Below are 72,089 nucleotides of genomic sequence, written 5' to 3'. Positions count from 1 at the left end.
AAATTGTGCCATATCCATGATACATTTGGACTCTATGATAAATTTTTCCAACTTGTCTCGATTGTTAACACTTGTGACGCAATTATCAATATAAAATGATTCTTTGAGCTCATCTACAATGTACTAAAAAGTCCTTCATCCAAATGATATTCAATAGTGGCCGCTAACAAAAAAGGGCTGGATAAGACACCAAATACTACTCTTCTATGACGATATTGGATAATTTCAGTACAAGATTGATCTTTCCACCATAAAAACTGTAAAAAATCTCTATCTTTGGTTGCTGAGCTGATCTGGAGAAATGCTCTTTTTATATCTGAAATTACTCCAATTAATCCTACTCTGAACTTCATGATAATATTGGGTATCAACTATTGAATTTGGTCCCTTTACTAAACAATTGATTAGTGACATACCATCACGGCTTTTTGCCGAAGCATCAAAAACTGGCCTGATCTTTGTTGTACTACTAGAAACTTTGAATACAGGGTGATGCGGTAGAAAATGACCTGAAATATTTCTATCATCGTTTTGAACCTCCTCAATTATACCTGAAGTTTTCCAGTCTTCAAAAATCTTACTATATTCTACAAATTGGTTGAGACTGATTAACTTCTTAGTTGTAAAAATAAGTCTTTTTTCCGCGGATTCCCTATTACCTAGAAATTTTGGACCATCCTCTACCCAAGGAAGTTCAACTTCATATCGGTTACTAATATTACTTAGTGTTTCAGCATCTACGACGTCTTTACTTTTGATAGCTATAGGATCCCGAATTCCCAGAATATCCAAACTCCATAAACTGGCTATGTTCATGGCTCGCTCCAGAATATCCAGATAAATTTGTTACTATACCTAACTTCAACTTGATACGTATGGACCGTGATGGTAGAGGTGGTGGAGTATGTTTTTTCATCAAATCGCTGTATAAATTACATCACGCAAATTATATCACGCTATGGATTATAGTCAATATAAACGAACAAAAATTAGCCTGAACCAGGAACAAATGTAGAGGACTGTATGCAGGAGTTAGCTGAATCAAATTGTAGAAAATTCTACTCGGATTACAATAACTTCTGAATCTCTGATTGATGTCATTTGCATTAGTAAGCAAGTAATGGTAAGAAATTGTAATACACTTGATATGAATGATATAACTGATCACCTGATGGTATTTTGCGATATTGATTTCGAAGGCGGAGATATTTATGAATTGACTTAATTTTTTTTAGAAATTTCAAGAATTTCAATAATGATTTTTTTTTCTCAAGATGCTGCTAACTCCCCATGGGGGGATATTGTGACTATGCAAGATATTAATTCCAAAGTAAATTTTCTCAAAGAATGCATCATTATGCTTTCTAATAAACATGCTCCAATTTGCACTGTAAACAGAAAACATAAAGCATCCCCGTATATAACTTATAATATCAAATTGATGATGAAAACCCGTGATAGAGCTCATGTCAAATATCTTGAAGAAAAGACAGCAGCCGCTAGACAGTACTATGTAACTTTACGCAACTACGTCAATGACGCAATAAAACGTGAAAAAACAGCATATATACAATTTGTTTTGAACAAAAATAAAAACAATTCAAAAATGACATGGAGAAATCTTGCAGATTGGGGTGTTACTACAAAATCATCCTCGCAAAACAATAGCCTGCCAATCGACCTACGTAGACCTGAAGAAATCAATGACTATTTTTTAAACGTGGCTGGACATTCAATAGTAAATGATGACACTCTCTCATTCTACAATAATGATAAATTGAACGCTCCTATGAACTTTTCCCTCACCGATATATGTGATGATGATATTTTGACTGCCATCAAAGAAATAAAATCTAATGCTTTATGTATTGACAATATAAATATCAAGATGATTTCTTTAGTGATACCACACTGTATTGATGAAGTTAAACATATTTTCAACGAGTTCTTAAGACAGGGTATCTCTCCAGATGTTTGGAAGGTTGCTAATATAATTCCAATTCCGAAAAAGAATGCACCTACCACGTTCAGTGACCTACGCCCTATCAGCACTCTGCTCTCATTCTCTAAAATATTCGAGAAAAATTTTTCCCGTCAAATAAGAGCTCTTCTTGAAAAAAATCGAATACTCCCGTACGAGCAGTATGGGTTTCGCAAAAAACATGGAACACAGACTGCCCTGTTGAAAGTAATCGACGATCTTGCGAGATTCAGAGATCAATCAAACGTCACCATTTTAGTACTGCTTGATCAAAGTAGAGCTTTCAATTTAGTAAATTTCGATTCACTCATTAGCAAGCTCAAGTTTATAGGATTCGATGACATTTCTCTTAAATGGATGACCTATCTCACAGGCCGATCACAGAGGGTCAAACTGGATGATTACTCATGGTCATCCCTAAAATAAACAGTCTCAGAAAGTATTTTAGGACCCTTGAGGTTTTCAGTGTTTATTTTTGATTACCCCACTTTCTTATCACATTGTCAAGTACATCTATACGCAGATGATATACAGCTATATTTGTCTTCTCATAACACCGATACAGAAAGTTGCGTGGCCAATATAAACACAGCACAAAACATTCCTATACTCGAAGAATCATGGACTGAAAATCAATTCAAATTAAACTTTGGCCTTATGCATAGGGTCTCAAAGACAAATAGTAGAAACTCAGTGTAACTTTATGCTCACTCTCGATAACGCAGACATTTACTGGGTAGACAGTGCTAAAAATCTTGGCGTAACCATAGATAGCTCTTTGTCTTTCCACGAACATGTGACAAACATTGTCAAAGTATAATTCTTCAAACTATATAAATTCAAGTATCAGTTATCAGAAGAAATGAAACTCAGGTTAGTTGAAACTCTTATTTACCCCCATATCGAGTATTATTGTTCGGTGTATTACAATTTTTTGCCGCAATATAAAAAACAGAAGTTACAACGTATACAAAATGCCTGAATGTGATTTGTATGCTGTATACCATACGGTGAACATGTCACCCCATTTTTGTTAAAAATGAAGGAGTTGAATATGAGGTACAGAGTCCAATATTTGATAAAAATGTTTTCATTTAAGTTGCTTCAAACGAAAACACCTAGTTATTTATATAGTTTACTAAGCAGGCATTCTGACATGCATATGGTCAATTTGAAAATTAACTCATTCAACATACCCAGACACCGTACTTCCAAATTTCAAGGATGTTTTTCTTATATAGCCCCTTTCTATCTGAATGAAATTTTACCCCTTTCATATCACAATATTCATCAATTTAAGAAAGAAATAAAATTACAGATGCTTACTGCTCAGTGTTAATTTGAAAGATTTACAATTCTATGAACGGTAGTGCAATGAAATTGTTGAATTGACCAAAATAATGTTAAAAAAATTGAGAGTTATTAGCAACTAAATGATGTATTATTTTGTCTCTTCTCTATCATTGTTATGATACTGAATAAGTATGTTTATAATTATTTTCTTATACTCACTGTATACTTTTTGGGAAGGGTGGAAGATAGTCTTTGGCTAACTCTTTGTCTTTTATGTATAAATGTATTTTTATGCATAATAAACGATATTATTATTATTATTATGTCATCAAAACTACAAAGTGTATCGAAAATATCATTATTGCTTTGACATTTTCCCAAAAATGTCCACCCTAAACAAGTTTCTATGACAACTAAATAATTATCTACATTTTCTAGCCTCCCTGTCAACAATTTTCCATAAATATCTGCACCTAAAAGTAAGCTGATACCAGTAGATTCAATACAAGAATCAGAAACAACTATATTTTTATTTCTCAACTCATGAATAATATCAATATTATGGAAACGTGGAGAATAATTACATATTTTTGTTTGTTCAAGATCTTTTACTTTACAGCAAAATGTACTACTTAAGTTATGAATTTCTATTTCGTATAGAGTATGAATTTTGGGATTTGACTGTACTCCCCCAAAAACACTCTGTATAATATTTTTATACCCTATTTTTTCCAAACCTAAATTTACAGCGTACTCTGTCAAAACATAAGATCGTTGAGATGCTGAATCCAATAAAGCTCTGACAACTTTGGAGCCATTTTTACCGACAATCCTTATGAAAACAGTTTGCAATAAAGTACCATTACTGTTACATTTCCATTATTCTGTTCACTATTAGAAACTGAATTTTCATTTAATTTTATATCAGATTTTGTAGCCAACTCAGCACAAAGAATAGGATAATGTTTTTTGATACAAACTATACATTTAACAATGGTTTTACAATTTTTGATGTTATGATTAGGCTTGAGACAAGTAAAAGTGAATGAACGAGCTTTAAAACAATCTTTACTTGAATGTGATTCACTATCGCAGAATAAGCATTGAAAAACCTTTTTGTTACCTCTTTGTCCAGTTGAGAGAATCGTGGCTGCTGTATACAATTCAAAATCACTTTGATTTTAATGTGTTACCTTATATGAAACTCTTTCGAATACTTGACCACTCACACCATATTTTGGATCCTTCCCAGAAACAAAGCTGTCCCAGGCCAAGCGTATACGCTCTTCACTTTCTACTTCATTCTTGAGGACGATATATTCGTTACTGTCATTTCATTCTATATATGATATGACGAAATGTGACATCTATGAAGTGTTGTTCAAAGCTAATTTCCCAATTCCGTATAACCTGTATTGGCAGCTGTTTCTCTTAGCATATGCAATCTTTGGCATATGCTAGGAGATAGGTAATGAGAGGAAGTGAAAGGAGGTAGATTTGACAAGAGGGTATCAAAAAAGAGACGAGTTCTCTCTGGTAGAGGTTAGAAGGTGGAAGAGCTCAATATCTTGAGGTTGTGTTTTTTTGGATGGAAACTGATTGCGGTGATTCTGGTAAACCTGAATATTTTGTGGTGATCACGATGGATTTAAGTCAAAGCGATCGATATTTATTTCGTTGATAAATTAAGGTTCCATCGGATGCGAAGATTATAATCCTGAGATTTTCTACCGACAAAATGTGTCCCTGGTTCCAGGTGTGAAAGTTATATGGGATAAATGTGTATACTGTATGTGTATACTGGCGACTTTGACGAGAAGTCCTACAATTTCTATCGTATTACTAATCACAGCAAGTCAAATTGCACAACAAACAAATACCGTCCGTCATAATCTAAATATTTTACATCATCATTCAAGAAGCTCCACTGTGTCGCTGAATTCAGATTAGAGGAATGAGCCTGTCCCTTAGCTGAACAAATGTGCAGTTCATAAAATTTGTTTGACAACTATTGAATGGATTTAGTAGGGTTATAACCAATCTTTCATTATTAACTTTATCTTTGTGGATTGGTTACAGACATTAACTGAGTTATGGTTATAATCCTTGTTGCTGATTTAAATGATTTAGTGAATTTATAGTGGTATTTTTTTTGTATAAGATTATTTTCTTTTCTAAAACATATTCAGTGGTGATTTCAAGGTTTGATTTTTTTATCAGTTCGGACTTCCATTGTCTAATATATAATATGAATTGATTTGAAATCCCTGAAAAAAATTTGAAAAATTAACCGAAAATAAAAATTTTAATAAACAAAAAACTGAAATTACAAAGACATAACATACAAGCAACATCCAAAAAAATAAAAAATTGAAATAATAATAAAAGCTGAAATTTAAAAAATTAAAAAATATTATCAACAAGAAATGAAAAAGTAGAATTGAAAGATTCCAAACCAAGTTGAGACGACGTTTCGATTGTTAGTATCCACAATTGTCTTCGGGTGATAACTGGACTATTTTAGGTATTCCATGTATTCATATGTTACGTATCTATATGCTAGCTAGACTAAATGCATTGTTGGACAACATATACGCGGCTTCTTTGAATTTTCTGCTAAACCACTGTTCCTCTTTGTGAATGATTTCAGCTTGAACCCACTTGATGTTATGTTAATGAGTCCAAACATGCTCTGCTATTCCGGATTTGCTGGTGTCTCCTCGCTGTGTGTGTTTCCTCTGATGTAGGGAAGTACAAGTACTGGTTGTGGCGGCTTCTCTTCTTCTTGGGGGGACTCTTGCTGTCTTCTAGCTAAAGCCTGTTCTACCATCATTCTGGAGTAACCATTCCGTTGAAGGTCATTTTTGATGCTTAGTTTCTTTTCAAGACCTCACTTTGTACTACAGATCGCGAAAGCACGGTCCAGTAGAGTCACGAAGATCGTAAGAGACCCTACTGCATCAATTGAAAATAAGTTGTACCAGACTTTGAAAAAACACCAAGTCTATTTTTCGGGAGAAGAGAGAGCATCGCTAACACCGCACCACAGTAAATCCCCTCACTTGTATGGACTACCCAAAATCCACAAAAAGGATGTTCCGCTCAGACCGATCATTAGCTCCAGAGATTCAGCCACTCAGAACTTGTCCAGTAAGGACATCATCTTTTGTAAAAAATTCAAAGCATTGCGTTGAACTACCAGGGGAAATCGAAGTCAAAGAGCAGGATCAACTGATCAGTTTCGACGTGGAAAGCCTCTACACCAGCGTTCCTGTCGAAGAAGCACCTGAAATCATACAGAAGATGGGGACCTGAAAGATAGAACAAACTTACCGATACAAATAATCATGGAATTACTAGGATGCTGTGTACAAAACTGCTACTTCCAACTGAAGGACGAATTTTTTACGCAAGTTGAGAGACTGTCAATGGGGTCGCCACTTTCACCGGTTATAGCCAAAATATATATATATATATATATATATATATATATATATATATATATATATATATATATATATATATATATATATATATATATATATACAGGGTGTCCCTGGACTTCCTCTTTTCCTCTCGGGAATGTATAGATGGGGTCAAAATATCACCAGTACTTCATATAACTTTTTTTCCTAAAAGTCTTCGTAACCAAGTAACGGGCCCTCGAAGTTACAAAATGAAAAATGTTTTTCTTTGATAACTTTTCAAGTGAATATTCAAAATCATCCAAATTTTGGTAATTGACTAAACAAATGAATTCCGTCGATGAGCTTTCATGCAGGAGTCAGTTGTTTTGCTACAAAGTCAGGAACGGACAACTCCCGATGGTCCACACCCCAAAACTTTGAAATGACCAATATTTTTCAATATTTTTCAACAAAATAAGGTTACTTGGACAATTTTATGAATAAAAGTACTCGTGTGGAAAGTCGATCGGAGCAACGAGTCTTGATAAAAATGTAGTTCTACTCGACGACATCAAACCCGCTCGTCCACCATTATTTGAAATGAATAATTATCAAAGCAGAAATAATAATGATAACGTTAATTCAACAACATTTATAACAGGAATAATACAAAGTATGCTAAAATGAAGTCGTAAACAAAAAGTACAGTACCTATATGCAAGTTTAAGTCACAATTGTGATAGCAGATATTTTTTCAAAAGAAATATCAAGTTCTGTAGATTCGTGGTGTTTTTAAACTAACAAGCTACTCTACTATGAAATATCGAATTCATTCCATATTTTGTATGTACATAATACGTGTGGAATAATCACGTTTCGTGTTGATCAGTTATCTGAATCTCATGAAACTCAACATTCGAATGTTTCAAATTCTTCTTCACAGCTAAACTGTTGAGGAGTTTCACTGATAATTATAATTTTATGGGTGAAATTCTTTAACACGAATCTAAATTTAGCTGAAAAAACGCACATCGGAAAAAATATTTACTATACTAATAAAAAGCAAACGAATGAACTACAGAAACGGCTGCACATGATCAGGTGAAAAATATCCAGGGAATAATTATGTTCCATTCCTTTCACAGATGTTGACAAAAAAACCTTTTAGAAAGTTTTGATAAAAAATGAGAAACTGGAATGCGATTTTGTTTTGTTGAGTGGTGCGTTGTCATATGACTATCATTGTATTGTCAATATTCTATAGGATATTTTGAATTTTTTTGATATGGCCGAACAGTTTGCATTCAATGAATTTGCAGATATGCATGTATTTTATGGACGAGCATTTTTTAATGCTGCAGAAGCTCGTCGTCTGTATTCCGAGCATTTTCCCAATCTAACGGTACCGTCAAGAGAAACATTCGAGCGTGTCGATCGCAGCTTGAGGGAGACAGGTATGTAATAATTGATAATTAATTTGAGCACGTTGTTTTATTTCGATATTATTGTAGGTACAGTTTTGCCAAAACGAGGTGGTGAGGGCGCTCCTAGGACTGTACGTACCGTTGTATTGGAGGAAAATATTTTGGAAGCCGTCGCTGATGATCCTTCAATGAGCATCAGAAATCTATCAGAACAGTTCCATACATCCAAGTCCACTATTCATAGAATAATTAGGGAACAACTGCTCCACCCATTTCACATCCAGAAGGTACATGCCATGACACCTCAAGATTTTCCAGCACGACTGGAATATGCCAATTGGTTTATGGATAGGCAAAGAGAGTTTCATTCACTGATGAAGCAGGTTTCAGTAGAGATGGAGTTATCAACTCTCATAATCTCCATATATGGGCCGAAGAAAATCCCCATGGGATATTGCAAACCAAACACCAATGGAAATTCAACGTGAATGTTTGGGCTGGTATCATAGGAAACCATCTTATAGGACCATTCGTTCTACAGGACCGATTGAATGGAGAACGTTATTTGGAGTTCATTCAGAACGATTTGAATGGACTTTTGGAACATGTTCCATTGCAAACCCGAAGAGATATGTGGTTTATGCATGATGGCGCTCCTCCTCATTTTAGTTTGATTGTGCGTGACCATCTGAACCATATTTTCCACAATAGATGGATTGGTAGAGGTGGGCCATATTCATGGCCATCGCGGTCTCCGGATTTAAATCCATTGGATTTCTTTCTGTGGAGGCATCTAAAAAGCCTTGTTTACGCTACACCTATTCACACAAGAGATGCATTGTTGAATAGAATAACATTACATTGTGAAGCCATACGAAACGATCCTGGAATGCTATTTCAAGTACAGAGAGGGTGTCTTCGCAGACTAAGAAAATGTATAGAGAGAGAAGGTGGTCATATCGAGCAGTTTCTGTAGCGGATTTTTCATTTCTGTTTGCTCTTGAGGCTCTTGAGTTTCGTTAGTTAAACGTGTTTGCATTATAAAAATTCGTTATGAACATTTTACCTATCATTTCCATTTTCCTTAAAAACTAATATTTTCGAATAATGGTAGACATCTCAGGATAAATGTTGTTGAATTAACGTTATCATTATTATTTCTGCTTTGATAATTATTCATTTCAAATAATGGTGGACGAGCGGGTTTGATCTCGTCGAGTGAAACTACATTTTTATCAAGACTCGTTGCTCCGATCGACTTTCCACACGAGTACTTTTATTCATAAAATTGTCCAAGTAACCTCAATTTGTTGAAAAATATTGAAAAATATCTGTCATTTCAAAGTTTTGGGGTGTGGACCATCGGGGGTAGTCCGTTCCTGACTTTGTAGCAAAACAACTGACTCCTGCATGAAAGCTCATCGAAGGAATTCATTTGTTTAGTCAATTACCAAAATTTGGATGATTTTGAATATTCACTTGAAAAGTTATCAAAGAAAAACATTTTTCATTTTGTAACTTCGAGGGCCCGTTACTTGGTAACGAAAGATTTTAGGAAAAAAAGTTATATGAAGTACTGGTGATATTTTGACCCCATCTATACATTCCCGAGAGGAAAAGAGGAAGTCCAGGGACACCCTGTATATATATATATATATATATATATATATATGGAGTGGTTTGAAACTCACAAGCCCACAAGAAGCCCCCAATCTGGTTAAGATACATAGACGACACCTTCATAATATGGAACCATGGAAATGCAGAACTAGACACTTTTTTTGGCTTTTGCTTGTATGTTATTTCTTAGTAATTTCAATTTTTTGTTTAATAAAATTGGCATTTTTAGTTAATCTTTTTAATGTTTTTTATGGATTTCAAATCAAGTTATATTATATTAGACAATGAACGTCCAAACTGATGAAATACACCACGAAACATTGTCAACCACCTCCAAACAAACGTTTAATTTTTTTGTATAAGTATATTTGTTTCTAAAACATATTCAGTCCTGATTTTCAAGGTTGCATTTTTTCAAATAATTGATGCATCAAAACAAGACTGTTGTATAATTAAGAGTAATTTTTGTATATGTTATTCTGTGTATCTTTGAATGAACACGTATGTGCAATCTTCATAAATTTCCATCACCTGTAAGAACTTTATTATAATGATTAATATTCAGTTAAGTGCAAAACACTTATATTCTAAAAATCGTGTTTCATGACCCATCCCATATGAGCAATCCTGCCTCTGAAGGAAGTGTTTAATCCCACACCGATCAACTCAATTCAACTTGGGAACAACAATCTTTGACAATTCCATCTCTGACAGGAGACACGAAGCAATAAACAGGTGAACGCTATCACAACTAACAAAGTGAATCTTTGTATTTTTGTAAATATTTGTATACGTTGTTATGAATTTATGATTTTCTTGCTCACCTGATCGCAGAAGGAAGTTTTCATTTCTACTTTCCCAATGGTATTTTGTAGTTTTTTCCATCAGTAAAATTAAAAATGCTGGCGCCCAGCCATACAGATATTCAATATTCAAATTTTCACTTGCTTAGTACATTAAGAATCAGAAACTAGCAAAGTTGTCCAAAGAACTCGCACCGTTCTCTACCGACTAGCCTGGGTATTGAAAGTAGCACTGACTACGTACAACTAAAAGATGATTTGTTGAAAGTATCTTCACATCGCAAGGTATTTCAAATTTCTTTCAGAAAACCAGATTTGTAGAGTATGTCATCTTCAATATTTGTTATGAAATATAACACTGTGTCTTATAAAATGAAAGGTGTGTCGTACTCGAATATGATTTGTTGAATATAATTCTCACAACGCAAGGTATTTCAAATTTCTCTCAGGAGGGCAGATTTGAAGTGTATGGCATCTTTAAAATATGTTTCGAAATAGGTTTAACACCGAGTTTTATAAAATGTGTGTCGTACTCAAATATGATTTGTTGAATGTATCTTCACATCGCAAGGCATTTTAGATTTCCTAAATGAACATGAACCAACGCAACCAAACATGGCCCAGCCTAACCTAGTCACTTAAATCCTACCATTCATTCCCATTATCGACACCATTATCATCTGAAATTTCGTGTTGAAATTTGGCCACTACTGGGTAAATTTTTTCTGCGATTCGACAAAATTAAATCACTGGGTCGAGTTTGAATTCTTTGTATCTTTTGTATCTTTTAAAAATAGCATTATTGCATTATTTTTCTTGCGGCCCGAAGAAGTCATACAATCTTCAGGAGCTCGCCAAGATGATATTATTTTCCGGATTAATAAAGTTGACACTGAGAGTAACTTTCAAGTGTTTGGAACCCTTCAAATTCAAACAATCGTAGGATTTCCATAAATCGGAAATGATTGTCGTTTCGCATTCAATGCATTATTCGATAATGCAAATCAGAGTCTTGGCACCTCTGTGAGAAATAACAAGTATTTTTGATTCATCGATCTCCACTATTTTGTACTCATCGCCAAGTTCAATAGGATGATAAAAAAAATACCTCACGGTAGCTATTGGAATCTCACTTCCTTTTCCATTGAATCAGATGTCTTGATTGACAATCTTTCCAAAAATAATAAGATTAAACAGAAAATTAGAAATTTCTGTCAGTTTACTATTACAAAATATCAACTTTCTCTCAAGGAAACTCCTTCATACTTGAATAAGTCTAGTCATAGGAATTTGAATATTTCCTTAGATAAATTACTTAAAAAAAATTTCAATTATAATCTCATTTTAACAAAAGCAGACAAAGGCAATTGCCTTGTAATTCTTGATAAAATTGGATATGTTAACAAAGTTGAAGACTTTTTAAGCTTTAACAATTTCATTTCTTTAAATTTAAATTCTCTCAACAAATTTATTTAAAAAACTCGAAGCTATATAAAAACTTGTGAAAACCTTTTCTTTGAATTCAATAAAACTCACAATTTAATCCCTAGCAATCCACAAATTCCAAGATTATACGGTCTCCCGAAGATTCACAGAGATGGTACTCCAATCAGACCAGTGGTAAGCTTTTACAATATTCCTGTCTCTATCTTGTCAACATTTGTCTTAAAAGTGATAAAAAATGTAACCAACTACAAACCTGCCAATTCAGTAAGTAACACTTTAGATTTAATTAATAAAATCAAAAACTTTCAACACCTAATTCTAACACCCTCATGATATCCTTTGATGTTAGCAACTTGTTCACTTCTGTTCCAAAATCTGAAACCCTACCTTTAGTTTCTAACTTGCTTTCCCAACACTTAACTTCTGACTCTACCAAAATAGATATATTAACTTTACTTAAATTTTGCATTTCCCAAGATTTTTTTGTCTTCAACAATACATTTTACAGTCAACCTGAAGGCCTAGCAATGGGTAACCCTCTTTCACCTTTCCTGGCTGACATTTCCATGGAAAATTTAGAAAATTCCTTCATAATTAATAAAATTGATAAGATTCTTAGTTGGTACAGATATGTTGATGACTGCTTGGTTTTCATAGATGGTAACTCTAATGTAGCACATGATATCCTTGACTTCTTAAATAACTTACATCCAAAAATTAAATTTACACTTGAAATAGAACAAGACAATAAATTAAACTTTTTAGATCTTACTATAACAAAAACTAACAACAAACTAGATTTTTCCATTTACAGAAAGCCAACCCAGACTGATCATGTCATTCCTTTCAATTCATTTCATCCTATGCAACATAAAATGGCTTCCTTCAATTGTTATGTTAACAGATTGTTGAACATTCCCTTATCTCCTTCCAATTTCAATTTAGAATTAAATACTTTAAAACAGATTGCTGTCAACAATGGTTATCAACCATCCATTATTCACAAATTAATTAGTAAATTTAAACTCAGATCAGATAGAAGATTGGCCTTCAACTCTACCACCTTAGTTAATTCATCTTCTGTGAGATATTTTTCCTTACCTTATTTTGATCAAAATATGTGTACTGTTATTTCCAAATTTATAGAAAATACCATACCTGGCACAAACATTTTCTTTTAAATCTCAAAACAACTTAAGTAACTTTTTAGTAAATTCCAAAGACAAAAATCAACAAATTACACAGAAGTGGAGTCTACAAGCTTGACTGTTCTGATTGTTCGGCATCTTACATTGGTAGAACCTGTAGACCTCTTTTTACTCGTATTAATGTACATTTAAAAAAAACGACAAAACTAAGCTGAAATATCTTGGGATAACGGATGTTTTCCACGTTTTCTCAATGTTCATTCTGAGTGGGCGGTCCTTGTACTGAAGCTCGTGAAATTCCAAACTAGTTTTGTTTCACGACAAAACCAGGTGTTTCACGGGAAATTGTATAATAGACAAAATGAATGCAATATTGCTATTTTGAATGCTACTGAAGAAACAGTTTTGCTACAACCTTCAGATTTTGAAAAAATCGAATCAGATATTCTGGAGAACTATCATGTTTTAAACTTTGTTACTTCCACAGACCGAGAAAGATTGTTGTTATTTGAAGAGCAAATAAGAACCGAACATTTGAATTCAGAAAAACGGGACAGCATAATCAATATTATTAGAGAATTCAATGATATTTTCTTTTTGAAAGGTGATACCTTAACACATACTGACGCTATACGCCACTCAATCCTTTTAACTTCAAGAAACCCTGTTTTTGTTAAACCTTACATAATTCCCGAATTTCAAAAAGATGAAGTACAAGATCAAATAAAGAAACTGTTGCAGAGTGATATTATTGAAAACAGCAATTCTCCATATAATAATAGGTCACATGTATATTTTTTTCTAATTGTTCTAATCGATTATATAATGCATACAAATACTGGAAACATGAGATAGATGCCAAAAACATGAATAATTAGTCAGAAAAAATTTATAAAATTGTATACCAAATATTGACAATTCAGACGGTCGACCATTTGGCGGAAATATGTGACGTCAAAGTACATGTCAACAAAGCGATCCAAAGCACAGAGAAGTAAACATAGTTGATTCTATATTGTATTACTTGATAATTTCAATAAATTAAAGATGTAAAGTAGTGGAAAATCAGTATATAAGTATTGCATAGTTCCAAAGTGCAACAATACAACGAAAACTGCTCCTCAAAAAGTATTTTTTTCTTGTGCCGAGGAATGCGAACATTCGATTAAAGTGGTGTAAAGCTATAAAAAGGGACGAATTTAAAAACCCGAAACTATCTGCAACGAGCTGCATATACTGTTGTGAAGATCACTTTGATGTAAGTATTTTTATATTTACATAGGTATATTTATATTCAGTATCATAGTCTAAAACACTAGTGAACATATTTACTTCCAGAATATAAAATCTTTCTGGCTGCTGTTATTCTTCATTTTCAGGTAGAAAAGGATAAAGAGAACTTCATTCAGTAGCAAATAATGAATAAACAACAAGGGGTACCTGTTACATTACGTCTACGTAAAGGTATTGTGCCCCACAAATTTCAGTGTCAGAAAGTAAATTGGCCAAAACCTGTGAGAGAGGCTGCTCTCAAAAGACAAAGACTTAGGTTGCTTCAAGAGACTCTATCAGGAGCTGCTACCAGAGAAGTTATGGAAGAAACTAATTTATGTGTAGGCCCTGTGGATACAGCAGATAAAACAATCACCAGAGAAATGAATTATTGTGGAGCTGGTCCTAGTTCATCTTAACACGACGTTTTCTCAACGAAAATAAAAGCCTTGCTTGTGACAAAGCCGTTCAAGTTAACACAATGAAGCCAACGAAAATAAAATAGAGAAGCAAAGGTGTCACTGTAGGTCCTACGACAAAAAATTTAGCATTATCACCGTTTCTAGTACCAGTTAAAAACACATCAACTTCACCTATTAAAACCGCCCAGATTGCCGGTATGAAAAGGAAGTTATTCCCAGATACAAAATCAACAGACGATTTATCTATTACATCGCAATCTTCATCAATCTCTAGTAAGTATGAACAAGAAACTACTTCTTCCGAAGCGAGTTGGTCTCAAGATAACAAGGACAGACAATTTCAAAATGTAATGCGTAGTGCAACATTGACCGCTGTGGAAAAAAAGCCTTAAATGATGTTAGGACTGCCTAAAGACAGTTACCGTTTGATGAAACTATCAGGTGATCATATCTCAGTTCCCACTATAGACATTTCAATAGCCTTGAAGAAAATGAAGTTAAATGAATCATTTGACATATTAGCTATACAATTTGGCTATACACAGAGCAAGTAGAATATTTTCGAAAACAGTAATTGTTCTAGCAGAAAAAATGAGGGAGTTAATTGTGTGGCCTAAACCATCTGACATAGTTAAAAATGTACCTATCGCTTTTAGAGCACGGTATTCTAAATTCGTTTCAATCAAGATTGCTTAAAAATAGAAATTGAAAAACCGTCCAATGCAATCCACCAGTCTGTGTCATGGTCACAATATAAGAAGTGTAATACTCTGAAATACCTTATTTCTTGTACTCCAGATGGGTTAGTCAATTTTATTTCAGAAGAATATGGTGGAAGGGCTTCTGACATCATTATAGTAGAAAATTGTGGCTGTCTAGAATGTTTACCTCCAAACACAGCTATTATGGCAGACAGAGCCTTCAAAGACTCGTCTCATTTGATAGAAAATAAAAAATGTACCCTTATTCGGCCTTCTTCAGTCTACAGCAAGTACAAAACATGAGGTGAAGCAGTCCAAAAGAATAGCAGCAATAAGAATTCATGTAGAGCGTGTAATAAACAGGTTGAGAGAAGTTCATATGTTTTTGCCTCATGCATGTGTACATCACAGCTTAGTTCCGATAGTAGATGAAGTAATAGTAATAGCATCGTCCATAGATATTCTAATAAGTCTGGTAACTCCTTTGATGTGGGTAAAATATGCCGCTTTTTTTGCGAGCGGTCGTAAATCATGCGGCTACCAGCAGAAATACGTTATACGAGGGTCAGTCAGCAGCGCGAACAATATGTTTACTCGAAAGTGTGTCTACGAGGGTCAGGCGTCAAGTGTTGATCATATTCATTATATATTATGTATTTATGTTTTTGTATGATCTTTCATTGAGATGATTATATAATATGAGATTCTAATAACAATAAATTGAGGAATATTTCGTTGTAATAACTGGCATGAATTATCTGATTTCTTAAATTATGGGCAGGTAAAAAGGTTGAGATACTTATAAAGGGACTCCACAATAAAGAGAAATTGAAGATGAATAATCTTTATTTACATATTACCTAATCAAATGGTGATTTGTTGTTTTCTTGAATATACCCTAATAGTATAATTATAATCTATTCAGTATTTTGGCATATATGTTTAGACACATTTCAAATATTTAGCTGGGGGTTGGTTGGAGTTAGGTCGAATAACTGAAACTACTATTATTTCGTTGCCGACGTTTCGACTTTTATAAAGTCATCTTCAGGGCACTACAAAGTTACAGTAAATCAGATATAAATACACACAAGGTAAAAAAATATTGAAATTTGCGACAAGAATCACTTCTGCGAATGAGAGGTCAATATTGAGTACATTAATTTGGTACAATTCAATTGACCTCCTCTGTCCTCTACATAACATTTTTACTGTCAATTGAATTGTACCAAATTTACTCAATCTTGACCTCTCATCCGCAGAAGTGATTCTAGTCGCAAATTTTAATAATTTTTCACCTGTATGTGTGTATTTATATCTGATTCACTGCAACTTTGTAGTGCCCTGAGGATGACTTTATAAAAGTCGAAACGACGACGTCTCTTGACACATTATAAAATAAATTTGATTTGATTGACATTTCGTCAATGCATAAAATACAATCCTTAGTTTTACCTGACATCAAAGGTACTCTTAATTCCAAAATTTTAAAAATGAATTCATTGAATCCTGGGGTAATTTTCCAATGTTCAGTCAGCTTTCTCAGAGTAGAGGGAGATGGCAATCTCATAACTTTAGATAATTTCTTGTATGCTTCTGGTCCTAATAAAAATAAGCTCAAAGCAAAATGCTTGACTTCTTTAGAGTACCTGGCTCCTTTGGGATTTTTGTCGAGTAATGTCAGTTGATTTTTCATCAACATAGTGGCCTCCTGTGGGTACTGCTCGTCCAAAAATTGTTCAACATCTTCTCGTGTTACCGTTTTGCGCCTTTTCGAAGATTTGAGCTCGCTTTGCAGCTCCTTAATTCTTCTCCTGAGTCCTTGCTTTCTGGGACTGCTATTAGATAATTTGGAAGAAGTTTGACACGATACATCTATAAAGAAATTAGCACATATTAGAAGTGATTCGAGGAATAAATAGAAAGAATTTTAGGTTAGATTCAAGTACCAATTAGTGTATTTTTACTGAGGAATTAGGTCTTTTTGTGGAGAGAATGAAGTTTGAGGAATAATTTTTTGGTTTTCTTCTTCTCCAAATCAAAAAATAGATGGACTCTTTATTCCCTTTTGTTAATGATTCAAACGTCTTTGAATGATATACATGAACCTATCAACAGAGAGTGTTTGTAATTTTTTTTTTGATTTTACTTCTTTCATGGAAGTTGTTATTTCTATTTTTTTGATTTGGAGAAGAAGAAAGCCAAAAAATTGTATTTTTACCTTCCACGAATTCTTGAGATAACCCACTTTGGACTGATTTATTGGATTGTAGTACATAATCAGTTTCTTTGTTGGGAATTAATTCTAAAAAAACATTTGTAATATGAATGAGTGATTATGTTCATCATCATAGAGCTTTGGCATTTACCTTGTTCAACTTCATGACATGTATCTGTTTGTGTACACGCATCTAATTTTGAAGGAGCTAATACGCTGGAGGGACCTGGATTGTCATTGTTTTGATCATTACCTGAAAATAACTCATTCAAAAAAATATTCCATGCTTGTGAAGAGGAAAATTTCTTACCGTCCAATTTTGTTGGAAACTTTAAGGGCACAGCAGTGGTAAGTAAATGTTTTCCAGAGGAAGTGAAGGATTCATCGTCAAAATGTTTTCTACAAACTCGTATTCTAATGTAGGCTTGCTCAGGTGTTAAGTTAGCATATTTGTGGTCTCCAACAAAACCAAATGCTTTTTTCCACTGCTGACGCCTGCGAAATATAGTTTGAACATTAGTTATAAATAGTATCTAAATCACATTACTACCGAAACATTTTTGACCTGTAACTGACATTATGTATTTGATGAATTTATTACCTTGTGGCATCTTTGGGGAATCGAAAAAATGAAATATTTTCACGTAAACTATCACAAGAATCCACACTGCAAAAGGTACGGTGAGAAGTCATCACAACAATAAAAAATGTTCAAATAACTACAAGAATAAAAGTTCCAATAAAATGTTTATTTTACGCACTAAGTATAACTGGCCGGAACAATGCGAACTGTTCAATCGGAGACACTCTGTTAAACTGGCTCCCCCGTCAGACGGGCACTGACGACCGACCGGCCAGGCAAGGGACGCGCGAGGACGGAGGGTATTAGAATATCTATGGACGATGGTAATAGCATGTGGCATAATCAATATGCAAAATGTTCAATAAAAAAATAAATAAAATTTTCAAGTGTTTTAATTTTGATCCAAAATGTGATTGAGTGGCACACTCAGAAGGTGCCTTATTTTCAATGTTCAAACTCCAAATAGAATGAATATAGGTTACAAGTAACTTGGCCAACTGACAACTGAAATTTCAACTTGATCCTCATACTATGATTTGTTTGATATTTTTACATATAATAGAAAAAATAGCATTACTCCAGAAGAGCATGCTTTTTCCAAAATATTTGCACAATAGTTCTCATCATAATTTGCAATATAAATGTCTGCTTCCTTTGATATTTCAAAATCATGATATGCAATACTGAAAAGCCCTTTTTTATTTGAAAAATACATCTGCATTTGGACCTGAGCCATATATATTGAGGATATAACATCTTTTGGAACATATCAATTCATGGCTTTCTCAGATGATGGACATTTGATTTCGATACTGTAACCAATACTCTCACCATCAGGAGATGCACCAAATACGGGATAATTAGGGTTTTAGATCAAACCACACCCATTAATTTTTAGTTTGATTTTTTTTCGACTTCTTTCAATACTTTTTGCTCTAGCAAACGCCCTCTTTTCATCGCCTCTGTGTCCTTTAATTTAATTGCTCCCATTATACTTTCACATAAAGTGTCTTCGAAAACTTTGCAGTGTGCTGCTTCATGCCTCTTCGAAGCAGTAATCCTAGCATACCGTAGCTTATGCCACAGCGGAGAGTCATTCTGATCAATTGTAGCTAGATTAGCTTCATTGCAAGATGATGTGTCCATCGTACTCCTGCAATAGTTGATGAACTCTGTGGCGTTAGCCGGTTTATTTGGTAGTGTATTTATTAAATGATGAATGGATAATTTTTCTACTCTACTTTTTTCCTTGTAGTATTTCATGAGTTGACTTTCCATGTGACCGATGCTTTTGCTATGGTTTATTAGAATTGGCAGTAGGCTTCGAGTATTGTCAGATGGAGCAGGTTTGGCTTTTGAACTACTACCTAACTCTTTAGCACTTATATACTTTAGGGTTGTGCCTATCGTGGATAATTTGGACTTCTTCCAGTAACAGTCGATACTAGTAGAGGGAGGGTCTTCGTTACGCCTGTGTAGCCAAGCTATAAAAGCTATTGCATGCTTACATCCACCTGAAAAAATATATAAAAAATATATATAATAATTATATTTTCTGGATAAAACATGATCACATTTTGAAATCAGACTCTTATTTTTATGAAACAAAATGTGTAAGTTGCAACTTGTGTTAATACTCATTCGTGCCCTCTAAATAATACTCTACCAATCAATTATATGTACCTAAATGTGTTGCGCAATCTTCACATTCTGCAGCGACAATTCTTTTTTCAGGTTCATCACATACTGCTGTTACAGAGTAACACTTATGTTCGGGAGTAATACGAGCTTTCACTACACATAAGTTTGCTTCCCTATTTACTTGAACATATCCAATAGCTGAATCGCCATAAGAATATCTTTCGGACCTAAAAACACAAATATTATCAGGTTAGAATAAGAAATGATTGTAAACATTTTCTTAAACAAATTTTTCACTACATTATTTGAGGTCATGTACACTGAACGAAAATCTGAACGAAAATCTGAAATTAAAGACACTTATACACAATAATTATTCAAGTACCTTGCAGCTTTGATGCCTCTAATCTCAGCTGAAGTGAAATCGGAATGATTTGCAAAAAAACTTGTCATCATGAAGACATCTATTCTCGGCAAATTGTCAGATTGTGCCATGACAAATAAAATGATAATAGCCAAATAACTGCTTGCAAAATTCTAATTAGACGGACAAACAATAATAGAATAGTACAGAACAGCATGTAAATAAATGTTATTGACATGGACTTTGACGTCATCCTAAGATCCTACCAATCCCGTTGCATTTTACCTGAAAAACCCGATAATTTGATTTTAGAAAACTGAACGATATCACTGAAGCTGATGACAATATAACAGATATCCTAGATCAGCTAGGTAAAACAAACTACTTTTCAGTCATAGATTTAGCCCATGGATTCCAAGTGATGAATCAAAACCTTGTACTGCTTTTTCATTTGAGGGTCACTATCATTACAAAAGATTACCGATGGGGATGAAAGGATCTCCCGCTAGTTTTCAGAGGTTAATGAATAATATTCTAGTGGGACTTGCAGAAATTAAATGTTTTGTTTATCTGGATGACATTGTTATCTATGGCAATTATTTAGAGTCACATAATTCAAAACTGATAGATGTGTTTTTTCGATTGCGTCAGCATAACCCTAAATTACAGCCTAACAAATGCAAGTTTCTCAGAAAGGAAATAACCCATTTAGGTCATGTTATATCAGAAGAAGGCATTAAACCAGACCCAAAAATTTCAAAAAACCTTCTACACAAAAAAAACTCAAATCGTTCTTAAGATTGGCGTCTTATAACAGAAAATTTATAGAGAATTTCGCAAAAATTTCACAGCCTTTGAACAAGTTACTAAAAAAGGATACGCTCTTTGAATGGAGTGCTCTCTGTGATGAATCATTCGAAACTCTCAAAGGAAAGCTCATAAACCCACCTATTCTGAATTATCCTGATTTCAGTCAACCATTCGTTTTAACCACTGATGCATTTCAGTATGCTATTTCGGGGATTCTGAGCCAAGGACCAGTTGGCGCCGATCTTCCAATAGCATATGCCTCACGAACTTCAAATCGTGCAGAGCAGAATTATAGCACTATTGAACGAGAGTTACTTGCAATAGTGTGGAGTTGCTCTCATTACCGTCCTTACTTTTATGGGCGCCCTTTCAAAATTCAAATGGATCACAAACCATTGATCTACTTGTTTTCTATTTCTAATCCTTCAAGCAGGTTGATGAGGTTTCGATTGAAACTTGAAGAATTTCAATTTGAAATCCATTACAAACCAGGTGGTAATAATACAAATGCCGACGCACTTAGTCGAATTTACAAGATTCAGACCCGTGATAACAATGTTTTGCAAATAAAATTTTCATACCAAAAATTTCTAGACATCATTAAAAGCAAGGTTGTAAACAACAACAATGTTATTGATTCAGATTGATTCAGATTCAGATGAAAATATCAGCACAGTGCCCAAGGACTATAGTATAATAGTATAATTCATTTTACAGATGAAACTTTTTCAGTCTCTATAGACTATTATAATAACCTTTACGAACTAAAAGCACAAGAAAATAAATTACAAGAGATTGCTCATCTGAAATTCAATGATACTTTTTTTCTGTATCTCATCATAAAACCAGAATATTTTCATAAAACCGAATACGAAGATATTTTCGATGTTTTGCTAAATTTGAAGTCATTTTGTAATGAACACCATATAGACCAGTGGTCGCCAACCTGTCGATCGCGAGCTACCGGTAGCTCGCGGAGGCAATTCTGGTAGCTCTCACAACAATTTTAATTCAAAAAATACAAACTGCAAAAATCAGAGAAGCTTCCGAAAATTCCACAATAAAATCTAATTGTCATAATATTAAACATAAACAGCGGCGACGTTACGGTGAGCGATCTGCCGCTGACGCCATCAAGCTAGAATCGGCCAGAACCGACCAGCCGGACCAGCGCGTTAGTGTTCGAGAACGATCTGGATTGCTTTGAACGGGATAAATACGCACGGCGCGGCGACATTGCACTTAGTTTAAAACTGAGCGCGTAACCAACGTCCAGCGGTTGGGTTAGTAGAGAACAACAAAAATAATATTATGGCAAGCCGTTGTAAGAAGGCAAAGACATACCACTTTCATTCGGAATGGGAAGAACAATACTTTTTTTACAGAAGTTAAAGATAAAAATGTGTGTTTGTTATGTAATACTTCGGTCTCCGTTGCTAAAAAAGGAAATATTGAGAGACATTATAAAACTGTATATTCTAATTTTGAAAAATCATTCCCACTACATTCGGCCGCCAGAAAGGAGAAACTGAAACAGTTAAAAAAGCAGTTAATTGGACAACAATCAATATTTTTAAGAACAGTCGACAAAAATAAGGCTGCAACTGAAGCATCGTACCATGTGTCCCAGATAATTGCACAAAAAAAGAAACCTTATGAAGACGGGGAAATGATAAAACAGGCGTTTTTAGAAGCTGCTAATTCGTTATTTGTCAACTTTAGAAATAAAGACGAGATAGTTTCAGCTATAAAATCTATGCAACTTTCTGCTAATACAGTGATGAGACGTGTAGAAGTAATGAGCAATGATATTTTTTTACGGTTAAGAACTGACTTAGATAACTGTGTTTATTTTTCACTTCAACTGGATGAATCAACAGATATCGTTGACACTGACCAGATGACCGTGTTCGTCAGGATGGTTTTTAGTGATTTTACGATTAAAGAAGATCTTTTGAAGTTCATTCCACTGAAAGGACACACTACTGGACATGAGTTGTTTTCTCATTTAAAAAATATTATTTCTTCCGAGAAAATTCCAATATCGAAAATGGTAGGCTTGACAACCGATGGCGCTCCAGCTATGGTGGGTTGTGATAAGGGTCTGGTGGCGTTATGTCGTAAAGATGAAACTTTTTCGCAATTTCTCTGTTACCACTGCATTATCCATCAGCAAGCATTATGTGGAAATTTCCTGAAACTAAACAACGTTATGAAACTGGTGGTAAAAATTGTTAACAAGATTAGAGCGTTACAAAGAAGATTATTCAGAACCTTAGCCGATGAAGTTGACTGTCTACACGGGGACCTACTCCTTCACTCTGAAGTCCGATGGTTAAATAGAGGACAGGTGCTGAAACGTTTTGATGATGTCCTATCTGGCATAGTTCAATTTTTCAAACAACGCGATGAACCGACTCCGGAACTAGAAAATTCAATCTGGCTTAGAGACTTTGGTTTTCTCGTGGACATTACAGAGAAATTAAACGAACTTAATTTGCAGCTTCAGGGGAGAGACAAAGAACTAGCGGAAATGATTTCTAATATAAAAGCATTTATCAAAAAGCTGGAGTTTTGGGAACAAAACCTAATCAACAGCGATGCCAAGCATTTTCCTATTCTTTCAGAAAAAATATCTCAAAATCCATTAGAACCCTATGACAACAAATATCATGTAGAAATAATTTGTACCCTAAAGAATAACTTCAAAAATCGTTTTAAGGATTTCAATGAAATGGCTTTAGTAGCGCAGTTTGTTGTTTTACCCTTTATGGAAATTAATATCCAACAGTTTGCAACTTGTGTTATGCAGAACTTTGGCGAAGACATCGCTGCAACAGAAATGGAAGTCATTGAGTTTCAAAATGATTTAGCTTTAAAATCGTTAGTCTCAAGTACTGAATGTATCTGGCCTATTGTAAGTAAAGACAAATATTCAGTTCTATGCCGTGTTGCCTTGAAAGTGAAAGCATTATTCAGTTCAACCTATTTGTGTGAATCTTCTTTTTCCAATATGAAGTTTATTAAGAACAAATATCGCAATCGACTTACAGATGAACATTTGGATAATTGTATTCGAATGGCTGCATCAAATTATACTGCAAACATTAAAAAAAAATTCGATGAGTCTGAGTGTCAACCTTCTCTTTGAACGTGCTTTTTTATTTTTCAATGTTTATGTTCATGATAGTGCGTTACTTTTTTGTTGTTATTATTAACTATTTTTGAATCATACGTGTGGTTGGATAAAAGTTTGTGTTTATTTTTCAAACACCTTCGTTTGATAGGTAGGAATGTAGCTATGAACAAGTACGTACTAGTAATATTAGTTATTTTGTTATTAGTTTATTATTAGTACCTATGTATTTTGTATCACCAGTTGAATAGTAAAATAAATACATATAATGATAAATTAACTGTGGATTATTTCATTTACGTTGCGTTACGTGTCTTCCGTGTGGGTAGCTCGCTGTTTATTCCAAAATTAACAAAGAAGCTCAACACATTGAAGAGGTTGGCGACCACTGATATAGACAAACTCGCAATATCCAGTACAACTTTTAGAATTGACAAACTAAAACTAGAAACCATTAGAGTAATGTTGAGATATATTTTCAGCGATGCATACACTAAAATTAAAATATTTCATAATAATATTATACAGGATTCAAGCAATGAAGACATAAAAAAATTCTACAAGAATTTCATGTTACACCAACTGGTGGACATCAAGGGACAAATAGAACTTTCAAACGAATTCGACAGTACTATAGATGGAAAGGAATGAACCGAGATATCATAAACTATATTCAATTATGTGAAAGTTGTCAAAGAAATAAAGTTTCAAAAAAAACTCGTCTCCCTATGACCATTACCACTACATCTACTCATCCTATGGAACGAATATTTCTTGACATGGTTGGTCCATTGAATCAAACCGATCATTTCAATAAATACCTCCTTACCTTCATTGACGATCTAACGAAATACTTAATAGCTATTCCAATGGAAAATCAGAAAGCCCCTACAAGATAATCTGTCAATACGGCATACCCAAACATTTGGTTAAAGATCAGGGTGCAAATTTTCTAAACAATATATTCAAAGAGGCGTGCAAAATTTTGATAAATAAACAAATCTCTACTACTAAGCCTAGAGCGCACCCACCGTACTATAGCCGAATATTTGCGGAATTTTGCAAATCACGATTTGAATACGTGGGATTGGGTATCCCACTCACAAATTGGGTACCATACTCACAATTCATGTACAACATAACGCCGTATACATCTACCGGCTTTACGCCATTTGAGCTTCTGTTAGGCAGAAAACCTGTATCACCAACCACTATTACTAGAGATCCAGAAACATTATATGACTTTGACGATTACTATAACGAATTGAAAATCCGAATGCAAATTTCACATCAAGCTGCTGTGAGAAATCTCCTCGAAAGCAAAGAGAAATCAAAGCAATATTATGATAAAAACGTTCATGTAGAAAACTTTAAAATGGAAATTTCAAGGTGAATGTCAAAAATAATGGTTGATAGAAAAAGAAGTGAAACTACACGTAAATCTTTCCAAAAAATTTGTGGAATAATAATAAAAATATGAATTGATGGATGTAGCCGTTACTAAGTGGTGGGAGATCATAATAAAAAAAAAGAAAATTTATATGTTTTTTACCACTTTTAATTGTAACTAACGTTACTGCAGTTTCGTCCTATATGGTCATTCTCAAACTAATACAATGAACTTAAATGTGGTAAAAAACATAGAAATTTTCATTTCTCTCTTCAATAATAAAAATATATACATATAATAAATATTGAAAAGTCAATTTTTGTGTTGCAGGTTTTCCTCAAAATGGTTCTGATGAAGACAATATTCTTCCTATTATTCTCAAACTCCATATTGAGCACGAATGACAAAAAAATGAACAAAATATTACCCCTGTCTTTCCGGGTTTATACTATGAAAAAATCGGTACCCTAAATCTATATAATGACGATTGGAAAGTGATCATTCATTTAGACTTATATGACTATTATGATGAGTACGAGCTAATTCATTTTTATGTACATCAAATTGGACTAATTTGTTTCATAACAAGTGTTTAGGCAGGCTTCACAATGAGTAATGAAAGTAGTTGTAATTACAAGTGTTGTAAAAAAGTTTTTATTCATTATACATGCACAGTAAGCTCTGCTATGTACCATAAAAGCTGTCTATCAAGGAACAGAAAAAATATACAATTTTTGAGGGATAATAAGATTGTATGTTGTACAAACGATAATAATCAGGATATAAAGGAGACCAGTTTATTGGAAAAAACTATCCAAGATCTTGAAGAAGAGACAGAAGAACAAAAAACCAAGCACATTCAGAAACTTAAATATGAACATGAAAGTTTCTTAGAAGAGGCTTTAAAAAATGAAAGAGAATAAATGAATAAATTAATAGAGGAACAACAAGCAATTTTTAACGAAATCCAATAACAGAAAAAAAATAGAAAAAGTTTTGGCAGATAAAGAAGTTATAACAAAAACCGTCGCTACTCAAACTAGTGCCGGTTTGACACACAAAACATTCGGGACCCAAACTGAAAACAAAAGCGAGAAAAAATTAAATACAATCCTAAACAAAAATCACAACATAATGAGTCATAGTGGGAGTAAACTGGGCAAACAAAACAGTGGTACCAATTTTCAGGATATGGTACAGAAGAGTAACATCCTAATTCTTGGAGATAGTAATGCAACAGACTTCTCTACTATCCTGAGAAATATGTGTCAAAATGAATATACAATAACATATTTTATAAAACATAATGCATTATTAAATCAAATTGTGGAAGATGCAATAACCTTAACTAAAGACTATGGAAAAAAAGATTATGTTATTGTAATGGGTGGCTTATTGAATATATTGAAAGGAATGAGTGTTACTGAATTTGCAATTGATATACTAAAAAAATAAGTACATATACAAACGTTATTGTGATGACAGTACCATTGTGGAAAAATTGAAAGGTACTTTCAACTTTATAAATGAGCACAATATAAAATTGCATTTTGAGCTGTGTATAAATAATAATAACACTAACTCAATAACATACTTGAATGTGAATTCATTACTCAGCAGCAAATTTTTTTATGGTAATAGACTTTATCTGATGAAATACTCTGGCAAAGTCTGTCTAATGAAATACATAAAGATGTTAATTTATGGACAACTTCCAGTTGAAAAACAAAAAATAATATATTTCCAAAAAAAAATACATCACCACAAACAATGCCAAATAATTGTACAACATTGGTTGAAACTCCAAACGTTAGGGATCAAAAAGAGGACATCAGGGAAATACCTCTAAATAAGGATAATTTCAATATTTCTCTGATGGCAGAATTACAGAATATGAACGACCGAGAAAAATGTAATGATGTTTCTTTTTTTGGAACGGAGTATCGGAAGAACGAGAAATCGTTGGAAATAAGGCCTAATATTGGATATGAATGTGCAAAGCTTATTACCCAAATATGATGAAATACATGGCTTAATAACCAAATACCATCCCATAGCGGCGTGCTTAAGTGAAGTGAGGTTAACTAATGACATTGGGGCCAACGAAATCTTTATTGATGGATATCAAATTACCAGAGTTGACAGTGAAAGTCGACATACAGGAGGAGTTTTAATTTACCTAAGACATGATTTAAAAATATTAAATTCAGATAAACATATCTCAACAAAAAATTTTTGGATATTAGAATTAAAAGTACTATACAATAAGAAGTGTATCCACCTAGTTTGTTTATATCATTCACCCAATAGTAGTGATGCTGATTTTTTTAACTTTTTCGAACAGTGGCCACTTCTTTGTCTGATATCAATTGCTTGGTTCTGATTGTGGGGGATTTCAATATAAATTTCTCAGCAAACACCACCTACAGCAAACGATTGAGGGAAATTACCTCTGATATGGACTTCATGCAAGTTATTGATGATATTACTCATCCTACTGACAATGGTGGAAGTATTATAGATCTGGTGATTACTAACAGGAATATTTCAGCTCATATACACAAAACTCCAAAAATAAGTGATCATTATTTAATTACACTTGATTTAAACAATGATAAAAACCAAACACCATACGACTATTGTATATACACTAGAGGCAAAATTAATTATGATGATATAAATAATGAGCTGGCGAAGGTGAATTGGGTATACCATCATGATAATGTAGATGAGAAATGCCAGTACCTGACAGGTATTATGAAAGAATGTTTGGATAAAGCAGCCCCAAAACAGGAAAAAATAATTAAACCGGAATATAAAGAATGGTGAAATGATACAGTTAGAAATGCAGTAGTATACAGGGATAATAAATACAAACTATATAAGAAATCAAAACAGATTGAAGACAAAGAAAACTACAAACAGGCAAGAAATAATGTGGTGAAAGGTATTAGAGAACAGAAATCAATATTTTACAAGGACAAAATAGATAATTGTAGTGGTAACCCCAAAAAAATGTGGAAAAGAAAGAACAAAATTCACCAAGTTAGAAATTGACAATGAGGAGAAAGTAGATATTAATATGATTCCTGATGAAATCAATGCATATTTTGTGGAAAGTATCAATAAATTAGTAGAAGAGATACATATTGAGACACAAGATGAAATAACACTGCAAAAGAATATTTGAGTGAATTCAAATTGATTAGTTTTGAGGAGCTAGATGATATATTGTTGACAATGAAAAATAAAGGTAGCGATGATGATCTAACAACGGAATTCCTAAAAAAAGTATATCATAATATAAAAGGCCCGATATTAAACCTTGTCAACTATTCCCTACACACTGGTACATTTCCATCTATGCTGAAAGTATCAACAATAATTCTAGTTCCAAAAGTAAAGAATACAAGTAAAGCCAGTGATATGCGACCAATAAATACTTTGTTGGCAATAGAAAAACTAATTGAGAAAGTTGTCTATGTACAAATGTTAGATTTTTTAAATAGTAATAATATTCTAACTGAAAATTAATCAGGTTTCAGAACTGGGCATAATTGCGAAACAGCGGTCCAAAGTGTTTTATTTGACTGATCAAAATATGAATGTAGGAGCAGTTTACTTAGATTTGAAAAGAGCCTTTGAGACAGTAAATAGGAAAAGACTCCTGCTTAAATTGAGAAATTATGTAATATCCGGTACAGTCTATAAATGGTTTGAAGATTACCTAAATAGTAGAAGACGAGTAACAAAACTTAATGATGTAACGTCCTGTGAAATTGTCAATAACAACGGAGTACTTCAGGGCAGTACACTAGGACCACTCTTATTCCTAATATATATAAATGATAGTGTTAATGAGGTAGACAAGTGTAAAATTCATCTTTGTGTGTATTACTGTGCACATGATGTGGAACATTTGATAGATACAATGAATAGTGAACTACAAAAAATAAGTCGGTGGTGTAGTTATAATGTATTGAAATTAAATGGTAATAAATAAAAATTCTTGTTATTTACTAATAAAACGGGATATCATGAACTTGATAGCAGACATTCAAATATCCATATTGATAATATAGAAATAGAAACCGTTAGTGCGCCGAAATATCTTGGAGTAGAGGCTTAACATTCAAAGAACACGTACAAGAGGTAATAAAAACGATCTCAAGAAATGTTAGCTTTCTAGGAAGGATTTCGTCAACACTTACAAAATCTACAAAAATTATAATATATAACACACTTATATTACCACATTTTACATTTTGTGCATCGATAATATATACTGTCAATAAAAATGAAATGGATAGATTACAAAAAACAGCAAAACTGAGCCTTGAGGATCATATTAAGAAAACCAAGAGAGACACCAATCAAAGCAATGCTAAAGGAATTGCAATGGATGGCTGTGACAAATCTCATATATTACTATACAATGATAATGACATATAAAATGAATAATCACCTATCACCGACATACCTGAGTAGGAATATTGAATACGATGAGAATCATCATCACTATAATACAAGAACGCGTAATAACATATATGTAGGAGTTAAAATAAAAAGTGTACTGAGAAATCCATTTACCTTGCAGGAATGTTAGCTTTTAATAGTTTGAACAAAAATATTAAAGAATGTAGCACTCTTGCATTATTCATCTATTGGGTGAATGAACTAGTCTTTATATAATATAAATTTTGACTGTATAAATTTTTTTTTGTATTCTGTATTCGTATTTTATTTGTGTTTTATATTGACTAACAACTGTGATATTTTAAGTAGATGTTGTATATTTATTGTAGTACTCATACTTTGAAATTTTATTCCTGAGTTTAGTTGACTAACACATTGTGGTGTCGTATTTGATTATAGATGTATTAGCAGTTTCATTGATGAATAAAGGATTTATATATATATATATATATATATATATATATATATATATATATATATATATATATATATATATATATATATATATATATATACAGAGTGACCCATTTGAAAGCGGGCCACCTCTCTAAAACTGTTATTTATTATCCGATTCAGAAGTTTTTTTTTTCAATAGATAGAGCGTCAATAGTTCTATTAGAGTGCTGTGAAGTCGAAATATAAATAAAATTTTCAAGGCCTACTTCGAATTTTTTTCAAGGTCAAAAATCCAAAAAACATACTAGCGATTTTTTTATATGAAATTTGACGACGCCACTGGATTTGTGATGCTTTCAAATGGTTGTGACTGAAATTTCAAGATAAAATAATGTTTTTTAACAGAAATATGGCATAAGTAAAATATACCAATCACTGTCAAAATAATTCAAATAGTTGTATATTAAATAACAATTTTGTAAATAATATGGTTTGAAATACTTCTTCAGAACATAACAACTTTATGTGCGATATAGTTATCTTTATTAGCACACTGCAGTTTGTTGTCAAAGAATAGAAATACACATCTTTATATCATAATATAATTATCAATATTAAAACCATAAATGAACCACTACAAAAGAATGTATTAACATGACAATGCCCACACATTAAATTTTGGACTGTTCCACCAAATCTCCATTCAATTCGATACATTTATCATATCGTTTTCTAATGTTAACCAAAACATTCAATAATTGATTTGGGGTGATATCTCTGCAAGCCTGTCTTATTCTTTCACGCAGTTCCTCTTTGCTCGTTGGGCGAGTTTTGTATACTTTTTCCTTAACGGTGCCCCATAAAAAAAAATCAAGTGGAGTCAAGTCCGGGGATCTGGGGGGAAACTCAATCAGTGAACTATTTCGCCCTATCCACCGATTAGGAAAATTTTCTTCCAGCCAATCTCTAACAATCCTGCTATTGTGGATGGAACAGCCATCTAATTGAAATAGAATATGGGCCTCTTCTGCTAGTGGAAGTTCATCCATAGCGTTGGAAAACTCGTTTTTCAAAAAATTCAAAAAAATTTGACCATTCAAATTGTTTTCAAAAAAAAAGGGGCCAATTATTCTGGTATGTAATATTCCGCACCAAACATTTATTTTTTGGGAGTACTGTCTTCTGCAATTTATTATCCAATGTGGATTTTCTTCCGTCCAGTACCTTGAATTTTGAGAATTAACTGTTCCATTGGTTGTGAATGTTGCCTCGTCACTGAACAAAATTTTTTTCAGAAAATTCCTGTTATTTAGATATTCTCCTTGAGCCCATAAACTATACTCCATCCTCTTTTCATTATCGCCTTCTTCTAAGGTGTGAAGAAACTTTGGTTTAAAGGGCTTCATATTATTATATTTCCTAAGATTTCTCCTTATTGTTTCACGCGGTAAGTTGATGTCCAAACTTGCAATTCTCACACTTGTTTTCGGATTATTATTAAAATAATTTCGAATTCGTTCAGAATTATTTCGTCTCTGCCTTTGTACAGTATTAATATTCTTCAGGATATGTTTACTAACAGCTCCATACTGATTGAAAATTTTGTTTACTCTTCCAACTGTAGCTCTGCTAATATTTCGACGCTCCGGATGCATGTTATTGAAAATTCTACATACTTCCCTTTCGGATCTGTCGTTGTTACCACGAAGTTTTACTATTTCAATTTTCTCCTGCAAAGTCAAATTATCTGCCATACTTCTTTATTAGTGTAGGTACTTGAAGAGTTATAAACTTCACTATTAATACTGACAAATTTGTGTCTTTTCGTCTTTTATTTTAATGACTTGTCATCTCCACGGCAACTTAACTTTCAAAGCCTTCTAATAAAAATAATATTTTCGAAATGTGGCATCCCAAACATGTTTGAATGAAACCAAGATATGTAGATATTCGGAATAACTGACAACCACCAAAGAGGAACTGCGTGAAAGAATAAGACCAGGCTTGCATAAATGTTACCCCAAACCAATGATCGAATTTTGATCGAATCTTATGATTAGTTAGCATTAGAAAATGGTAGAATAAACGTATCGAATTAAATCGGAAATTAGTTACAAAGTACGGAAATTAATGTCTGGGCACTCTCATCTCAATCCATTTTTTTGTTGTAGTTCATTTATTTCATCAGTATTGGTTATTATTGATTATTGAATATTGATTACTATTTGATGTAAAGATGTATATTTCATTTCTCTGATGACAAAAAAACTGCAGTGTTTTGATGGACATAACTATCTTCTATACTTTATGGAGTTCTGTTTGAAAGAAACATAATTTGACACCATTTTGAATAACTGCTGTTTACAAGCTCGACTGCTAACGACGTGAAAGAGCATTTTAAACGATATTATTAATAATATTGTGATTTAATATGACGACAATTCGAAATATTTAAAGTGATAAAAATTTTACTTATGCTATATTTCTGTTAAAAAAACATATTTCATCTTGAAATTTCAGTCACAACCATTTGAAAGCATCACAAATCCAGTGGCGTCGTCAAATTTCATATAAAAAAATCGCTAGTATGTTTTTTGGATTTTTGACCTTGAAAAAAATTCGAAGTAGGCCTTGAAAATTTTATTTATATTTCGACTTCACAGCACTCTAATAGAACTATTGACGCTCTATCTATTGAAAAAAAAAACTTCTGAATCGGATAATAAATAACAGTTTTAGAGAGGTGGCCCGCTTTCAAATGGGTCACTCTGTATATATATATATATATATATAAGCGAGAAACGAAATCTTCTGTATCAGAATGCAATTCCATAGAAAAAAGTATTTCCTACTCCCTTTATAATATACGTGTTCACGAAAATATAATTTTTGAAACACTGGGAGTTTGAGAATCATCTAAAAAAGCTAAAAGAAGTTTGACTGATGGAGTAGGATCTGTTTCAAAAACATTATTTGGCACACTTGATGAAGACGATGCTATTCATTTCAACTCTCAAATCAATACATTGAAGAAAAACAGGAACACCTAAATACATTATTGAAGCAACAAACATCAATAGTGCAAAATATGAACAGTATTACTTTGATCATTTCGATACCAAAATAAATAGAATTGTAAAATATGTTAATGATCTGAATGAAAATATTTCCAATTTTGAGATAAAAGACCATCTTACCTTTGAAGTGAATGAACTGGTATCTATATTTAATTTGATTTTAACTATATTCAAAGTGAATCAGAACAATTCAGGTGAAATAATGTCATTCGCACAAAGAGGAATTCTGCATTCTTTAGTAATAACTCCAATGAAATTTATACATGAAGCATCCAACATTCACAATTTTATAAGTGACTTAACATTTTCAGTCACACCTGTCATTGGAAACATGCATATATTATTTAATTACATTACAACCAATATAGTTTTTATTAACAAGAAATTAACTTTTGTTCTTTATATAACACTTATTGAAAAACCCGACTATGATGTATCCAAAATGTCTAGTTTTCCCGTACCTTTAACAAATAATATTTTTGGTTTTATCTTTCCTCAAGAATAATTGTTTGTAACCGATTTCAGTAAACAACATTTCTTTTTCATGAATGACTTTGAACTATTTAGTTGTAAACATTTATTAGCTGATAGGAGTATATGTGAGCAGAGTAAACCAATTTATTTAGCCCACCTACATAAAGGTTGCGAATCAAATTTGTACATGCCTACTACGTTCATTCCAGACTCCTATGATAAAGGAATCATACATATAAAAAACACTATTTATTCAGTTAGCAAACAAAAATTCTTGGCTTTTCTGCACCACATAAAGAATATGTGGATTTGAAATGGAGATCAATTGGGGGAAGACAAACAATTACTTTGAATGATACTGGAGTTTTGAGTATCAGTTCAAATTGTTCAGTATACTCAAAATCAGTTCTTCTTACACCTCACGAAGAGTTTCCTAGTCGCTCCTTTGAACTTGAAAAAAAATTCAAATTTATTAAATTTTGTTTTATCGAAACTAAAGCCAATTGAAACACCTCTCGTTATAAATTCAAAGAACTATCATGATTTGAAAGAAATAAGTCATAACTTGCAAAAACTTCAAGAGAATGAAAATGAATCGCTATCTACAGTGAACAGAACTGACCTAGTTCACCATGGAATATTATATTTCATTGTATGTTTGCTATTTTGCCTCTTAATATTCTACATTTTGCGAACTTTGCATAAGCGATATAGAAGTAAATCCAATGTTTCCTTGCATTTCTCGAATGGAATTGAAGGGTGGAGCACAAAAAACTGAAGAAATGAAAAATCAATTAGATAACATTGCACTGGAAGGTAGTAGTAAAGCATCACGAGTTAGCGAAAATTGCACCTTGCCTAGGTACAATTCTCAAAATTAGGAGGGAGATATTGTAATGTAATTTCTCATTATTATCATTATTTCCTTGTTTCTTTACTGATAATCTAGTTCACGATTTACTTATGTTCATATTGCAATTACTTGGTTTAGTTTGGAAATGTATGAATTATATTTTTGCTGGCAATACTTCATGGAGTTCGTTGTCGTTATGACCTCATTTAACTTGTTTAATTTCTATTGGCTAGAAGAAAATGTTCACTGTTAGTCTGCTCTATTCTGGTCACGAAAAACTTCCTTTCTCCATTTCTCCAGGAAATCTGAAAAATTACCAATGGCAATATATTCTCAATACGGCGAAAACAGGAGCATTATTCGAGATCATACACAGTGATATTTGTGGGCCAATGGAAGCAATATCACTGAAAGGAGCAAAATATTTTCTAACATTCATCGATTATTACAGTCGCATGAGCTTTATATACTTCTTGAAGACCAAAGATGAAACATTTGAGAAATATGAAGAATTCAAAAATATTATCGAAAATCAGAAAAACCTGAAGATACAAATTCTTAGAAGCGATAATGGTGGTGAATATAGAAGCCAGGAGTTCAGCAGGTATCTTAAAAATGTTGGCATCATTCATCAAACCTCAAATAGCCATACACCACAGCAAAATGGCATGGCTGAGAGACTAAATAAAACCCTGATTGAAAAGGCGAAATGCCTTATGCTTGATGAAGGCCTCAGCGAATTTTTATGGGCGAAAGCATGCAAGACATATCAGAAACCGCTCAGCATCTTCTGGAATTTTGAAAACTCCTTACGAACTATGGTTTGGCACGAAACCAAATATGAGTCATCTTCGACTATATGGAAGTACGGCCATGGTCCATATCCCCAAAGACAATAGGAATAAGTGGGACCAGAAATAAGTGAAGTATATCCTTGTAGGATAATGAAACCTCCAAAGAATATAGATGTTTCAATCCAGTGACAAGGAAAGTCATCATAAGCCGTGATGTGACTATTATGGAAAAGCAAATCATGAAAATATTCATAGACAAGACCATTTGTCAGACGAACAAAGGACCGAAAAGAGATTCCGATGCAGTACGGCTGCTCTATGGTAAAACAAAGTAACAAACATTTTTTTTCAAAATTGACTTATTGCATTTTTGGGTCCCTGATTACATTCTTCACCTACCAATTTAAAGCAACTGACATAAAACGATCTGGAAGGCCGTGAATGAGAAGTTGGAAAAAACAAGTAAGTGCTCTTTCTATAACAAATTTTAATGTAAAAAAGAGTATGTGCATATTTCTAGTGAAGAACCAAGTAAGCAAATGTTGGATACTTTGTTTTTGCATTTGAAATAGCACATACTTTGTTTTTCCACAAATATCTGAGCCATGTTGGTAACACTTACTACTTGTATTTATTGAAATGTGAGCTGCAAATCGGTTCAGTTACTCAGTTGTTATCAAGCTGTGTGTTTGTCGGTTGGTGGGTTAGCGAGAAAAAAGATGTATAAATCGCGAGGAAGAGTGTTGGTAGAAATGGCGAAGCAATATGGAGAATTTTCGAAGTAAATAATCATGACTTTTTATTCTTAAAGAGTGTTTGTTGCCTTAAATTCAATAAATGTAAACTTTGAGGTTATATTCAGAGGCATAGCTCAATTCTCAAATCTAGTGGTACGTTTTTAAAATTATTTCAGTCAGAGTTTCGAATACATAGCATTTATAAAGCAATACGGATAATTTTTGAGGTAGGTAGGAACTAAAAGATTGTTTGTTATATACTGAGGTTATATTTAAAGGCGTTCGTAGCTCTATATAGTCTTAAATCTGGAGGTACGCTTTCAAAATGATTTTGGTTAGATTTTTGTATAACCTTTAATGAACTAAGAAACATGCCAATTAACAATATTAGATTGCTATATAATTTGATGTAGAAATTGTAGAGAAGCACTCAAGTACCTAATGATTATGGTAACGTATTCTACCACCTGAAGGATTTGATGACGGTAGTTCGTTTACTTTTTTGCAGACATTCTACTATTGAAACCGCAGGCCAATCTACTGAAGCACCGGTAGATCCCCCACAGTATTTACCAACATTGGGTATTGGAAATGAACTGGAGACCACGCCCTCTTCTTTTCCAGAAGAGTCATTAAGGTGAATAGTTAGCTACATGGTATAATAATAATAATAATAGTATTTAATTTTATTTTCTTTTTTGCTTCACAGTTTAAGTACTAATTAAGTATGGTGCTGTTCTGTTCAATTTTTCAACTCTCATTTCTATTACAGAAACAAAGAAATGTCCATTCGAAAGGCAGGAGTAAACTTGGAAGAGTCTTCCAGAAGCAGCTGCTCAACCGATATTGTCGATGACAGCGATGCTGATCCAGACTATTCTACAGAAACTGAAGCACCATTTAGAAAGCGCAGGCGCATTAACCACGTGGCAATATCTAAAAGCGACTTCGACATATCCAGTACCAGTAGTAGTTCTGAAGGTCAGGAAAATGTTCGGCCACAGGGTGTTCGCTTGGGTAAGCAACGAAAGCAAAGAAAGGCAGTTCTAAAGAGGCCATATCTTACGTAAACGGGGAAAATAGCTCGAAACAGAACCAAACACCCTGCGAAGTTTTTGTCTTGTATTTGTCACAATACATGCAGAGACTTTGATGAATCCGACCGAAAAAAAAATTATGATGCATTTTGGTCTCAAAATTATACCAATTGGAGGAAATTCTTGGCAAAATGTGTATTGTTAGAACCTGTTAAAAGGCGAACAGTGACGGTTGCTACTAACATTCAGCCACGTCGAAATGAAACAAGGACTTACTATTTAGAAAAAGATGGACATTCAAAGAAAGTTTGTAAAAATTTTTTTAAACACTTTTGGATACACTCATGATGCAGTGTTAACATCTTTAGTCCAGGCTAAAAAACGCGCACTCCTTGATGCAAATGTAAATAAAAACCGAGGAACACATGCAAAGCCAAAACGCGATAGACGAGTAATCGAAGAACATATTAGTTCATACTGTCCTGCCATCTCTCACTACAGGCGGCATAACGCTCCTCATAAAAAATACCTACCACACGGGCTCACTTTGAAGAAAATGCTTGCAAATTTCAAGGAAAAATACCCCAATAACCCTTGTTGCCTCGAAATTTACCGGCAAATATTAAGAGAAATTAATGTCTCATTACGAACGCCAAAAAGTGATTTATGCGAAGAATGTTCCTTACTGAAGCAAAAGCTGGCACACAGCCAACAAGAGCATTCAGTTCTAAAGTTATCTCATTTAGCAGAATATGCGCTTCACAAAGTAAAGTCGAACTTGGCAATACAGTTATATAAACTGGACGTTCAAAATGCAAAGGAGGCCAATGTGTTTGCGTGGTATGGCATGAAGAAATTGCGGGAAGAGACGCAACAAATGTAACGGACACCATTTTTAAAATAATTAGATATAACAGAGACTGCAAGCATATTGTTTTCTGGGCTGACAATTGTACAGCCCAGAACAAGAACTGGATTCTCTATAGTTCTTTAGTTAGAATTGTGAATTCAGATATTTGTGGAGTAGAATCTGTTACTATAAAATATCTGACAAAAGGTCACACCCACATGGTTGCAGATTCTGTCCATGGCAACATAGAGAGAGCTCTTAGTAGGGCACGTAATGTATATGACTTTGACGACTACAGAAATGTTCTAGAAACATCCAGAAAAAATATTCGAATTTTTGAAATACAACCTGCCCATGACATCTATAAATGGGAAAAAAAGAAACGACAGCCACAGGTAAAAAACGACGAGGATCCTTTAAGAAAATTTAAACTGAATACAGTCATTGAAGCTCAATTCAAAAGAGGATCAAGAACATTATATTACAAACAGATGTATGACGTGAACTACATTGAACTACACTTCCTACCAAAAAGGTTTGATTTAAGACGCCCAATTAATCAAATTATAAATGAACTCATTAGCCGAAGATTTAGTTACGGGTGGACCAGTTGATGTTGAAGAAATTTGAAAAGATGTCTTAAATTTTGAGAACTTCTATTTTTATACCCCATCGTTTTATATGTTTTAGAGTTGATATTTTAATTTGTAATCTGAAAATAATAATAATAAAAGTACTTTATTGGTTACCCACAAAAAACATTCTGTTTATAGTACCTACCAGTCAGTGTTCATTCAATCTAAATTCATTTTATAAATATTTCATCAATCCACATTTAGTAGTTTCCTAACCTGAAACATTAAAATTCCATTTAAAGTAATATTTTATTATGATGAGTTAGTGGTGTTACAATTCTAAACAAATACAAAGTATCTGACTATACTTCTTTTTTCTCTAGAAAAGTAAAGTCAGAACAGTTGAAGCAATTCCAACGAAAAACCAAGTAAGGAACTATACTTCATTTTAGTTTAGAACAAACACTACCAGTTATTCAAAGTGCTTGCAAAAAGTATGTGCAAAAAAATATATTTCCTAAATGAAACTCTACATTCGTGTAACAGTAATGAAATCCTCTCAAAATACTGTATATGTGATCACTTACACAAGTAAGAAAAAATGTAAGGGTAAAGTCATGTAATGGTTTGAAATATTTTTGGCTCTCATGGAAAATAATCTCAGAAGCAGATACTTTGTTTTTCCGCAGAGCAGCCGAGTGGGGGAAGGAGCTAAACAAGTTAATGCCAGCTTTGATGATTCCTTCTATAGTGATATGTCAAATGACTCGGACAGTAATTATATTCCTGATATGTCAGGCAATTACTCAAACTGTCCAGGCATTCCCAGGAGGTCACAACGAGAACCGAAGACGAAAACATATGATGATTATGTTATGTACTTCAATGGTGCAGTCGATGTGGGTGGAACAGCAGCATCTGCAAGCAATCTCTACCCAAAACAGTTGCCGAAGCTCTCTCAAGTCCATACAGCCATGCATAGAAGGAGGCTTCGATGGAAGAAATCCAGTCTTTCAACGATAACGATACTTGGGAGCTTGTTGATCTTTTGGAAAATAATGCAGTGGTCGCGTGTAAATGGGTTTTTAAAATCAAAAGTGATGGTGATAATGAAACGCATAGGGCTAGACTGGTCGCAAAAGGTTATACATAAAGAGAAAGTGTAGATTATGTAGAAACATCTGCTCCACTAGTGAGGCATTCGACATTGCGTTTATTGATTGCGTTAGCAGTTAAGTTAGATTTATGCATAATACATTTAGTTGTTAAGATATCTTTTTAGAATGGTGATCTCAAAGAAAATGTTTTCATACAGCAGCCTGAAGGTTTTGTTTCTAAAGAAAATCCAAATAAGGTTTATACATTGAAAAAGGCTGTATATGGTTTGAAACAGTCCAGTCGAGCATGGAATGAAGAGGTTGACCAAGTTTTTTTGGAAATAGGATATGCTAAATCTAAATTTAAACTATGTGTATAGATTAACCGTAGCAGTAATAATTTATTAACAATACTTGCACTGTATGTTGATGATTTTTTCATATTTTCAGGAAAAAGTAATGAAACAAGTTTTCTCTGATCTCATTTGAATTCAAAATTCAAGATTGAGAATCTTGGTGAAGCTAAACAATGTTTAGGTTTAAGAATAGGCGAGACTCTGATTGTATTAAGATTGACCAAGAAATGTAAATAGAACAGTTATTGTAACGATTCTGTATGCTAGATAGTGAGGTTGTTTGTACCTTATTGGATATTAGTATCAACTTGAGCAATAGCGAGGGTCGAATATGTGATCCAAACACACCTTATCAAAAATTGATCGGGGGTCTCATGTATTTAGATGACTCGCCCTGATATTTCTCATGCTGTGAGTCTACTATGCCAATATAATAATTGTTATACCAAGACACACTGGCAAAGTGCAAAACGTATTCTAAGATATTCAAAAGGTACGAAGAGTTTTTCCATGATATTCAGTAAAAACAACTTAGATTTAAAAGACTATGCCTACTGGGGATCAAGTAAAGATGACAGGAAATCTTTTACAGGATATGTATTCAAGTTTTCAGAGGAGTCTATATCATGGAACAGTTGTAAACAACGTCCAGTTGTTTTGTCAGCAACTGAAGCAGAATTCATGGCTTTAAGTGAGGCAGCCAAAGAAGCAATCTATTTGCGTAACCTTTTAAATTAACTTTTTGGAAATCTAAATTGTATTGACTTATTTAATGATAACCAAAGCGCTGAAAAGTTGGCTAATAACCAGTCTTTCATGATAGGTCAAAACATATAGATTTAAAGTGTAATATAATGTGTTAAAACAGTTGTCACTGTTAGGCAACTTGTAATACATATGAGATACTACAAGTTGGCAACACGGGACAATCGTGGTTAACGCGGGTTATGTTGACAGGGCATGACTACAAACATGTGCTCATGATCACAATATCTAATGTTATATGTTATACAATAAACTACCAACGTTGAACGCTAGTTGTGTTATTTATAATCTTTTGACCAGATTATACATGGTGTCAGGTAGTGCTTTTGGTAGTGTGAGCCCGCTAGATTAGAATCAGTTGAATAAAATGGAAAACTTGTTTCGTCCACCAGAGCCGCTTGTGCTAGATGGCTGCATTGCAGAGAATTGGAGAAAATTTTCGCAAAAATTTGATCTGTTGTTAACGGCCTCAAACTTGGTATCGAAGCCTGAAGAAACCAAAATTGCTGTCTTCCTAAATCTTGTAGGGGATGACGGCCTTGAACTGCTCAATAGTTTCAACTATACAACTCAAGAAAAAAAGACCCTAGAGGGAATAAAGAAGAAATTTGAAGAATACTGTTCCCCGACTGCTAATGTTATCTTTGAGCGCTACAAATTTAACAGTATTACGCAGAAAGAAAATCAGCCCTTCGATAGTTTTTTAACTGAACTCAGAAAAGCAATTAAAACCACTGAATATAAAGATCAAGATGACATGATCAGAGATCGAGTAGTTATGGGTATTTGGGATAAGACCACGCAGGAGAGACTGCTTCGAGAAAGCAGATTAACCCTGAATAAAGCCATATAGTTTTGTCGAGCTACAGAAGTTAGTAAATCACAAGCTAGAATACTGCAAAGTAAATTGCAGTGAAAGTAGATACAGTTAGATACAAATGTGATGAACTTGAGAGAGAAAAAATTTCTTGTAAGTACTGTGGATATAAACATTTGAGAAGTAACAAGTGTCCAGCATTAGGCAAAACTTGTGCAAAATGCCAGGGTAAAAACCATTTTGCAGCAGTTTGTCATAAGAATTTCAAGGTGAAGAATGAAAATCAGAGACATAGTGTGGTAAAACAAAAAGTGTGTGAGATTAAAAGAAGCAAGAATGAAAACAATTCAGATTCGGCCAGTGACAGTGGAGAGTTTTTTATTGATTCAGTGAGCTTAATTAGCACTGTAACTAAGAAGATAGAGCAAAATCGTGAAGAAGAAAGAGTCTGGAGTCAAAATGTAGCAGTAGAGAACAGAGGACAGGTAAATTTTAAACTAGACACAGGTGCTGAGGTTAGTGTTTTACCTTTGCATGTAATGAGAAAGTGTAAACTTGATAAACAGATGAAACCAACAAATGTCACTTTAGTTTCATATGGAAGTAATAGTTTTAAACTTAAGCCCCTTGGTGAGGTTAGTTTGTCATGTGTGCAAATGGAAATAAAGCTCTTGTACATTTTATTATTGTTGATGCTGAAGGACAACTACCCTTACTAGGGCTACCAGGTTGTATATCGTTAAGGTTAATTAAACGATTAGCAAGTATTAGTTCAAACTCAAATTTGGTATTCAGTTGTTTAGATGATGTTACTAAAGTGTACAAGCGTGCCTTTGATGGCCTGGGTTCATTTCCCAAGGAACATAAAATCTGTTTGAAAAGTGATGCTATACCACATATTCAGCCACCCAGGAGAGTGCCAAGATCTTTGCATGATAAGCTTAAGTTAAAACTAGAGCAGTTAGAAACTCAGGGTGTAATTAAAAAACTTGATGAACCTACTGAGTGGCTGAATCCGTTAGTCATAGTTGAGAAACCCAACGGTGACCTACGGTTATGTTTAGATCCTAAACATTCAAACAAAGCTATACAACGAGAACATTATTTAATTCCTACAGCAGAGGAGATTGCTGTTAAATTATGTGATAAAGAATATTTCACAGTTCTTGATATGAAAGATGGTTATTTCCAAATAAATATTGATGACCAAAGCTCAGCGTATACTGCTTTTGGTACACCATTTGGTCGATATAAGTTTCTAAGATTGCCCTTTGGCATCAGTTCAGCGCCAGAAGTCTTCCAAAAAAAGAACTTTGAAATATTTGGTGATTTGGAAAATGTCGGAGTGTACTTTGATGACTTAATTATTACAGGTAAAAATGAACAAGAACATGATTATAACTTACAACTTGTACTAGAGCGCGCCTTGAAATATAACATTAAATTTAACAGTTCCAAAATTCAATTCAAGTCTAAGTCAGTTAAGTTTATGGGACAAATATATTCAAAGAATGGAATTGAGCCAAATAAAACCTATGTTAAAGCAATTTTGGATTTACCCAGTCCAAGCAATAAAAGTGATTTACTAAGAATTCTTGGCATGGCTAAATACTTGAGTAAATTTGTCCCAAATATGTCTAAAGTAACAGCTCCCTTAAGAAATCTAACTAAGCAAGATGTTCAGTGGGAGTGGAATAATTGCCATCAGCAATCTCTCGCTGAACTTAAACATTTACTTGTGTCTGCCCCCATTCTGAGCTTTTTTAACTCTGAAAAAGGTATAGAAATTGAAACAGATGCCTCGAAAAATGGCTTAGGTGCTTGCCTCATACAGGATGGACATCCTGTTGCGTTTGCCTCGCGGAGCCTTAGTAAAACTGAACAAAAGTATGCGCAGATCGAAAAAGAAATGCTGGCAATAGTGTTCGCGATACAAAAATTTCATTTTTTTATTTATGGGTTGAAGGTTAAAGTTAACACAGATCATAAACCGCTTGAGAGTATATTTAAAAAAGACCTGACATGTATTTCACCACGCTTGCAAAGAATGAGGCTGAGATTACTTAATTATGATTTGTTAGTGACCTACAAGCCAGGAAAATATCTGTTTATTGCTGACACATTATCCAGGGCATTTTTGTGTGAAGCAGGTCTAAAGTCAGACCGAGAATTTAATTTTGCCGTACATTCGGTAATAAAAAACATTCCCATGGCTGACGAGCGAAAAAGTCAATTTAGAAAAGAGGTGGAAAACGATTTACAGTTGAAAATTGTGTCTGACTTCTGTTCTAGTGGATGGCCTGAGAATAAACATGATGTACCTTACTTTTGTCTGACAAAATTGTAGTACCCCATAACCTTCGGTTTGATATGCTAAAACGGTTACATGAAGGCCATGTTGGCAAAGAAAAAGCGAAATCCAGAGCCCGTCAAATATTTTATTGGCCAGGCATGAATGATGACATAGAGCACCATACAAAAAAGTGTAAGGTGTGTGAAGCCAACTCAAACAAACAACAAAAAGAAACTTTGATGCAGTACCCAATGCCTGAACGCCCTTGGGAAAGGCTCGGGATCGACATTTTTACATATGCTGGTAGGAGTTATTTAGTAGTTTCTGATTCATTTTCAAACTGGTTGGAACTACGTGACATTAAAGATAAGTCAATCAAATCAGTAATAAAATCTCTAAAAAATATATACTCCGTTTTTGGTTCGCCCGATTTTGTGAGTTGTGATAATATACCGTTTAACAGTTTTGAATTCAGAGAGTTTGCGAAGGAATGGAATTTCAAAATACTTACCAGAGCCCATACTACCCACGTTCCAATGGTCTTGCCAAAAAAGGGGTAGGGATAGGAAATAATATTGTTAAAAAATCATTAGAGTCTGGTGGTGACATTGAGGTTGCATTATTACAGTATCGCAACTCGCCCCTTAAATTCGTAGGTTATTCCCCATCTCAACTTCTGATGAGTAAAATTTGTAAAACCAAAATACCTATTTGCGCAGAGTTATTAAAGCCTAGACTGTGTGAAAACATAAAGGAAAAGTTTTTAATTAAACGTCAAACATATACAGACCAGTACAATAAAAATTCTAGAGATTTAAGACCTTTATATAGAGGTAGTGATGTAACAGTTTATAATCATGTCCAGAAAAAGTGGGAACCTAGTCAGATTGTTGAGATTAGCGACTCTCCGAGATCATACATTGTTACTGATCAATTTGGAAATTGTGTAAGACGAAATCGAGTTGATTTGAGAAAATCATTAAATACATTTGTACCGACAAAGGAATCCACTTCATCAGGACATGTAGAAGATCCTTTGTCCAGTAAAACAGATTGTAATACAAACGACCAGCCCTACATTTCTCAAAAACCTGAGTTTGTAGATATCACCCCTAGCTTTGATGGCTCAATTCAGAATAAAATAAATCCTAAACCTGTATTAGAAACGCATAAGACATCTAGGTCTGGTCGTCGAATCAAGCCGCCTTGTCGGCTTAATTTGTAATGGGGGAGGATGTAATATAATGTGTTAAAACAGTTGTCACTGTTAGGCAACTTGTAATACATATGAGATACTACAAGTTGGCAACACGGGACAATCGTGGTTAACGCGGGTTATGTTGACAGGGCATGACTACAAACATGTGCTCATGATCACAATATCTAATGTTATATGTTATACAATAAACTACCAACGTTGAACGCTAGTTGTGTTATTTATAATCTTTTGGCCAGATTATACATAAAGTACCATTTTTTAAGAGATATAATATCTAAAAATTATAAATTTGAAATATTTAGCAACAGATGAAATGGTTGCAGATATATTGACCGACACATTACAAAATGTTGAAAATAAAAAATTTGTGAAGGGTTTAGGTTTGGCTTGAATTTTTTTATTGATGGGTAGGGATGCAAGTATGGTCCTCGAGTAAGTACACGGATGGGTCCTCAAATAGGGTCCTAGATTTGGTAATTGAATAGGTCTTCGATCTGGTCTAGATAATGTGGAGACAGATTGTGACGTGAAGCACATCAAATGAATGAAGTGAAAGGGAAGAGGATAGTGAATTTATTGACAAAGAAAAAGAAAACATTGCAGGAGTTGTTAATACGGCACAGGTATATTCGATGAATTTCGGGAATTCAACATTATTCAGTAATCATTCAATATGAAATGTATTTTATAAGAAATTTCGTGAAAATATGACGCGTTAAAACGGTCATTTTAGGCACTTCAACCGCAGCGAAAAAAACGCATTTTTTCAAGCCACATTTTCTCCAAGAACCCAGAATGTCATCGTCAGTTCATCCAGGTTTGGAGACCAGCTCCCCTACCCTTTTGGCTGATCCAAGAACCCATATGATATGCATCGTGATGTGTCATGCATGTTATTTTGCGTTTTTTTGGAGAATATAAATGAAGTAAACAAAAAAAAACAGAATCCCTAGCTATATAAAATCCTTACTGGTTTTTAACCTAAAATTTATTTATTATTTTATTTTTATTTTTTATATTTCAACGAAATTTTAGGAACCAGTACGGTTGCTATAGCTAGAAATTCTGTTATTTTTTGTTTTGAACATTAATACTTTTCAACGGAAAAAAATCAAAATAACGGTCCAGACCTACATCAAACATTCAATGAACAAGAAATATTAACATTTTAATTGCGATTCAGTGATTAAACATAATTATCTTGTTGCTCAACACTAATGTCATTTCAAAGAAAATCACTTTCAGTGAACAATGAAGCCACTAACAAGATGGATTCATGACTGTTTGGTGACATCAATGAATGGTTATCGTCAGGGCTATTCACTCTACTATGTTCTTTCGAATATTTCTCTGTTAGTCGAGTAGCAGTTGATGGTGTTGTCAGTTGGGATAGAGCAGGCGGGCTGCTTGGAGTGGTAACAGTTTGAAGGGCACGATGATATTGTGAGGTAAGCTGAGTGAGAAGTGGGGTTGGCTGTGATAATGTATTATTGTAATGACGAAAGTTTGCTACTTGTGGTTGTGACGTAGTATGTGGATACTGGTTTTGGCTATCATGTCTCCTGAATGGTGGTCTTTGTTGGACAAATGCTTCAGATGGATTCGACGTAAGTATATTTTGTGGGACAGGCATATCAGTGTACGGTAGTAATAAGTTCATTATATCCATCCGTACTTTCAGTTTCTGGAACATTGATAGTGGTGTCAGAATTGGAAGTAAAGAGCGAAAAAACTCCATATCATCTGAGTTCTCCTTTGTCAGTGGTTTGGGTTGTTGATAATTATCTATATATCTGTCGAATTTCTCTTCTAGTGTCTTTCGCTTTCTTCTATGCTCAGTACTAGTAGCATTGGTCAGAGTATGGTTTTGTGTAGCCTTATTGAAACCGTTCTGCTCTTCAATTTCTTCACCGTCGTTCTCGCTGACTTCATTATTGTGCTCATCTTTGTATATATTGTGAGTTTCAGAATTATTGTTGGGAAGAATCTCTTCTACAGATGATTCGATGAAAATTGTAGGTGTTCTGCAAATACACGTTGTTCCGTGCTTGTCCCGATTTAATTTTTAGAATTTTAAGACTTCGAACGTAACCATCACGAACATTTTTCCACTTGTCTTATAACGACTTGCCTACAAAAAATAGCTATAGACATTTTCTTTTATTTTCAGATATCTACGTACTTATACGGATCTTCATTACCTATTTAGAGTGGGAACTACAACTGCAAGTTTATTGTGCCAAAAATATATCGTGTACTATGGATTACGTTGAAGTAAAAAGTTTTTCCATTTTATTTAACGCGACAGATCGCGTTAAGCAAACTTCGAAGGTCTCGAGAAGGTATTAATTCCAACTGAAAAGGAGAATATCAGAATACGCTAGTATCCAAGGCTCATGAGCAGCAAATATATTCTGCAGAAGTTCACAGGAGCTGAAGAACAACTGGTGAAATTTGAAGAAAATCTTCGCAAAGACTCTTACGAAAAACGAAATGAAGCAGCTACGCAGAAACGGTATCTGAGGTTAGAAAATGTTAATTCACTTATTAATGAATTAGTTCATAAGTCTAATAGTAGCGGGCCAACTAAGGATGAAATTACTCAATTATAATTATATTTACATAGATTAGAGAAAGTATCTACTAGAGTAAAGAATATTTTGGATGATAGGATCAGTTCAGTTAGGAAAATAGGTATTAGCACTGATATAGATACAGGTATAATTACAAAGATAATCATGACTGAAGACAAATTCGATTTTAAAACAGCAGCTAACTTACTGCCAAAATTAAAATGGCACAACTGAAGGCGTGTATCAGTTAATACAGGAAATTGAATTATATGAACCTACGTTAGACACGTTAGGCAAACAATCTTTAATAAATTATGTTCTTAAAGCTTGCATAGCTCACAGAGATAAAATTCGAATGAAAGACAATTATACCACCGCCGCAAATTTATTAATAGATTTCAAAACAAACTTTTTGCCAAAGCAATCAGCTCCAATACTTTCGGCTAAATTACAAAATATAAAACAAGGTAACTCAAGTATCGATGAATACGGAAGATCAATAGAAACACTAATAGCAGATCTTACTTTAGCTCAGGCAGGTGACAACACATTGAAATTTTCAGGAAAGAGGATAAAAAACTAGCAATTGACGTTTTCGCAAAATACAGAAATCAGAACTATTATAAAAGCTCGGAATTAAAACCCACTGACAGACTCAATTAATGGGGCAAAATACGAATTCACACAAGACAACCATCAACCACCGACTATATTTTACATTCGAAATAAACAAAATAATCATAATAATAATCAGACATAACATTACGAGGTACACCCAAAACAACAATTTCCTAGGGCAATTTTATGTTGTTAACAGGCAAAACAACTGCATGAATAGAAATTATTTCTCTCAAAACTTACCAAATTATCGTCCCCAACAAAATCAAAATACTAGAAGAGACAACAGACGACAAAATATGTTTTTAATAAATGGTGTATAAAACGAGGAATCAAATCAAAACAGCTCACAAGAGCAAACATTTTTTCAAAGCCAATAGATCATTTAGTAGAGCGCCTTCAAGGTAGCCTCCTCCAAAAGGGAGGTCGGTCCCAACACCTCGGTTCTCCTTTGCTCGTCCTGCATCGCCAATCTTCAAAGACAAAGGTTCGACTTTATTTTTAGTATTTCCTACTTTTATCTAAGCTAGTTGCGCTGCGGGGGTACAACTGGCCAACACGATGGCGCTAGGCCGGATCAGAGGTTTCCCTACGAGCCCTATCTCCTAACTTCTCGCGACTCGACCTACCTATGGTTCCTATTCACGAAGATGAGAACAGCCTCTGGAGGCACACGGGCAGTTTCAAGCCCCCAGACGACGGTGCAATGGAGCAGTCCATGTGAACTGCTCCTTAGTGGTACTGGGTCGGCGTACCTTCAGATGTATTCGTGTCTGGGTAGGTCGAATACGTCGAAGGAGGCCGGCTAGTTGGTCCCTCGATGAAAACGTAGATGTCGAATTCTTTCTCGAAATCCTGAAAAGGACGATTCAGAACTAACAAGTTGAATTTTGTAATTGCAGGCTCCTCGTAGAAGTTGAATTCATTCAGTTTGTCCTGAAAAGGACGATTTAAGAACTAAAAAGTTCAATTTTATTGTGGCAGACTCCTCGTCGAAATATAATTCATCCCATTGTCCTGAAAAGGACGGTTTCGGAGTTATCGTTGACACCTTTCCAAGCACTTGTTTCAAACGAATCCACTTAGGGAAGTAATTTGTGGTTTTTTTTTACTTCCCTAATCTCAGTGTGAAGAAATTTGCAGCTGAACAAATTATTTCTATATTTTTTCCCCAACGTCCAATATTTCAATATTTCCACCTCTATTACTATTATTTCGTTCTCTCTAAAATAATACATCCAAGAGGTTGAGTGCCTTGAAGTAGAAGCTTCCTCCCCCAGCTAGTTTGCGAGGAGAACTTAATACCCCAATCCATCTACCCTCGCTCTCCGAGCGGTCCTCAATAAATCGTGTTCTGTGTTGACGTCTGCCCCGTCTGAACTCATTTTTAAAACTATTTACTTGGACTCGGGAGATGGCAACAGAGCGAATGGAGCCAACAAAGACGTTGAAAGTTTGCATAAAAACCTCCATTTGGGTACGTGTATTTAAACATTTATTACCACGAAATGTGGTCGGGCGTCTGCGGTCCAAATTTATATTTTCGACGGCATGATTAGATGGACAACAGCACGTTTGCCACATCCGACCGCAACTGCATAAAACGAATCACTTGATCCTACATAAATAATTTTTGATCGTTTTATGCCGTACGACTGTAAACCGCGCAACTGCATAAAAGAGGCCTCAGGAAAAAACTTAAAAAAATAAAAACGAAAACTCTAACTGATCGATATTACCCACCTATGGTCGGTTGATATCGACCATACAGGAAGTTAATATAGGTAATATCGATCAATGCCTATATGCATGCCTCACACGATTCCAGGTCTTCTGACTGAGACACCGCAGAACAGGCAGCATGGACAATTGCCACATGATCTACAGCGCCACCAACGTTCATCTGATGCCCCAGTTTCCACGCATATTGAAGTCGTTCTTTTTCATAGGCTCCGCATCATGTTGTTGTTTTTTTGTTGCTGTTTTTTTAGGTTTTCACTTGTTCTTTATTTGGTTTTTACATGGTGTTTTAAGTCATACCGAATTTTGAAGCGTTTTCAACTATCTTCTTGTCACTCTTTTCTTCCTTCTACTTCATTCTTCCTACAACGGAGTGGACATCAGTATTTAACATTTTTGTTTCTTACTCTTAGGGCGTGGTATTTCTGTTAATTGGGGTGTCAGATGAAAGTCTTCAAAAGATGTGCGCTTTAATTGAACGGTTTTGTCTTCATTATCGGTTATGGTATCGTGGAATACTTCTGTTATTGATGATGAACTATCCCTGGAAGATGTCCTTCGTTGACGCCTCTTTTTTTATTGAACACGTGACCCCACGTTACCCTTTTCCACTGGCGGTGTGACCTGACGCATATCGATTTCATTATGTCTGCATAGTATATAGATGGGTCTGGATCTCTACTTGTTCCGGGCTTCGGATCTGAATGCATTGGTTGTTCGGAAAACTCGTCCAGCTCGCTTGCTTCTGCCTAAATATAGAAATTTGGTACTTTTGGTATTTCAGTAAATCGCTCTTTCCCAAAAACGATCCCGTTTTCACGACATAATTTATAGCACCTACCTGTTTTCAGCCCTCATCTGCCAAAATTTGATGAGGTTTATGCACTCCACTAATTACAGTCTCATCTACGTTATAAATGCGCCTTGCAGAAAATTCCTATTTTTCAAAGACCAGTTCTAAATTGTCGTTAAATAGTGTCAAATCTTTTCGATTAAATGCCATTACCCGGTTAGACTCGTAGCTTCGGGTCGTCTTAAAGAAATCCATTCAGGCTATCTTTACCGCATTTTTTCTTTTCAAGATTGAAATTATGTCGAAAGTTTTTTGCAACGGCATATTCGAAAGCAAGTTCTTTGATTTCAGTTCGTGGTAATCCATAAAACATGTTTGGCAATTTTAAAATATGTTTGGCCAGTTCTGTTTCCTGGTCGACATTTAAAACAGGCTTCCTTCCTATATTTATTTTTTTACTAGGATATCTGTCGCACAACGTATCATGTGGTACGCCATTCAATTTTGCCGCCTTTCTGATGGGGTGTGTATATTGATTAACTATCTTGACAGCCCGTTTCATGCCTTCCTCTGACCACGCAGTGCGATTTATCTTACGAGAATAAGTTTTATTGGACGTCTGCAAAGGATATCAATCAATCAATCAATTCATTCGCTTAAGAGACAGAATGTGTTCGAGGAAAGTGCGCCTAATGGACTTGAAAGTCGCCGAATTGAAACAAGAATTGGAGGAGAGGAAGCTAGATTGCTCTGGAAAGAAATCAGTAATCCAGAAGAGACTGTGGGATAACTTGATTGAATCAGGAGAAGATCCCGAAACATATTTATTCGAAGTTTCTGAGGGTAATTTGAGTTCAATAATGAGCAAACTCAATGAGAATACCAAATCGCTGAAAGATGAACTTTAACAAAATTCTGCAAGCCTTGAAGAGAAGCTTCTGGAAATTCGAAAAGCTTGAAAGATAAATTTCTAGAAATTTCGAAGAGTTTGAAAGAAAAGCTTCGCGAAAATTCGGTGAGTCATGAATTTATTTGATGAATTGGCTGGCTTGTGAGTCAGGAGCGGCTTCAGATTCGTTACAATATGTTAAAGATTACTACACAATTTCAGTTTTCAATATACTTGTTCAAATTATAGCTACTTGAGTAGTTCATACATTTCATCAGTTTACTTTAATTTCCTCAACATCCGATTGATTATCTCCATGGATTGAACAGTGGCCCAAAGGTAAAATGTAATTAGGTTTGTATTGGTTCTGTATTTCGAATAGGTATTGAATCATCCCGTTTCGATGCTGAATCAATGCACATAACATTACAGTTTCAGAATAGTTCTGGAACGGTCCCAACAACTAAAGCCGGCTTCCAACGGCGCGGGACTTGACGAGTCTGGCTCGCGAATTGGCGAGTCACGCGCCGTGGAAATGCGAAGGCTTGCCCGTTCGCCAAGCGGCTTGGCGTTCCCATCGGTTGTCGGTAAATTTGGCACGAGTCAAACGATGAACGAGCATCGCCGACTCGGCTTGTCCGAGCTTGTGAATCCGTTCCCACAGAGAATGCTTGCATTTGCAGTTTTCCCTCAGTGGCGTTGTGTTGTCAAATAGTGGCTAGTGCATCCAATGTTTTTAAATTTTCCTATTTTCACTTTGATTTTACTTTCAGAATGGAGTGGTCTAACGATTTGATTCTAGAATTTTTGGAACTATATGATACCTGGACGATACCTGGAAACGGATTGAAAGCAATTTGAGTATGAAATATTCTGTTGCAGATCCCAAAAAGAAGAAAGAAACGCTGATGGCAACTTATCGAAAACTGTTGCAAAAAGTTAAAAGAAGCAGTGGAACTGGCTCCGGAACTGACGACGTTTATAAGCCAGATTTACTTACTTACTTCGACTTTTATATAAAGACGTCATCCACCATCGTCTTTTTCTTTTTTCTTCATTTTTGTTTGCTTTTAAATATTCACCGCTCATTACTATAAAAGCTGCAGCACAAGTTGCAATACGCTGATTTTGTTCTTGTTGGCGTCTCATCATTTTCCTTGATGCAAACTACTCCATTATTTTCACCAGAATAACAATCCAGTGGGTGCGTCGAGCGCAATTTAGAACTTGGCGAGTGACGTTGCAAGCTGTTCAACGCGCCGTGGGAATAGTCACGGCTCGTCGAGTTGCCACTTGGCAAACTGTTTGCCAAACCGATGAACTCGGCAAGTCACTCGCCAAGTCCCGCGCCGTTGGAAGCCGGCTTAATAAACCAAAACATAGAAAATTATTCTAACAAGTGTATAAACAAGGTTTGGAGGTTAGGTACTTCTACTCTGGTATAACTATCATCGGACTTTTTGAGTTAAGTTTAGAGACATGAGTGAAAAAGGTAAGGACAGTGATAATGAATGTGTGATGATTTTTTTGACAAAAATGAGAGTAACTGGAATTAACTAAGACGTTATCTCCGGTTACTCAAAATTAGATTGAAAATATATTGTCCTCCGTTGGATAAATGTAATCTTTTACTAATGTGTGGACTTGTAAAAGATGTATTAATATTATTATTGCAACTTAAATTTCACGTCTATCTGTTATGTTAAAAGAATAATGTTGATATATAATTTTTTCTTATATACAGGTCGCAATGAACTCTCCGAGTTTCTTTGTTTTACCAGGGACAGTGATGAAACTTTCTTTTGTAAAAACAAAACATTAGGATTAATTTCCTTATATGAAAAATATAAAACAAAATTGGGAACAACAGAAATTAAAAATATGAAAAAAATGTGGGAAATAATTACTAGAAATCTCTCCAACGAATTCAAAATTACAATACTACAATCCAAATGTGAGAACAAATGGAATGTTTTGGATAAACTATAAAAAACAGCTGATAATAACAATAATTTGAAAAGAAATTTCAAGAAACAAATACATATAGAGTAAACATGTAATACCTACATGTTGTACTTATCTGGATGGAATAATACTCAATTTTTATATGAGACCCATCCACACAACCTGATACATCTGGAAATCTCAAGTCATTAAAATCTTGACATATCTCCACTTTCTTCTCATCCGATGGCCATACAATTAGGGTGCCAACTTTAAAATTCTACACAAGAGTGAAGACCTAAATAAATCGAGTTGCTCGTTGAAGGGTATATATTTCTGGTTTTCAATTAATTTGTTAATTTCCGTGGCTTCCAACAAATTCATTGAAGTGATCATGAACAAGTCATTAATCACACATATTATATCTACATACATTTTTCTGTAGATATGCATAAACATTCACTATCTTTTTTTGGGAAGAACTCACTTTGCTGCAATTCTTCTGCTAGACTCACTAAAATTATTCGAGGAACTTCAAGGTGAGAAGGTTCCACGTTTTCACTATAATTTTATATTTTTTGGTGATGTTGCAATATTTCTGTCAGAAACATAATGATTATAATAATGGTCTTTATTATTTCCAAAAAAAATACATATTTCTCATAATTTTTTACCTATAAATAAAATATTGGAAATAAAAGTCGAAGTTCAATTCATTTAGCGAGAATATCACTAATGACTTGTTCTACCACTTAACCTTAAGCTGTCTTCACTATCAGTATCTGTTGCCTTTCACTGAGATATTCACGCAATAGTTAAATCGCTCCATCTGAAAGCCCTAATTAATAGAGAATAACTAGTAATAAGTCGTGGTTTACGGTATCAAATGCCCTAAAAACCTCAAGCTGGTTGGTACTTCCTCTTCCTATTCTGAATGCTCATGTTGTACACTGTGTGTCCTAATTAATAAACTTAATAATTTATCTCTAAGATGTGCTTATTAATTATTACATTCAAACATGGCGCAGTCCAGACCGTTTCAGTCTGAACTGAAGTAAGGGACGTAATTTCTCAGCGATGTAATTCAACAAACCCTCAGAATCACAAGTCAATGTGGATAACATCTCCGAGAACTTTAGAAGATTCCGGACTGAGGTAGAAATTTATTTTGTAGCCACAGAGACTGAAAAGAAATCACGAGAGCTTCAAGTTGGGCTTATTGAGCTTATTGGGATCCGATGGATTAAAACTTTACTCAACAATCACCATGTTAGAGCCAGGTGCAGAAACAGTAAATTCAGTTTTAGATTTCCTTGAAAAGCATTGCCACCCCATGGAAAAATGAGACAATAGTGATTTATAAATTTTTTAGTAGAAAACAAGCAGCAAATGAAACATTTGAACGATATTTTATGGATCTAAAATCACTAGTAGCACCTTGTGAATTCGGTGAACAAGAAGAAAAATTGTTAAAACCCCACATAATCCTTGGACTTTATGACGAAAGTACTCAATAAAGACTTTTGAGAGAAGACCCTTCATTGGAAAAAACAGTTAATCTTTGTAAAACAGTCGAGATGGCAGAGCTCAACATGAAAATTTTAAAAGCATCACCTCCATTGAAGACACCGATTGATATAATCCAACAGAGATATTCGAAGTGAATCGAAAGCCACAAATGAAAAGACTACCAGAATACCGGGATTGTCAGGATAGTTCATATGCTTGTGATCGCTGTGGCTTCAATCACGCTAAAGGACGGACGATGCCCAGCATTTCATAAACAGTGTTCCTCCTGGAAAAAGTACAATCATTTTGCAAAAAAATGCATCGGAAATAAGCATAATAATCGCACTCAACAAGCTTATGGAGTGGTAGAGTTATATAATGATGTTTTTAAGTTAGATTCAAACCTGTGTGTATGTGATTCTATCACACATGGGAAAGATGAATGTCTCGCTTTGCTCAAAATTAACGATCAACCGATTAAATTTAAACACGATCCTGGATCCCAAGTTGATGTTATAACAACTACTGCTCTTCAGAAATTTGATGCTGACCTAAATATAAAAAACTGATGTTGTTCTTGAATCCTTTGGTGTATTTGTTGTTTGACCGATCGACTGTGTTAATCTCGATCTTCAAAAAAAATGTAAAAATAAACGCCCCGTTCATGGTTGTGAATGATGACAGAACACCACTTCTGTGACTACGCTCCAGTGTTGAACTTGGACTTCTTCGTCGGATAGGCAAGGTTACTGTCCCAGTTGATGATTTTATCAAACAGAATCAGGATGTCTTCAGTGGACTAGGATGATTCCCAGACATATGTAAGCTAAAACTCAGTAATGATGCTACTCTAAGGAAAATCCTGCTTGTAGAGTTCCTTATAAAATGAAGAATGAATTAAAAAATTGCTAAGACGATTTATTGCATGCGAACATAATAGAGTAAGTGGATGAGCCTTGTGAGAGGATTAATTATCTTGTGATTGTAGAAAAACCTGACTCTTCACTAAGGTTGTGCATTGACCCCCAACACTTGAATAAGTATTTAATTATTGAGTACTATGAAATTCATACATTAGAGGAAATAAGTTTGAAACTTGGTAACAAAAGTCATGGTTTTCATCAAATTATACTAGATTCAGTAAGCTATGTTGTTTTAGTACACCATTTGGTGTTTTTAAATATTTGAGAGCCCCTTTTGGTCTAACAGTTTTACCAGAATTCTTTCAAAAACTAACATATAAGTATTTTGGTCATATAAAAAATGTTATAATTTATTTTGATGACATTTTGTGTTGTGCTAGCTCTGAGGCGGAACTTAGACGGACAGTTGGGGAGGTTGTTTCTGTCGCAAGAAAATAAAATATCAAATTCAGTTATGAGAACAATATTTTGTTAACAAAGTCAAATATCTCGGGTTTTTATTTAATAGACATAGTCATAAACCTGACTCATAAAGAATTTCATTAATAATAAATTTGGAGCCAACAAAAAATGTTAAAGATCTTAAAAAAGTTTAAAGACTGGTTAATTTTTCAAGAAACTTCATACCTAATCTATCTGATTCAATAGCCCCATTTACATGGACTAAATCTCATGATGAAAATTTTGATAAATTGAAATCTGTTATCTCAAATATAACATTACTTGCTTCTTTTGACCTTGTTAAGACCATTGAGATACAAGGTGATTCTAGTAACTATGCTGTTGGTTGCTCATTGATACAAGAAGAAAAACCTTGTTTCGTATGCTAGCAGAAGTTTAACTAACTGTGAACAAGAATATGCACAAATCGAAAAAAACTCCTTGCTATAACATTTGCGTTTACAAAGCTCCACAACTTTGTTTATGGCCACCCTAATGTGACTGTTTACACAGATCATGCTCCTCTAACGTCTATTATACAAAAGGATATCAACAAAATAAAAAATAATCGACTCAGAAGGCTTAGATTGAAAATTTTACCATATAAATTTGATCTTAAGTATCCCCCAGGAAAATCCATGGTCATTGCTGACTTATTGTCAAGGAATATTACTGCAGGAAATGTTGCAGATGATGTGTCAATGAAGAATGTTGTACACACCGTAGGTGTTTTATTTGATTGCCCTGACCAGCAAAGTAGATGAGCAAGCTTGTTCCGAGCTCAAAATCCCATGTATTTTCTTATGGAGCTAAACTTTTTGCCGTTTTTTGTTCAAACAGGGATGGAGGAAACGTGTGACGTCATCGATGCAGGATGAAATGAGTAGCGACTCAAGCGTGGAACTCGGCTCCCTTAGTACTCCGCCTTACCTATCGGCCCCCTTAGTATTCCGCCACTCGGCCACCTTGATACTCCGCCCCTCAGGGCCCCTTCTCACGTAATTCTAATTAAAAACAGTTTATAGTTATGAGATTCGAATCCGGATCGCGTGGTAGACATTGTCCTTAGCCTCTACACCAACGTAAGATATTGAAAGTAACTGCGAATGATGAGTATTTACAGAACAGCAGCTTTCACAGTTTTGTCTGGACCGAAATTGACTCATTTCATATACTTGACCGCATTTTTTTCATTTCCGTAAAATGTTAGGAAAGTTGTAATCGTCATTATCATGTTGAAGATAGAAAAATATACTTAGATTTGGAAAAAAATCAATGTTTCATATAAAGATGTTTATGTGTGTGTGTGTGTGTGTGTGTAAGAGCGAGAGACGTGTGTGACGTAATCGAGGCAAAGGGAGATGGAGATGGTATCGAGGTTTTATGTTCCCAGTGCAGCAAGTGTTGTTGGTTGTAAAATAAGTCGTTGTTTATGAGGCAATGTAGCATTACCGGTTTTAAAACTAAGTGTGAACGACTCGATGAAAATTGGAAGCGCGAAAGTGATATGATAATATAAATGAATCAGATTTTTTAAAAAATATGACAACCCAACACATAAACCTGCGATCCCTCAATGTGTACGGGGTGTCTCAAAATACATCGTCAAAGAAAAAATATGGCGTTGAAGTGTACATGGTGCGTCAAAATACATCATTTAAGAAAAAACATTACAGTTCCACGAGGCTGTAAGTTTTCAACGTGCGATCCCTCAATGTGTAGGAGGTATCTTTAAATACATCATTGAAAACAAACATGACATCAAAGTGTACACGGTTCGTCGAAATACATCATTCAAGAAGAAAACATGTCGGTTTAAAATATGATATCAATGTGTATACAGGGCGTTTCAAAATACATCATTTGAGAAAAAAAACATGCCGGTTTGACAGAAGTCTAGCCTTCCAACATGTCGGATGGACACTGAGTCTCGTATCTTTGTTAACTAAGTTAGCATCATCAGAAGAAGGAGGAGATGGCACCAAAGTTGTCGAGGAGTTATGTATTGTGGAGTTAACATTCGAAAATGGGGAAAGTGACCGTTTTACAAGCGTTTCGATCATTTTGCGTTCGACCATTTTGCGTGAGTTTCGATCGTTTTTCGTACGTTTTCGACCGTTTTGCGCGCGTTTATTCATTATCGTTTTCGTGTTTCAATATGATAGTCATTTATCACTTAACTCGTTTCGCTAACCAAGTAAGCATCATCAGGAAATGACTAAAGTTCATGCTTTGTCGTATGAAGATTCATTTTGCGAATTTTCAGACGAAACTTTGTGGAACACTCAACCTAACTTCTGTTACAGAGTGGTGTCGGTCAGCCAGTCAGAATGGAGAAATCAAATATCGCTCAATTGATTGTATTAGATGAAATTAAACTGGAGAATGAAGGTCGAATAATGATAATACGTAAAAACTTTCAGAGTGATGTAGTTAGCGTGGTGGAAAATGTGTGATAATTTGTGGAAATGAATGTTATTAGGTAAAAAAATGGCGCAACTGTCAGAAAGGCACTGAGTCACATCTTCGTTAATGATAGTTGAGTGTAGCAATCATTTCATGAAAGACATTACTCTCTGTTGACAAAAATATTTTCTTGTGTATGTTTGTATTGAAAATCGAATTCGTTTCAGAATAATACACCAACGTATGCAGTATCAGTCAGAGTCATCTCAACAACAGCATTGAAAACCGTCGCAGCCACCTTTCCAGAACGAGTTTCAAATCTCAGCAGTTTCCATTTTTTTTGGTCTATAGTTGCACATATATTGCACATATTATATATATACTATTGTACTATATATGTGTACTATTCGATAGTCGACGTTTCGCTATCATCTCAGATGACATTATCAAGACGAGTTACTGCTTCGCTTCGAGAGGTGTTACACCTCTCGCTATCTGAGCTGATGGCGAAACGTCTACTATCGAATAGTACACAACGGATGAACACCCGGAAAAACAACACATCATATTCTACCATCCGTGAAAACCTACATTGTAATATATATATATATATATATATATATATATATATATATATATATATATATATATATATATATATATATAACCGTAGTGAATTTGGAAGACTTTGGTGTATTCCAAAATTCAAGAAAAACACGCCGTTCTGTATGGAACATTCCAAAGGAAATTCGTTCAGCAACAGTCTTTATAACGTTGATATTTTATATATATGGCTTTATAATATACTACCAAAATAAATGAAATGCATGTCGCAAACATCTTTGTTTGAAAATGCAAACTTGTCTTATACAGGGAAAGTTGTCGAAAATATGCAATAATGAAAAATTATATACGAGGGTTTATAGTGATGAATAAACATCATATTGAAAGATACAAGATTGACAAAAACAGGACATTTTAGAAATAAAGAAAGTAAGTGTGTCTGCCATTTAAAATTCTGATTCGTTGGGTGGGTCGTTTTAACAAAAGCTGTATTTTATATCTTGAATTTTATTCAAAACATTAATATATATGATTGATTTTAGACATTTAAATTCAATTATGATATTATATTGTAGTTTTTCGAAATTCCCATTCAAAATAGCATCCTTTGATATAGATACCGGACGAGTCTATTATGTGTAGATGACATGAGTTTCATTTGCATGACAAATCAATGTAATCAGGTATGATGACGAGTCCATTATAACAGGGAGTGAGATGAGTTTTTGAACATATAAAAGTAACGATACACACAAATATGAAAAATCGTCATGAAATAATTCAAATCCATTCAAGTGAATACATGAATTGAAAGATGTTTCAACCCCAACTTCGATATTCTGAAATAAAAACACTCAGTATTCACAATTCCATCTTTCTTTATTGAGTTCATAGTCATATCAAAATTGATAAGATTATAATATATAGTAATATTAAACTATCTTCAGATAAGGTTGCATGAATGCACATCAAGCATTTTGTCGTAGTACGGTGACCGGTAGCAAAGTTACAACTTCATCATAATATGAATGTTTATAAATATTGGGGGATGTCAAGATCATCAACAGGTATTAAGAAATTCATTCGGTGTTTATTGATCACTCGTCAGAAACGGTTCCAAAATTTTCGTAATACAATGGAACTACAGAAATGATCATAACTTATCAATAAATTTTATTTTCATCCTGTGTTTGAAACAGTCTAAAGAGATTTCAAAATATTGAATGTCATTGCAAATTTCGTTGAAGGTTTTAAGCATTCTATAAAGTGATGAATTTTGAGCAGCATTTGGCCTTGTGCAAGTTAACTTAAAGAATTCTGTACGCCTCAACGTTCTACCCTGAACATTGAACTCAATGTTGGAATAAAGCTTTGGGCAGTGGACCAATCCTTTTATCAACTTGAAAATCATGATAAGATCCGTAACAGTTCTTCTATCCTTCATAAGCATAATATTGTATTGGCGCATAATGGGACTGTAATCGCTATTCGTAATTGCAAAATTTAATTTGTGACTAATGTAGCGAAGAAATTTGTTTTGCACTCTCTCAATACGATCTATGTTTGTGTGGTATTGAAGATTCCAAACAATCGATGCAAAGCAGAGCCTACTATGTACATATACATAATATAAATTGAGGAGAGGTTTTGCCGTTCTGAAGTTTTGACAGTTTCTTTTAAGGAATCCAATGATACTATTACATTTATTGACGGTTTTTTCTATATGTGAATTAAATGACAACTTCGAGTCCATAATTATTCTCAAGTCTTTAACTTCTGAAACTGATTTCAGTTCGTGATTTCCAAAGTGATAATTATTTCTGATTATATTTTTGTTTCTGGAGAATGAGACTGACACGCATTTTTGTGGATTGAGAAACAAATCATTATCATCACAGAATTTTTTGAGCCGCTTCAAGTCCTCCTGAATTTCTCCGCTGTCATATGAATCCTTTACTGTGATAGATTTTCAAGTCATCGGCATATAGTAAAAATTTACACTTATTAAAGCAACTAGAGATTTCATTGATGTATACAATGAAGGATAAAGGACCCAAATGGCTGCCTTGAGAAACACCGGAGGATACCGTGAAGGGGAGTGACGTAAATTCATTTATGGCCACCATTTGTGACCTGTTATTCAAATAGGACCATATCCATCTCAATAAAAAGTCATTCACACCGACTTCAGCAAGTCTCTTTAATAAAGTTTTGTGACTAATCTTATCAACCTGATTCTGTTTATCTATCGAGTTCAGCAAAAAATCGGTGAATCCTATTAAATTAGTTTCTATCGACCTATGGGGGAAGAAACCATGCTGTTCACTGATTATGATGTCCTTGACCGTATCAAGAATGTTATTATATATTATTTTTTCAAAAAGTTTGCCAAATACACATAATTTACTGTACTATACGCCATACTATAATTCTTCACAATGTGTATATCGCCTCTCTTGTAGATTGGTGCGATATGCGAAATTTTCCATTTGGCAGGAAAAATTCCACTCTGCAATGATTTATTGAAAATATATAGTAGAGGCGACACAAGGTTGTTCTTGCACTGCTCAACAAATGAAACGGGTATATCATCAGGACCTAGACATTTTTTTATATCTAACGAGTTAATAGCTGTGAGTAAGGTATATTCATTTATTTCGACGGATTCGACTGGGGAGTAGAGGAAAGTTGGATCAAATATGTCAATAGGTTGGATGAAGTTGTTTTTGAAATTTTTAGCAAAAAGGTTACAAATTGTGTCTCTGGTATCTGCAGTTCCATTATCAAGATACAACAAGCTTGGGTTATAATTTGTATTTTTTCTCAAATTTTTTAAGAATTTCCAAAACATTTTCGAGTTTCTGTTGATTTCATCTTCCATATTTTTACAATACTCTAGAAAATAACGTCGAATGAGTTCCTTAGAACGCGCTCGCAGGTTTTTGAATTTCAGATAGTCGATTTGGTTTTTGTATATTTTAAATTTTTTGTATACTCGGTTTTTTTTTTCAATATGATTTGAATAGTTCCACGTTTGAAAATATGGGAAACCCAGTTTTTGGTTTTTGTTCTTATTACGGGGACATGTTTGTCACTAAGATCATAGATTGTCGAGTAGAACTCATTTAGACGCGTGTCAACGTCTTTTCCAGAAAATACTCCAGCGCAGTTCTTTCCACTGAGTTCAGTGTTCAGAGCATCGTAGTTTGCTTTGGAAAAGTTACGGTATACATTGTGTTTGGAGGTCAATTTATGGAATTGTTTTTCCTTTAGTAGAATTTCAACTGAAGGGTGGTGGGGATCTTCATTTAATATTATATCTATATATTTATCTACATATTGTACGTGATTTTGATTGCAAAAAATGAGATCTAATATCCTATCATTATTGTTAGTGACATTATTATATTGTATTAATTCTAATGATAGAAGGGTGTCAATTAGTTCAGAATACCTTCTTTCGACATTTTTGGGTTCAAGATGAGACTCGTTATTCACTTGGTTCCATTCAATAGTAGACAGATTGAAATCGTCTAAGATAAGTACATTGTTTTTAGATAATGTTGGTTCGTTTTCATGCAATTGTTTGATAAAAGAGTTATATGCTAAACTGTTACCTGGGGGAAGATAAACACAACAGATATAAAGTTTTTTTCCTTTTTTCTTCTTGAATGGTCCTCGGCATCGGACTGAAGATGTGGATGATGAATGACTCGTAGCGTTGCGGTCACTGCAATCATTACCACTCCGCCATCAGATTTCATGGAGCCCGTAGTTTTCCTATCTCGTCGAAAAACTTGATATCTGACACAGAATAGTTCACTAGAGTTAACGCTTGAGTTGAGCCATGTTTCAATGAAACAGAGAACTTGGAAATTACAGGACTTGACGTTATCACAAAATTCTCTAGATTTTGTACGAAGTCCTCTAACATTTTGTAAATATATATTCAGATTCGTTTTTCCAGCCATTGGAAAGACAAAGAAAAAACAAAGATGGCGCAACATGTCAGAAGTGCACTAACATGCTTCTTCGTTAATAATATTTGTATCGTCATGTATAGCACGTCAAATGAAAGGGAAACGAATGCAGAACTCATCGACAAAGAAAAAAACAAAGATGGCGCAATATGTCAGAAATGCACTAACCCGCATCTTCGTTAATTATAGTCGCATCGTCACGTACAGCATATCAAATGAAAGGAGATATGTTGAATTTATCAACAAAGAGAAAACAAAGAGGCAACCAAAAGGACACTGAATCGTATCTTCGTTAATAATAGTAGTATCGACGCATTTGACGCAATTCATTCACTCAAGACTGAAATGGTCAGAAGATACCAAAGGAGAACTTTGACGGTAGGCTTTGGTAGGCTTTGTTAGGTATCGAATGATGCGTGCAATTTCGTCAATTCCAGCGACATGATTGTTCCAAGACATATTGGTGTCCATTTGAACCCCCAGAAGATGGAACCCCAAAAAATAGGCGGCTATTCGCACCAAGTCAGCGAATAGCCGCATTTTTCTGCGAAAAAATGTTTGAAGACTAAAGAACTTTATGGATGAGGTGGGTTTTTCGAACTCAATTGATTAGATAAAACATTCAACTGCTACAGGAGGTTCAATGATAGATCTAGTTTTCACAAATACTGATATACTGTATTTGATTCACCAAAAATAAGTACACACCGAAATATAAAAATAGCGTTACCGAATGTTCTACCAAAAGACACAAAAACAGTCAAAATTGAAACTAGGAGAGAAAAAATTGATTATGACTGATTGAGTCAAAATTAAAATTGTGGAACTACACAGAAAGGGATTTAAATCACAGATATGAACAATTTGTGGACAATGTATTGTCGATATTGAATGAAGTCGCCCAAAAAAACGGTCAAGATCTTTTGACATCATGAGGAAAAAAGAAATATAGCAGTGAAAACAATAAGACAGGAGAAGAAGAACTATTTAGAGACAAAGAATCAAATAGAAACAATTCCACTGAAATGTGAAATACACTGAAGACATTAATACCGAATAATAACAAATAATACAATCTTACAACTATTGATTTGGGCAATTACGGTGACTATAAGTTCTGGTAGGCTTTGTTAGGTATCGAATGATGCGTGCAATTTCGTTAATTCCAGAGACATGATTGTTCCAAGACATATTGGTGTCCATTTGAACCCCCAACAAATTTATCGAAGCAGAAGGTGGAACCCCAAAAAATAGAAGATACAGTACACCAAGTCAGCGAATAGCGGCATTTTTCTACGAAAAAATGTTTATATTTTTTCAGTATTTCTGATAGGACTTTGATACCAAATGGCCTGAACACGTTTTATATTAAAAGTATAATAAATATAACTGATGCAATTGACAACAAATTTTCTCATAGTTTTCCTATAACTGAAAGAATAACTGATAATAAATTGTCCAACTTTAGTCTTATCAATATGGTAGATCTAGAAAGAATTGTTGGTTCTTCGAAAAATAAAAGTAGTCTTGATGAAATTTGAAGCTGAAGAAGTGTTTCAGTGCCATTTGTAATCCATTGTTAAATTATCAACAGTTCTTCAGAGAAAGGTGAAGTACCAACTGAACTAAAATTATCTACTATTATACCTAAACCAAAAGGACCAAATACAAACCAAGCTATTCTATTGAGACCAATAAACATGATTAATGCTACAGCTTAAGTATTGGAAAGGGCTGTATATGAACAGATAGTGGATTATTTGGAGAGTAATATGGTTCTTGGTGAGTATCAATCGGATTTTAGGAGCAAACATACTTGTGAAACTGCGTTACAATGTGTTTTAACAGAATGAAATAAAGGTGCGGAAATGGATCAGTATATTATTGCAGTATTTCTTGACCTTCAAAGGGCATTTGAAACTGTAAATAGATGCAGCCTGATTAGAAAGATTGAAAGCTTAGGTATCGATGGAATAGCACTAAACTGGATCATGAATTATCTGAGCAATAGACAGCAAAGGTTGAAAATAGAGGAAGTTCATCCTGATAAAATGCAAAATATTACAGGTGTACCCCAAGAGTCTATTTTGGGACCATTGTTATTCCTTATATATTTAAATGACATTGTAATCATAGCAGAAGCATGTAGAATTCACTTATTTGCCAACAATACCCTACTGTACTTTAGTAGTGAAGATGTACATGAGTGTGTTGATACTATAAACGCTAGTCTTGAAAATGTGTATAGATATTGCTCTGCAAATCTGCTGAAGGTGAATTTTAATAAAACAAAATGGATGTGATTAGGGAAACATAGAGATTATAATAATGAAAACCTACTTCTACGATTGAATGACAGTAATATAGAGAAGGTGAACAAATTCGTGCCCTTGGGTGTAACTATTGACAGCAACTTGAAATTTAAGAAACATGCTAATTAAGTTATCGAAACAATAGCTTACAAAATCAACTATTTAAGAAGATGTTTCCCATATATGAGCTATGGTCTAAATCATTATAGTCTACAACTCGATAATCCTCCCACATTCAATCAAAATGAAATAAACAGACTACAAAAAATGCAGAATCGTGCTATGCGAATAATCTTACAATATTCAAGGATAACACTCATAGCAAATATGTTGCAAACTCTTCAATGGCTACCAGTGAAGACACAGACTTCGAGTACCAAACACTAATTTTCATTTTTAAAATCAAATTTGGATATTCACCTGTATATCTACAGATAAAATTAACTTATGTGGCTGAAATACATGGGCATAATACCAGAAACCGAAACAATATAAAAGTTGAAAAATATAAAAAAATAGTACACATAATTCTTTATTTTATATAGGAGTATATTGTTTTAATGACCTCCCTCAAGAAGTTAATGATAGTGGTTCGATAAATATATTCAAAAGACGATTGAAAAATTTCTTAATGAAAATATAGTATATTCCTATGTATGACTTTCTTATGTAACTTTTTATTTATACATTTGTATTTTTAATCAGAATGTTTGTATTTTCTCATACTGATATTATTTTATTTATAATGTGACAATGTATTTACTATTTTAAATGAATTAGTTTTTCAACTAAACAAAGAGATATATATTAAGTAAGTGTCGGTAGTGGAAGTAGGAAATGAAGTTTACCATTGAATTCACGCGTTGCTTCCTCTGGAGGATGTTTGTTGCGATGTACCTCACATGGTAATATTTATTGTTTATCATTTCAAATCCGTTGTATACAAGGGCTTTGGAAATAGGAAAAAACAACGTTTTAACGCTTTGTAGACATGTTTGATGTTCTATAGGTGAATATTATCCCAATTGTATGACCAGCACATATTCAATATTATCGCGATCCCCAAAATCATAGTTGCTGACAATAATCCATTTAGCTCTTTTGAATTTTCAGACCAGTGAAATTTTGTCATAACGACATCAAGTCCCCATTATCCCAAAAGTAATGGTCTTGCAGAAAAAGCAGTAGGGTTAATGAAATCCATGTTAGAAAAATGTCATCATGAACATAATGACTTAGATTTATATTTACTCAACTACAGAAATTCTCCTGTTGTAGGATTGAAATACTCACCTTTCCAACTCCTTCAAAGTAGATCTCTTAGATCAAAACTTCCTGTAAGAGATAGCTGTCTGACGCCCCATGTTATAAAAGGTCCACAAGTTCATGATAAAAATTATCAAAAGACTTATTATAATCAGCACTGCCGAAAATCAGTAGAATTTAACGAGGGTGATACTGTTTTAGTACAAGACAAGTTTACTAAGTTGTGGGAGAGAGCATTCATTGTTGAAAAGCTCAAATTTAGGTCATATTTAGTAAAAATTAATGGCAAAATGTATAGGCGCAATACAATGTATTGAGAAATACAATGCTCCTCCATCAGAGCATGCTGAATCACATTATCACAAACATAACGATTTTGATCAAACTGTTGATGTCCAAAATAATGTAAACATAGATAGTGCGGTTGAAAATTTAAATAGTTCTAGTTGTTCCTTGTGGTTGTAGGGAGGGGTCGGAAATACAAAGGTCTATGACGCTTGAATTGCCTGTAAAGGAATCGAAGCGAGTTTTTTTTTGCCGTTGTTCAGAATAATCAGGTCATTTGCATCAATTACTTCTTCAAGAAGTCTACCTCTAATGTTGGTGGTGTTACATCCTCAAGATACATTATGGCAGTTGAAATCTCCCAAAACCAATCTGGGTTTCGGTATTTGTTGTAGTTAGCGATCAAGTTCTTTGTGCGTGAAGTCGTAATTGGGTGGTATGTAGATATTACCAACGTAAAGTACTTATATGTATGTATGTATATATATGTACTTATATGTATTGTATATATGATTGTAATGTATACTTTTCATATTTTAATTTTGTATTCGAAACTTAAGGAGGGGGATGTTAGGTTCGTGAATGTTAGGGTGGTAATTGTTAGGTTGGTAACATTTTTGTAAATGCTCATGTTGTACATTGTGTGCCCTAATTAATACACTTGATAATTTATCTCTAAGATGTGCTTATTAATTATTATATCCAAACACTGTACACGAACCTCGATCTTTAGCCCTAAATACATCAATCTACGACATGTAGAAGAGCAGTTGTGCAGCTGTATCCGTTCCTGAATCCAGATTGAGTTACTGGTAACAGTGAGTATTTGCTCAGATGATTCTGTAACTGTGTATCCATTGCTCGTTACAGTATCTTTGATAGAGCTGAAAGAATACTCAATCCTCTCAGATCCTTATATTCCACTGGATTAGGTTTTTTTGGTACAACTCTCACAACTGCTCTTTTCCACGCATCTGGTATAATATTTCCTGACAGCAATTAACAACATGTGTAATGTATAGAATAATGTGAGGACAGCAGAGTTTTATCATCGTCATATTGAGATTGTTGCACCCAGCAGCATTGGTTTTGATACTACAAATAGTTTCATACACAAAAAGATCATTAACTTCCTCAAATGTAGATTTTGAGTTGGTCAGGCAGTTGGTACTAAAAAAATTCAAAATATCAGGGGAAGGGTTGCATGATGGAATTGAATTCATCAAATAATCATTTATTATATCAGCATCTTGTAGATTTTCAGGTAAGTCATTGGATTTATTAGGCAACAAAACATTTTTTTATAACTTTCCATATTTCTTTTTTATCAACCCCATTAAATTGTTGAATATGCCTTTTTTCCCGTCTCACCATCTTATTTATATATTCGCGCATATCCTTGTAAAGTTGAAGGTTTACTTCAGAGTGCTTCCGTTTGAATTTGTTTAGTGCATTATCTCGAGTTTTCATCATTTCTTTTAAATTATAAGTTAACCAAAGAGCCCTATTTTTCGTTATTCTCGATGTTATAATAGGTGTATGCCTGTCAAATAAATCCAGCAGCTAGTTCACAAGATGAGAAAATTTTGTGTCAATATCATCTTGATCATATATTCTAAAGAATGGTATACTGATAAGGTCATTTTCAAAGAGTTGTTCATCAAAGTGTTTGAAACTTCTGTATGTATGAAATTTAGGTTCCTGTTTCCCGCTGTGTATTTTTATCTCGCAATAGACAAGCATGTAGTCAGAACTTCCACTTGTGTCATTTACCCCCCCCCTCTAACGACTCTTTGGTACTAGTAATTATTACATCTAGAAGGGAAGATGTTGTTTCGGTTATTCTTGTTGGACTATCCACAACTTGATACATATTGAATGATTCCAGAATAAATGAGAACCTCTCCACATTCAAAAAATTCACATCTTACATATTAATATTCAAATCCCCCATGCATATTAATTCATGAGTAATTGGGGAAATTGAGCCAAAGGTATTTTCAAATTCCTCCATAAATTCATTAATATCTTGACGGGAAGGCCTGTATACTACTCCAACCACAATTGTTCATAGCTAGATTGGTCTGCAGGGGTACTGATCAGCTGATTTTTCAATTCATTTTTGGAATAGATACAGATACCTCCCCCTCTTCCATTAATTCTATCGGCCCTCTATAATGTATATCCCTGCATATTGACAACAGTATCAGTTATTTGATTGCTAATCCAGGATTCGCAAATTAATACTAGATCAAAAGATTGATCATATATCAACAGTTTGACATCATTCATAGAGGGTAGCAAAGATCTGACATTCAGACTAGCTATTTTCAATGTTTTCATATTTATAGTGTTCAACCAAAACCAGGTGATAAATATAGATGTGAAATATAATTCACATCTTATATTCACAAAAAAAAATAGGAGAAATTTCGTATCGATAAATGAACAAATAGAAAAAATCTCAAGATTGGGTTATAAATAGAAGAAAAAGAGAATTCGCAAATAATACATGTTATATGTCATTTTAATTTTCCTCAGTATTGATCTCACAAATGTCTTCTTCATTATCGAGCTTGATGAATACTCTTCCATAGTTTGTCCATTTTTTCCTACCTTGGTGAGAGCCGTATTGAAATTTTTCATCAGTTCATTGGTAAGGTCTTCTTTCACAGTGATGCCACTTCTCTTCAACGTTCTTTTATTTTTATATATGAGGTTTTTGATAAAGGATGTTCTGTACCCCAAGAATACTACTCGATTTATATTTGCTGGTGGTGTTCCAATTCTATAGCACTGATCAATATCTGTTTTAATAATATCCAGTTTCATTATTATTTCCATGATATTCGCAGTAAAGTATTCGTTTTTCCAGCAATTCGTCATGATCTTGTAGTTTATTCTCTAGTTGTTCATTCTTTTGTTTCAAACTCTCAATTTCTTTGCTGAACTATTCAATAATTTCCTCAGATATTGTTGCCGTAATACTATTAATAAATTCTTTGGAACTGCAAAGCTTAGTTACCAGGTTTTTGATAGTTGTCTGCAGTTCGTCTTCACCCTTTCTATTTCTAGCACTCATTGTGAAAACATGGATTCACTTACTGCAGGTTTTACTGCACCAACTGATTCGATGATAAAAGTAATTGAAGTATTGTCACTAGACATGTATTCACTCCAAAAACTGTATTTTAGTATTGCTGCAATTCTGCCGCACCGCACCATGCAATACATGTCTACTCACTTAGACACATGAAGACAGTTGCAGTTTCAGGATAGGTTTTTCCTGTACAAGGAAGATTAATTTTATCAAAATCAATCTACAATAAAGATAGAAAGAGTATAAATAGTTGAAATATGTACTAACGTGATAAATTTATTTGAAAACTATAACATTTACTCTGTGGTTGTGGGTGGGTTCGAACGGTAAGGATGATTTTGATTGGTGCGAAAATATTTATTTGTGACAGACAAGGTTAAAGTATAAATTGATACGCATTTGGTGGCCACTTGCATTAGACTGTCTCCACCTCGCTCGTTCCTTTCCATGGGCAGCAGGTAGAAGGTCGGGTTGATTCCGCATTCGGGATATTTTGATCGTTACAGTCCCCCCCTCGTGTTCTGTTCACTACTCGGGGAGGAACAGGATGAATCTTTGGAAGGTTGATTCTTTCGAGGTCTGCTCCTCTTACGTAGTCCTACAAAGGGCTTATGTTCTTCGTGTCCATAATTTGGTGTCAATGCGTTGATATGATAGGTCCCTAAAGGAGTGTCCAAGGAATCAGGGGCATTAACCTGGTTGCTCAAGGGTGAAATAACTTTGGTTATTACATAGGGTCCGTCTCGGCGTGGATTGAGCTTCTTAGTTGTTGTTCTCTAGTGGCTGTTCGCCTTTTATCGGCATACCTTTTGTGTCGATCTTGTTGTACATCATGATTACTCCTAGCGTCTTGCCAAGTAATGGCCATACGTTGTAAGTATGGAGTGGGACAAAATTATCAGAGTTCACGATTACTCATAGATCATTTTGAACTTCATTAAGGGTTCTCAATTCTCGACCAAATGTGAGATAAGCTGAAGTATAGCCGATACTCTCACTTTTAGTGGTATTCATGGCAAACCGTATAGTTGGCAACATTTGAGGCCATATCTTGTGGTCGTTTTTCACAAGCATCGCGAGTCTTGGTTCAAGTCTCTGTTTTTTCGTTCTACCATATTGGCTTCAGGATGATATACTGGAATAAGGAATTGTTTCACATTCAATAGGGAACAAACTTGCTGCATCATCTCGGAGATGAATTGAACTGCATTGTCCCAGATAAGTTTGCGTGGAAGGCCATATCTTATGTATATTTCTTCCAGGACTTCAAC

At 34.2% G+C, this 72,089-nt stretch overlaps 6 protein-coding genes across 7 annotated transcripts; 3 read left to right on the top strand and 3 right to left on the bottom strand.

The window, feature by feature from the left end:
- Nucleotides 1-270: 270 nt before the first annotated feature.
- LOC141482404 (uncharacterized) lies at nt 271-816 on the bottom strand. Its single transcript, XM_074175563.1, has one exon. It carries the CDS (start codon nt 814-816, stop codon nt 271-273), a length of 546 nt encoding a protein of 181 aa, XP_074031664.1.
- Nucleotides 817-16,725: 15,909 nt separating this feature from the next.
- Nucleotides 16,726-18,500, bottom strand: LOC141483261 (uncharacterized). Of its 2 annotated transcripts, XM_074177752.1 has the most exons (5): nt 18,337-18,500; nt 18,046-18,210; nt 17,887-17,988; nt 17,739-17,822; nt 16,726-17,392 (listed from the first exon to the last, which is right to left on the bottom strand). In XM_074177752.1, the coding sequence occupies exons 1-5, from the start codon at nt 18,344-18,346 to the stop codon at nt 16,830-16,832; spliced, it is 924 nt and encodes a 307-aa protein (XP_074033853.1). In that variant the 5' UTR covers nt 18,347-18,500; the 3' UTR covers nt 16,726-16,829. The 2 variants fall into 2 exon arrangements, with proteins under 2 accessions (XP_074033853.1, XP_074033862.1); XM_074177761.1 differs by lacking the exon at nt 17,739-17,822.
- Nucleotides 18,501-18,667: 167 nt separating this feature from the next.
- Nucleotides 18,668-20,619, bottom strand: LOC111514121 (uncharacterized). The gene is made up of 3 exons (XM_074177768.1): nt 20,345-20,619; nt 20,002-20,186; nt 18,668-19,832 (listed from the first exon to the last, which is right to left on the bottom strand). The coding sequence occupies exons 1-3, from the start codon at nt 20,452-20,454 to the stop codon at nt 19,213-19,215; spliced, it is 915 nt and encodes a 304-aa protein (XP_074033869.1). The 5' UTR covers nt 20,455-20,619; the 3' UTR covers nt 18,668-19,212.
- A 5,450-nt stretch (nt 20,620-26,069) lies between these two features.
- LOC141482402 (uncharacterized) lies at nt 26,070-37,103 on the top strand (the record flags this gene model as incomplete). Its single annotated transcript, XM_074175560.1, is given in 3 exon segments — nt 26,070-26,253; nt 33,457-33,577; nt 33,579-37,103. Coding segments are annotated over 3 exon segments (840 nt in total), but the record flags the coding sequence as incomplete, so codon positions are not given.
- LOC141483281 (uncharacterized) lies at nt 34,578-41,685 on the top strand. Its single transcript, XM_074177776.1, has 3 exons — nt 34,578-36,510; nt 36,975-37,103; nt 37,239-41,685. Exons 1-3 carry the CDS (start codon nt 36,449-36,451, stop codon nt 37,534-37,536), a joined length of 489 nt encoding a protein of 162 aa, XP_074033877.1. The 5' UTR covers nt 34,578-36,448; the 3' UTR covers nt 37,537-41,685.
- Nucleotides 41,686-44,333: 2,648 nt separating this feature from the next.
- LOC141482399 (uncharacterized) lies at nt 44,334-45,481 on the top strand. The gene is made up of 2 exons (XM_074175554.1): nt 44,334-44,690; nt 44,732-45,481. The coding sequence occupies exons 1-2, from the start codon at nt 44,334-44,336 to the stop codon at nt 45,479-45,481; spliced, it is 1,107 nt and encodes a 368-aa protein (XP_074031655.1).
- Nucleotides 45,482-72,089: the final 26,608 nt, after the last annotated feature.

The sequence above is a fragment of the Leptinotarsa decemlineata genome, unplaced genomic scaffold (assembly GCF_025532065.1).
Source record: "Leptinotarsa decemlineata unplaced genomic scaffold, Ldec_3_MD MMD2_P_RNA_scaffold_14, whole genome shotgun sequence".
NCBI lineage: Eukaryota > Metazoa > Arthropoda > Insecta > Coleoptera > Chrysomelidae > Leptinotarsa > Leptinotarsa decemlineata.
The sequence above is the reverse complement of the archived record's forward strand: the minus strand, read 5'-3'. Positions and strand labels throughout refer to the sequence as shown.

Bases quoted from the DNA above. Each gene is read 5' to 3' on its own strand.
- LOC141482404 (XM_074175563.1), bottom strand. From the start codon at position 816: ATGAACATAGCCAGTTTATGGAGTTTGGATATTCTGGGAATTCGGGAT.
- LOC141483261 (XM_074177752.1), bottom strand. The intron at 17,989-18,045 runs GTAAGAAATTTT...AGTTATTTTCAG, and splicing joins GTTTCCAACAAAATTGGACG to GTAATGATCAAAACAATGAC. The intron at 17,823-17,886 runs GTAAATGCCAAA...ATGTTTTTTTAG, and splicing joins ATGTCATGAAGTTGAACAAG to AATTAATTCCCAACAAAGAA.
- LOC111514121 (XM_074177768.1), bottom strand. From the start codon at position 20,454: ATGGCACAATCTGACAATTTGCCGAGAATAGATGTCTTCATGATGACA. The intron at 20,187-20,344 runs GTACTTGAATAA...TTGTGTTTTTAG, and splicing joins AGAGGCATCAAAGCTGCAAG to GTCCGAAAGATATTCTTATG. The intron at 19,833-20,001 runs GTACATATAATT...ATATTTTTTCAG, and splicing joins AGATTGCGCAACACATTTAG to GTGGATGTAAGCATGCAATA.
- LOC141483281 (XM_074177776.1), top strand. From the start codon at position 36,449: ATGTATAAATCGCGAGGAAGAGTGTTGGTAGAAATGGCGAAGCAATAT. The intron at 36,511-36,974 runs GTAAATAATCAT...ACTTTTTTGCAG, and splicing joins CAATATGGAGAATTTTCGAA to ACATTCTACTATTGAAACCG. The intron at 37,104-37,238 runs GTGAATAGTTAG...TTTCTATTACAG, and splicing joins TTTCCAGAAGAGTCATTAAG to AAACAAAGAAATGTCCATTC.
- LOC141482399 (XM_074175554.1), top strand. From the start codon at position 44,334: ATGCTAAAACGGTTACATGAAGGCCATGTTGGCAAAGAAAAAGCGAAA. The intron at 44,691-44,731 runs GTGAGTTGTGAT...TTTTGAATTCAG, and splicing joins TTTTTGGTTCGCCCGATTTT to AGAGTTTGCGAAGGAATGGA.